At 41.4% G+C, this 59,234-nt stretch overlaps 2 protein-coding genes and 1 non-coding gene across 3 annotated transcripts in view; 2 read left to right on the forward strand and 1 right to left on the reverse strand.

Moving 5' to 3' along the window:
- Positions 1–7,375: 7,375 nt before the first annotated feature.
- Positions 7,376–7,504, forward strand: LOC140736420 (small nucleolar RNA ACA64). Its single transcript, XR_012100954.1, has one exon. It is a non-coding gene; the product is annotated as a small nucleolar RNA ACA64 (small nucleolar RNA).
- A 6,895-nt stretch (positions 7,505–14,399) lies between these two features.
- Positions 14,400–27,670, reverse strand: rnf151 (ring finger protein 151). The gene is made up of 6 exons (XM_073060730.1): positions 27,432–27,670; positions 25,934–26,079; positions 24,795–24,891; positions 21,471–21,861; positions 16,982–17,225; positions 14,400–14,490 (listed from the first exon to the last, which is right to left on the reverse strand). Exons 1-6 carry the CDS (start codon positions 27,462–27,464, stop codon positions 14,457–14,459), a joined length of 945 nt encoding a protein of 314 aa, XP_072916831.1. The 5' UTR covers positions 27,465–27,670; the 3' UTR covers positions 14,400–14,456.
- A 4,114-nt stretch (positions 27,671–31,784) lies between these two features.
- tbl3 (transducin beta like 3) overlaps positions 31,785–59,234 on the forward strand; it is a 76,964-nt gene continuing 49,514 nt past the window's right edge. Inside the window, exons 1-9 of the mRNA XM_073060731.1 lie at positions 31,785–31,922; positions 43,693–43,744; positions 44,662–44,757; positions 47,752–47,799; positions 48,955–49,096; positions 51,749–51,833; positions 52,267–52,437; positions 52,836–52,911; positions 55,063–55,159. Of these exons, the coding sequence (XP_072916832.1) occupies positions 31,891–31,922; positions 43,693–43,744; positions 44,662–44,757; positions 47,752–47,799; positions 48,955–49,096; positions 51,749–51,833; positions 52,267–52,437; positions 52,836–52,911; positions 55,063–55,159 (799 nt within the window). The 5' untranslated portion in view covers positions 31,785–31,890. The remainder of the gene's footprint in view (positions 31,923–43,692; positions 43,745–44,661; positions 44,758–47,751; positions 47,800–48,954; positions 49,097–51,748; positions 51,834–52,266; positions 52,438–52,835; positions 52,912–55,062; positions 55,160–59,234) is intronic.

Here is a 59,234-nt window from a genome sequence, read left to right on the forward strand (position 1 = left end):
AAATAAATTTACAGAATTACATATTTACAATGGTAGCACATCTCAGCTTATCTTCATCTTTGTCTGATTCAAAGATCAGACACCCAAAATACACCCTTTTGTTAGTGTTGCAGGAGGCTCCATGAATATACAACTAGGTTAAGAGTCTTAAAGCCTTTGTGTAGTTTCACATTGATTCTATTATATCTGTTCTACTGTGAATGCCTGAAAGAAAATGAAACTCAAGCTAGTATACAGTAACATATGCATACTTGGATAACAAATTTAACTATTCCTTCGGTAACAAAAAGCTTTAACAATGTGCTAGTAGTGGAAATGTTCATCTTAGCAACACATACATAATGCTGAGGGAACTCAGCAGGCCAGATAGCATCTATGGAAAAGGGGTTTTGGGCTGAGACCCTTCATTACGACTGGAAAAAAAAGATGACAAGTGAGAATAAGGAGAGGGAAGATCAAGTAGTAGGTGGTTGGTGAAACCAGAAGGGGAGGAATGAAGAGCTGGGAAGCCCATGGCTTCCTCTATTGCTATGATGAGGCCTCACTCGGGTTGGAGGAGCAACACATTCCATCTAGGCATGAACATCAATTTCTTAAACTTCTGGTAACTGCACCCCACCCCCCCCAACATTCCCCTCTCTCATCTCATCACCTCCCTCTGGTGCTTCCCCCCCCCCCCCCACTTCCCTTTCTTCCATGGCCTTCTGTTTATCAATGGATTCCCCCTTCTTCAGCCCTTTTATCACCTTCACCAATCAACTTCACTCTTCCCCTTCTCCCAGTTTCACCAATCGCCAACTTGGCTTTTCTATATCTGCAGATTTTCTTCTGATTGGAAACAGTCATCAGTTGTCTTTCCCTATGGGCTTTCAATGGGACAGAGAACATCCCACACCCTATTGATTTCACAAGCTGCAAAGTATCACTTGGAAGTTAAATTGTGTACAAGTCTTATTTCCTAAAGATTGGTTATCATTTTTAATTCATTACTATTTTTTTATTTTAGTGGTAACAGTGCAAAGTAGGCCCTTGGAGCCACATCACCCCAGCAACCCTCAAAAAACCAAAATAACCCTAACCCAATCATGGGACAATTTACTATAAAATGCAACTACATTTGATATTACCTATACACCCATGCCATATAAAAATAACTTGGCAAGTAATTTATAACTTCCCACATAACTTTATTCATAATCTATTTCTCATCATAACAGAACACACTAACACAAGACCATGAGAAAATGATTTTATTTTATTTCATTCTTTTCATGAATGCTTATGTTGCTGGAGCAACAGCAGACTGGGACCTCTGAACAGACACACGGGTGTGAGTTTTGGCCAGGTGATCAGTGAATTCCTAAAAAGGAAAAACATTGACAACCAGCGGAATTTTTTCACTTTTTGACTTTACCTCAGCTGTACTATTAATCACTCCTGCAATGAATATTACTAGAGCCTTTTTGTCTACATAAATCCTGTCATTTGTTCTTCGTTGCGTCTCTCGCATCCCTCTTGCTGCCTGTTCATTGGAAATATTATTCTGTTCTCTTGACATTCTTACAGCTTCTGCATAAGTGATTTTTTTTCACTCTTATTTCTTGAATTTTATTCTCCCATCTCATAACCTCACACCCACTATTTGCTACATTATGCGCTCCTCCACAATTACAGCATTTTGGTTGTACTCCTGTTCCACACTTTCCATACTCATGATCACCCCCACATCTAGCACATCTCCTCCACCTATTACAGTTTTTAGCTATGTGTCCAAACCTTTGACAATGGCACCTTAATGGCTTTGGCAGATACACTCTTACTGGGTAACTCATGAAACCCAGGAACACCTACCCTGGCACTCTTTCTTCTTCAAATTCAATCAATACCGTTTCACTTTCCCTTTTCACTCCCTCCTTTGTTGTTTTCAGTCTTTGAACATTCATTACTTCTCCTCTTTTGATATTCCTCTTTAACTCCTCCATATTTATACTCATGGGTACCCCCATGATCACTCCTTTACATCCACCACCATTTCGTCCTCCCACCCTCCTTGTGTATTCCACCTTACATTTCCCTATCTCTCTTAATTTTTGTGCCTTATCAAGCTGTTCCCCATTCGTACATTTTACGAAGGGGTAACGAAGGGTCTCGGCACGACACACAGTGCTTCCCCCATAGATGCTGCCTGGCCTGCTGCGTTCCACCAGCATTTTGTGTGTGTTGTGCGCACATTTTACCAATAGGTTGCCATCATTAAGGACATTTGCAAATATTATTTCCCCCATCTTATTTGCCAGTGTTGTTGTAGGCACAAACGGGATAATTTTCTTCATGTTACCTTGAGCCTTCTCATTAAACCTTATTCTGGTAACACCTTCCCTCTCTCCACTACCATTTCAAAGCAGATCACTGGCTCGCACATCTATTAAAGCTTCTGCGATCTCGCGAGATTAACCAACCGGGATTACCTGGCCCAGATGGCAGGAGAAGGCCCGGACCGAGCATGGAGTAATTCATTAGCTTTAAACAAGTTCATATTTATGTGTTATTCGGTGTCGGGGCGGGGGAAGAGGAGCGGCGGCTAGGGTATAAACTGGCAGTACTGCGGACTTTGGTGTTGCAGTGTAAGGAAGGTGAGGTGATTATGAATGCCTGATAGATCACTGTATAAAACTGCAAATTGCAGTGGTTATTTAGCAATGCACTTCCTAATCGAAAACGCTTGTTTGCATTATCAGGTGCTGCACATACAAACATATTTAACACGTTAAACTACAAAATAGTATAAAGTGATATTCACCAGCGGTTCAAAATTTGATGGTAGAGAGAATTTTTTTTTACTAAATCGTTCTTTTAAAGTTACAATGTAAGTGTTTGCATCTGTTGAGCTTTAATTAAAAAATCTATTCTGTTTGTTATTTATCACGTACGTCGTGAAAGGTTCATTTTAGGGCCATAGCGCAGTTTAAAGCAGAGATGGCCAACCTATGGCACAGAATTTGGTGTATTGGATGATTAGAAGTGGCACATTGCACCACAGTGATAATAAAAAAAAGTAAACCTACTCATGCAAAAAGTATTCACCAAAAACTGATTTGTAGAAAAAATCTATAACAGGAATTCAAGTAGCTTAGAGCTAGAAATGGGTTGTACTAAGAATAAATCTAAAACTTAGCAATTATTTTTAGCGATTTTATCATTTCATGCACATCTTTTTGACAAATGTTATCATCTTTCACATTAATCTGTTTTCAATTTAAAAAGAATCAAACTAGGAAAGAAGGACTTCTGTTCTGCAGTCATTCCATAACTGTTCAATATACATTTGATACTTGTTTGATCCTGAGGCGCCAGGCGTCTGCACCAGTGGTGCATCACAGGTTTCTGCCAGTCAGTTTACAACTGACAGTCGTATGCTATGGAGTTGTGCTTTGTTCTTCCTTTGTGAAACATTTGCAGTTTTGTACTTTTTTGAAAATTAAGCCGTATTTTTCAATTCAGTTACCCATCACCGTGCAAAAGAAAATGAGCAAAAGAAAAGCAGAAAATGATAATAAGCGTAAATTCAATGAGCAGTGCGAAAATGAGTTTTTATTTATAGCGGGTCCGTCAGGAAAACCGTTGTGCATTGTTTGTGAAAACACTTTCTCACATAATAGAAGACATGATCTTAATAGACACACAATATCAGACTGGAATAGAAGGAAAACTGAAGCTAGTGCTTGGGTCTGAGTTACGGAAAGAATATGTGATTAAGAAAAAGGAAGAAATGAAAAGAAGACAAAATATCTTTGTTAAAAGTCTCATTAAGGTAAGTAATGTTTATCTTGTTTTATATTAAATCAATGTATCATGTAAAAATGCTAAATATGTCTATATTAACATATTTTTACAAGAATTGAATGGAAGTGCAGAGTTCTGTGGCGCATCTGAACTTGTGCGTGAAAAAATTGATGCATGGAATGTAAAAGGTTGGCCACCCCTGGTTTAAAGGTACAGAGTATTGTTATGAACTACAAAGTAAATAGTGCAACACAAAATGAAGCCATGTCCATGAACTGTGGAAATCTGATAGTGCGGGGAAGGGGGGCAGGAAGAGATTGTTTCTAATTGTTGAGTGTGGGCCTCTCCCCAGTGGTAGAGAGAAGAGGGCACATCCCTGATGATGAGGGTCCTTAATGATCCGTACCACCGCCTTGAGCAGCAATCTGTTGGAAGAGTGATAAAGGATCTTGACCTGAAAGGCAATAGACAATAGGTGCAGGAGTAGGCCATTTGGCCCTTCTAGCCAGCACCACCATTCACTGTGATCATGGCTGATCATACACAATCAGTACCCCATTCCTGCCCACTCCCCATATCCCTTGACCCTGCTATCTATAAGAGCTCTATCTAACTCTCTCTTGAATGCATCCAGAGACTTGGCCTCCACTGCCTTCTGGGGCAGAGCATTCCACATATCCACCACTCTCTGGGTGAAAAAGTTTTTCCGCATCTCTGTTCTAAATGGCCTACCCCTTATTCTTAAACTGTGGCCTCTAGTTCTGGACTCACCCATCCACGGGAACATGCTTCCTGCCTCCAGCGTGTCCAGTCCCTTAATAATCTTATATGTTTCAATCAGATCCTCTCTCATCCTTCTAAATTCCAGTGTATACAAGCCCAATCACTCCAATCTTTCAACATATGAAAGTCCCGCCATTCCGGGAATTAACCTTGTGAACCTACGCTGCACTCCCTCAATAGCAAGAATGTCCTTCCTCAAATTTGGAGAACAAAACTGCACACAATACTCCAGGTGGGGTCTCACCAGCTGCAGAAGGACCTCTTTTCTCCTATACTCAATTCCTCTTGTTATAAAGGCCAGCATGCCATTAGCTTTCTTCACTGCCTGCTGTACCTGCATGCTTGCTTTCATTGACTGATGTACAAGAACACCTAGATCTCGTTGTACTTCCCCTTTTCCTAACTTGACTCCATTTAGATAGTAATCTGCCTTCCTGTTCTTGCCACCAAAATGGATAACCTCACATTTATCCACATTAAACTGCATCTGCCATACATTTGCCCACTCACCCAACCTGTCCAAGTAACCCTGCATTCTCATAACATCCTCCTGACATTTCACACTGCCACCCAGCTTTGTGTAATCAGCAAATTTGCTAATGTTACTTTTAATCCCTTCATCTAAATCATTAATGTATATTGTAAACAGCTGCGGTCCCAGCACTGAACCTTGTGGTACCCCACTGGTCACAGCCTGCCATTCCGAAAGGGACCCGTTAATCGCTACTCTTTGTTTCCTGTCAGCCAGCCAATTTTCAATCCATGCCAGTACTCTGCCCCCAATACCATGTGCCCTAATTTTGCCCACTAATCTCCTATGTGGGACTTTATCAAAAGCTTTCTGGAAGTCCAGGTACACTACATCAACTGGCTCTCCCTGGTCCATTTTCATAGTTACATCCTCAAAAAACTCCAGAAGATTAGTCAAGCATGATTTTCCCTTCATAAATCCATGCTGACTCTGACTGATCCTTCTACTGCTATCCAAATGTGTCGTAATTTCCTCTTTTATAATTGACTCCAGCATCTTTCCCACCACTGACGTCAGGCTAACTGGTCTATAATTCCCTGTTTTCTCTCTCCCTCCTTTCCTTTAAAGTGGGACAACATTAGCCACCCTCCAATCAGCAGGAACTGTTCCTGAATCTATTGAACATTGGAAAATGATTACCAATGCGTCCACGATTTCTAGAGCCACCTCTTTAAGTACCCTGGGATGCAGACCATCAGGTCCCGGGGACTTATCAGCCTTCAGACTCAACAGTCTATCCAACACCATTTCTTGCCTAATATAAATTTCCTTCAGTTCATCCTTTACCCTAGTTCCTTTGGCCACTATTACATCTGGGAGATTGTTTGTGTCTTCCCTAGTGAAGACAGATCCAAAGTACCTGTTCAACTTGTCTGCCATTTCCTTGTTCCCCATAATAAATTCACCCGTTTCTGTCTTCAATGGCCCAATTTTGGTCTTAACTATTTTTTTGCTATTCACATACCTAAAGAAGCTTTTACTATCCTCCTTTATATTCTTGGCTAGTTTATCTTCATACCTCATTTTTTCTTGGCGTATTGCCTTTTTTGTTATCTTCTGTTGCTCTTTAAAAGCTTCCCAGTCCTCCAGTTTCCCGCTCATCTTTGCTATGTTATACTTCTCTTTTATTTTCATACTGCCCTTTACTTCCCTCGTCAGCCACGGCCGCCCCTTACTCCCTTTAGGATCTTTCTTCCTCTTTGAAATGAACCGATCCTGCACCTTCTGCATTATTCCCAGAAATAGCTGCCATTGTTGTTCCACTGTCTTCCCTGCTAGGGTATTGTTCCATTGAACTTTGGCCAGCTCCTCCCTCGTAGCTCCATAGTTCCCTTTGTCCAACTGTAATACTGACACATCTGATTTTCCCTTCTCCTTCTCAAATTGTAGGTTAAAACATATCATATTATGGTCACTACCTCCTAATGGTTCCTTTACCTTGAGGTCCCTGATCAAATCCGGTTCATTGCATAACAGTAAATCTAGAATTGCCTTCTCCCTGGTACGCTTCAGTACAAGCTGTTCTAAGAATCCATCTCGGAGGCACTCCACAAACTCCCTTTCTTGGGGTCCAGTACCATTCTGATTCTCCCAGTCTACCTGCATGTTGAAATCCCCCATGACAACTGTATCATTACCTTTGCGACATGCCAATTTTAACTCTTCATTCAACTTACACCCTACATCCAGACTGCTGTTTGGGGGCCTGTAGGTAACTCCCATTAGGGTCTTTCTACCCTTAGAATTTCTCAGTTCTATCCATACTGACTCTACATCCCCTGATTCTATGTCCCCCCCTCGCAAGGGACTGAATATCATTCATCAACAACAGAGCCACCCCACCCCCTCTGCCAGTCAGTCTGTCCTTTCGATAAGATGTATATCCTTGAATATTCATTTCCCAGGCCCTGTCCGCTTGAAGCCATGTCTCTGTTATTCCCACAACATTGTACTTGCCAATTTCCAACTGAGCCTCATGCTCATCTACTTTATTCCTTATACTTCATGTATAAGGAAGGTTGTTGATTCTTTTTTTCTCCCCCAGACATTCTGCATGAACCACTCAGTTCTTCCAGCAATTGTTGCTCCAGGTTTCAGCATTTTGATTTAATATGGAGTTCTATCATCTGGTACCTCCCACCTGGTGTTGATATGTTTTCACAAGCTAGTGGATACTTCAAATTTTGGATTGATATCAGCAGTAACTGAAAGGACAACAAGCAGTGTTTCATGCTGCTGTCATTGTTTATAGTCGGGTGGCTTGCCAGTTTGAGTGTGGCATACTCTGAAAGTTAATAACAGCATTATCTATTGTTGGTAAGACAAGTGTTCCAAAATTAACTAGTATGCTAAGCTTATTGCCCACTGTTCTTATTTGTGGCTGATAAAACCCACATACCAATAAATGGACATCAAGGAACAGGGCAAAAAATGTTAAAACCCAAGTGATGCCTCGATAGGAAAATGGTTTTAATGTATTGGATTGATGACTTCTATCAGAACTGACAAAAAATGTTTTGCATAATTGGCAGCACAGAAGCATCCTTCATTCCATCTGAATTTCTGAACACTGTCCTGGTTGTGGGCCTAATTTTCTCTTGGACATCCAGCCCTGTTCTTGTCCCACAGTACTATTCTTTTGCGTACAGCTGCTTGGTTCCTGGCTTTGACAGCTGACAACTGGCTGTTCAAGGGGTGATTGATAAGTTCATGGCCTAAGGTAGGAGTCAATTTTAGAAAACCAAGCACATTTATTTTTCAACACACTTGGTCCAGTGGTCATGGAGCATATGGATCTTGGACCTCCAGAAAGTGTCCACAGCAGGGGTGATTGATAAGTTCTCGGCCCAAGGTAGAGGGAGATGAGTTATGGAGCTCTTTTTACATGCACATACAGTTCAACTCTTTGAGTGATTATGCAGAAAGTTTGAAGTTGTTAACTCACAGGGGGTGATTGATAAGTTTGTGGCCTATGAAGGAGATGAGTTATTAACTTCAAAATTTCTGCATAATTATGCAAAGAGTTGACCTGCACCTGCATGTAACGAGAGCTGGAAAACTCATCTCCTTTGAACTTAGGCCACAAGCTTACCAATCACCCATCTGTGGACACTTTCTGGAGGTCCAAGATATGTATGCTCCACGACTGCTGGACTGTGTGTAAATGTAGGAGGGGACTATGTTGAAAAATAAATGTGCTAGGTTTTCTAAAATTGACTCATTTTTCCTTAGGCCACAAACTTATCAATCACCCTCGTAAGTCCTACAATTTTAGCGCCACCTTCTGAACTGGAGTGTGGGTCAAGATAGCTAAATCCTATGTTTATTTGAATCAAATTCTATATTTTTAAAAAACATGTATTCTTTTAAAAATGCACTATATATTTAAATCAATAATCCTGAGATCCTTTGTGAAAAGTACTGTTAGTGTTCTATTCCATAACTTTAAAATCAATCATCCTCTTGATTATATTATAAAGATGTCCTCCTGTTCTCTCTTCATTCCTTTGTTTTATCCACACTTTATTTCATTTTTAATGATTTTCAATTCTCCTTTGCTAATTTATCTGCTTGCTTCGTTTTTTCCATGCCCTGTAAGCATGCAAGCTGTGTTCCCTGTACCAGAGGTGTGACTCTTCACTCCACCTGCATTACTGCCAGTAGTGTTGACTTTATTGCACTGTCCCACACCAGGTTAGATTATCTGTTCACCTTTAAAGTGCAATTGTTAATTCCACACTTGAAAAAAAATTCACAATTTTGCAACTTATACTTTGTTCTTGCTGCCCTTATTCATAGCTTCTGTACTTTTTCCAACTGCACCCATTAATTTGACTGGGTGATCTCTTGGAATTTCAAAGACCTGAGCCTTGCACTATTAGAAACAAGTGTCCTTTGTCCTTCCACCCTCTGTAACTTTATTTTCTCTTCCCAGAGTCATGTTACCTTTGTTCTGATTTTCCTTGACCTGTTGAGCACTTCTATTACACTTCTTGTTCAGTAGTTTAAATTGGTTTATTGTCACATTTGCTGTTGGATGCTATCTATACAGGTAAGTCCATGGCATAATTACACTAAATTAGTACAAGGGAAAAGCAATAATGGTGCTGATTAGTGTTGTGATTACAAAGTGCAGTGCAGGTAAATAAGGTGCAAGGTTATAAGGTCATTTGAACTCTGGATTCCATTGTACACAAGGTCTGATTAATTGTTAAATTGTAATTTGAAAAGAAGTACTTACCTTATATTTTTTCATTCATGTTACAGGTCTGAAGTTTAGTGGATTGAAGTGTGCTCATTGTTTTCACAGGAGCATCATCACACTCACAGACCACTTTGTTAGGTACAGTGGCATGCAAAAGTTTGGGCACCCCAAGAGATTTGAGCTTTCAGATAACTTTTACCAAGGTCTCAGACCTTTATTAGCTTGTGAGGGCTATGGCCTGTTCACAGTCATCGTTATGAAAAGCCAGGTGATACAAATTTCAAAGCTTTATAAATACCCTGACTCCTCAAACCTTGTCCCAACAATCAGCAGCCAGGGGCTCCTCTAAGCAGCTGCCTAGCACTCTGAAAATTAAAATAATTGATGCCCACAAAGCAGGAGCAGGCTATAAGAAGATAGCAAAGCGTTTTCAGGTAGCCGTTTCCTCAGTTCGTAATGTAATTAAGAAATGGCAGTTAACAGGAATGGTGGAAGTCAAGTTGAGGTCTGGAAGACCAAGAAAACTTTCCGAGAGAACTATTCGTATAATGGCTAGAAAGGCAACTGAAAACCCCCGTTTGACTGCAAAAGACCTTCAGGAAGATTTAGCGGACTCTGGAGTGGTGGTGCACTGTTCTACTGTGCAGCGACACCTGCACAAATATGCCTCATGGAAGAGTCATCAGAAGAAAACCTTTCCTGCGTCCTCACCACAAAATTCAGCATCAGAAGTTTGCAAAGGAACATCTAAACAAGCCTGATGCATTTTGGAAACCTGTCCTGTGGACTGATGAAGTTAAAGTAGAACTTTTTGGCCACAATGAGCAAAGGTATGTTTGGAGAAAAGAGGGTGCAGAATTTCATGAAAAGAACACTTCTCCAACCATTATGCACGGCGGTGGATTGATCATGCTTTGGGCTTGTGTTGCAGCCAGTGGCACGGGGAGTATTTCACTGGTAGAGGGAAGAATGAATTCAATTAAATAAGCAGCAAATTCTGGAAGCAAACATCTCACTGTCTGTTTTTTTTAAAAAAAGCTGAAAATGAAGAGGATGGCTTCTACAACCGGATAATGATCCTAAACACACCTCAAAATCCACAATGGACTACCTCAAGAGGCATAAGCTGAAGGTTTTGCTATGACCCTCACAGTCCCCTGACCTAAACATCATCGGAAATCTGTGGAGAGACCTTTAAAGAGTAGTGCATGCAAGATGGCCCAAGGATCTCACAGAACTAGAAGCCTTTTACAAGGAAGGATGGGTGAAATCTCCCAAACAAGAATTGAAAAGCTCTTAGCTGGCTACAATAAGTGTTTACAAGCTGTGATACTTGTCAAAGGGGGTGTTACTAAGTACTGATCATGCAAGGTGCCCAAGTTTTTGCTTTGGGCCCTTTTCCTTTTTTGTTATTTTGAAACTGTAAAAGATGGAAATAAAAATGCAATCTTGCTTAAAATATTAAGGAAATGTGTCATCTTTAACTTTATGCCTTTTGGAAATCAGGTCATCTTTTACTTAGCTATTCACAGTAACAGAAATTTTGACTTGGGGTGCCCAAACTTTTGCATGCTGCTGTGCATCTTTTAATGGTCAAGAGGTACAGTTCTGACCAAATGGCAGCATGGAGAAGAAATGTGATTTAGGTGACTTTGAACATGGAATGATTATTGGTGCCAGTCTGAGCATCTCAAAAACTGATCTCCTGGGCTTTTCACACACAACAGTCTCTAGAGTTTATAAAAAATGGTGCGAAAAACAGCAAACATCCTTTGAGCGGCAGTTCTGTGGGTGAAAATGCCTTGTTCATGAGGTCTGGAGATTATCCAGACTAGTTCAAGCAGATGGAAAGGCAACAGTAACTCAAATAGCTGTTCCCACAGTGATGTGCAGAAGGGCATCTCTGAACATGCAACACATTGAATCATGAAGTGGATGGGTTACAGCAGCAGAAGACTACACTGGGTTCCACACCTGAGTGGATATTGAAACAATATATTTACCATTCCCGAATTGTATAATACTCTTAAAACTAAATTAGAGACTTGTACTGAGATTAGATGAAATATGTTAGCTGTTAGAAGTGAAATAAAACAATAGTGGAAATGTTGAATAGCTTGATGTTTTAGCCATTATTCTTTCAATTGAGCTCTATCTTTTGACCACATTGGAAAACAACCTTGAATACTTTCATTGCTGCTGATTTTCTGACTAATGGGGGAAGGAATGATTACACTGTCTTGATGATCCCTTTGTCCCTCTGTTCTGAAAAACTTTTTTTTATATAAAGAACTGTTCATAGTCTGAGGAAATCTGAGGAAAGGTGTTCGTACAGATGTCAGGTGTTTCAGGTCTAAAAATTGAGTGTTGCTTGACCAGTGTTTCTGATAATTTTCTGCTTAATTTCAAATACTGGGCACTTGAAGGTTTTTTTACTTTACACTAATGCAATGGAATGCTTGAAAATCACAATAATTTTTTGCTATAGCTTGGGAATGAAATAAAACTTTGGTTCTTGACAGTTGAAAGCCAGGTGCCTAAATCTATTAGATCATGTAGAGCTGGGGTGATGGAATAAATGGACTTCAACCTCTGAAGTGCCTGCTGGATCCCTTTCCAAGCATTCTAAACTTGCCAAACCACAAATTTTATTGGCAGTTCTTTAAGTATCGACTCTCAAGCAAAAAAGTAGAGATAGATGTTCAGAAGTAGTGCTATAACACTTTAGAACACCAGAGTCTTTTAGAGCTAATCATTATGGTACATGAAACCAGCTTTAAAAATGTAGTTGGCAGCCTCATGCTGTTCAGAAAAAATTCAATCACAATGGACAAGAGAAAATCCTTAGATGCTGAAAATCCAAGCAACACACAAAGCTGGAGGGACTCAGTGGGTCAGGCAGCATCTATGGAAAAGTACTGTTGACATTTTGGTTTGAGGCCCTTGAGTAGGACTGGAGGAGAAAGTTGAGAAACTGTTAAAGGGTGAGAGGGGTTGCAAAGAAAAACAAGATGATAGGTGAAAGCTGAGGGGGGGGGGTGAAGTAAAAAGCTGTGAAGTTGATTGGTGACCATGCCTGCCTGTTTATTGGCAACATGGCTGTTCCACATTGATGACTGCATTGGTGATACTAACAGCATCTATGTGGAACTTGTTGACTTCATCCACTTCGCCTCTAATTTCCACCCTGCCCTCAAATTTACCTAGTCCATTTCTAACAAATCCCTCCCCTTTCTCAATCTTATCTCTAGAGACAGCTCATCTACTGATGTCTATTGTAAACCCATGGAGTCACAGCTACTGGACTATACCTCCTCCCACCCTTTTACTTTTTTTAAAAACACCATCCCCTTCTCTCAATTCCTCCATCCCCACAACTGCTATCAGGAGGAGGCTTTTCATTCCAGAATCAGATGTCCTTCAAAGAAATCATCTTCCCTTCCTCCACTATCAAGCTACCCTCAACCATGTCTCTTCCATTTTGTGCATGTCTGCTCTCTCCCCATCCTCCCACCACCCTACAAGGGGTAGGGTTCCTCTTGTCCTCCCCTACCACCCCACCATCCACCATGTCCAGCACATAATTGTCCACAACTGCCATCTCCAATGGGATTCCAACATCTTTCCCCCTCCCACCCCCACCCCTCCACTTTCTGATTTCCACAACTCGCTGGTCCATTCATCCCTCCACATTGATCTCTGCTCCTGGCAAGAACAAGAGCTACACCACCAAATGCCCCAAATGGGTCCTGGTCAGCTGACCTGTGAGTGTTGGGGTCATGTACTGTCTAGTGCCAGCTGTGTGGCTTGAACATCAGTGAGAGCCAGTATAGATTGAGAGACTGCTTCACTGAGCACCAATGCTCCATCCACCAGAAAAAGTGGGATCTCCAAGTGGTCACCCATTTTACTTTGCTTTCACTTCCCATTTCGATATGTCCATCCATGGCCTCCAACACTGTTGTGATAATAAGGCCACACTCTGGTTGTAGGAACAACACCTTGTATTCTGTCTGGGTTGCTTCCAACTTGATGGCATGAGTATTGATTTCGAGCTTCTGGTAATGCCCCACCCCCCTTACCACTCCCCATCCCCTTTTTCCTTCCTTTATCTCCTTGCCTGCCCAATTGCTTCCCACTGGTGTTCCTATTTTCTTTCTTCCATGGCCTTCTGTCCTATCAGATTTCACCTTCTCCAACCCTGTATCTCTCTCAACAATCAACTTCCCAGCTGGTTACTTCACCACCCCCCCCACCCCCCCAGTTTTGCCTATCACCTTGTTTCTCACCACCTTTTAACTCTACTCATCTTTTTCTACAGTTCAAAAGGGTCTTGGCCTGAAATGCCAACTGCATTCTCTTCCATTAACATTGCCTGGCCTGCTGAGTTACTCCAGCATCTTGTGTGTGTTCCTGTGAAGTAACTCCCTGGTAGCTGAAAAAGTAAATTGACTTGATTATTGAATATTTTAATAGCTAATTCAATTCTCAAAGACCAAAGTACAAATTTTCACCTTATTGCATCCACTCGTGATTAGTGTTTCTTTGGGTTGAAATATGATTGTAAAAATGTTCAATACACTAGTGAAATATTTCATTGCATGATAGAATTATAATTTTAGTATAATAACATGCCTGTACCAACAGTGAAGGCTTCTAATTGAAAAGGAGGGCAGAAGCAGGACGAGATCAGAGCAGCACTAGGACCATGTAGACTGTAGCTAGACTACAAAGGTTACTTTTGTTGAATAATGAAACTAATCAAATTCAAACAAGCAGGGAAAAATTGCCTGGTCACAAGACTAACCTATTTGCTTTACTTTTAGGTTTAGCTTGCTTTAATAAAAATGGATTAGTTTGCAAATTATAGCCAGATTTGGAAAGATTGATCCTGACACAATAAAAATGCATCAGATTAAAGTTTTTCTACACATCCTATGCTGTATCTAATGTGTCATTTAGTCTCTTGGAAAAATTTAAATGCAACCAATTACATTCAAAATAAACTTGGGTAATAGCATATACTGAAAAGTTTCAAATCATGCAGACTGAATAACAGAACTCATAGCAATTAACTCATTGAAGCTGTTTTCAAGTGGTAGTTCTTTTCCTTCTTTCTGATGACCGTTAGCGTAGCTGGTTTTGGTGTTGTCTTCAGAAAATTACAAAGTTTGATTTGCTTCGTCTTCTAAAAAGATAGAGTGGAATTTTAAGCTCTTGCTTCATGACAAAATCTAGGTGGATAGGAAAAACGGGGACGAAAGTGCATTCAATTTGCGAAGCATTTAGGCATTCACTTTGGTACAAACAAAAACTGAGAAAGACAGAAGATTATCTCTAAATATCAGTTGCAAATTTGTTTAATTGGTCCAGTCTATCAAAAATAGATTTGGCTTTTTCTGTCACCAACATTTCAGCATTGTAAAGTCCAGTTTATAATGATAAATAAGATTGAAAGATCTGCTTTCCACAAACTGCAGTATCACCTGCCACTCTACAAGCTTCCCCATCCAGCACTTAATTCTCTAACTTCTGACATCTCCAACAAAATCCCACCATCAAGCACATCTTTCCCCTCCTCCTTCTCCTTACTTTTTGCTTTCCACAGGGATTGTTCCCTACATGACTCCCTTGTCTATTCATCCCTCAGTACTGCTGTCCTTCCTGGGCCTTGTCCTTACAAGTGGAACAAGTGCTAGACCTCCCTTACCACCATTCAGGGCCCCAAACAGTCCTTCCAAGACAGGTAACACTTAACCTGAAGTCTGTTGGGGGTCACCTGTATCAGGTTCTCCTAGTGTGATCTCTATATTGGTGAGACCCAATGTAGATTGGGAGGTCACTTCGCTGACACCACCAGAAAAAGTGAGATCTCCAACATCCACCCATTTTAATTCCATTTCCCATTCCAACATGTTAGTCTATGGCCTCCTCTGCTACAGTGATGAGGCCACACTCGGGTTGGAGGAGCAATACCTTGTATGCTGCCTTGGTAGCCTCCAACCTGATGGCATGAACATTGATTTATCAAACTTCTGGTAATACCTAACCCCGCCCCCCCAACTTTCACCATTACCATTTCACTCTCTCATCTCATCACCTCCCTCGTGACTCCACCCCCTTCTATGACTTTCTGTCCTCTAATCAGATTCTCCCTTCTCCAGCCGTTATGTCATTTTCCAATCAACTTCCCAGCTCCTTTACTTCACCCTTCCTGGTTTTACCTACTACCTTGTGTTTCTTCCTCCCCTCCCCCCCCCCCCCACACCTTCATACTGATTTTTCTTTATTTCTGCAGTCCTGATGAAGGGTCTCGGCCCAAAACGTCGACTGTACTCTTTTCTATGGATGCCTGGCCTGCGAGTTCCTCCAGCATTTTGTGTGTGTTGCTTAGATTTCCAGCATCTGCAGATTTTGTCTTGTTCATTAATGTGTTTGCATTTTAAATGCTGGTCATTATAGATCACAAGTACTGAGATTCTGCTAATAACTATTTCCACAAAATCTTCCGAGGACTGGGATAATGGGCAACTTCCTCACCTAAGACAATATTCCCAGTATTTAACAGTACTGTTCAAAGGTCACAGGCGCTTATGTATAGCTAGGTGGCTAACACTTGCACAGAACAGTATTTGTGAATGTGAAGCAGAGAGCAAGTTTGTAAATCTGGCAGGAGCAAAGGATGTTGGGAATGGTGAGGGTGGAGCACCACGGGAGGGCTGTAGGACAAGTGGCAGAGAAGTGCCAGGGTACAGGGTGGTGTGAGTGCAGACTCAGCAAGGTAATTGGATTTCAAACAATTTGTTTATTGATCATTACAGAATCCCTCTCTGGTGCTTCCCACTCTCCCCCTTTTCCCAACCATGATCCCCCTCTCCTTGCCTCCTTTCCATTCTCAGTAGGAAAAACCCATATCTGAATCAGGTTTATCATCACTCGTATGTCACAAAATGTGTTTTTTATGCAGTAGCAGTACAGTACAACACAAAATTACAGTACTGTGCAAAAGATTTTAGGCACACTAGCCTTGTATGTGCTAAGAATTTTGCACAGTTCTGCAGGTCCCATTTACACTTGCTCAGCTATGATGTCATTGACAAAGCCTGACACCATGCTACTAATTCTAATACCATTCAGAATTCTAGCACAGCAAGAGATTATTGGATGGAGAAATGAAGTGACTCGAAGCTTCCTTTTCCCACCCCGGTAAAAAAAAACTCACTCCCAGCCTGCAAATATTCAAAGTGGGAGCAGTATTCAGTATGATACTGATAACTGTGCACAGAAACCCTGTTTTAAAATTACTTCCCAAATTCACTAGCTCAGCAAGAGTATGAACCTCACACTGATGGTGGCTGATGATACTAGAACTGGACCCCAAATGAGAGCAAAGAGATCATAATGGCCCTTAAAGCAATTTGAATTAACAGTGAACTATAAACATGCCAACAATTCTACTGAAATAAAACCAAAATCAAATTAAGATCATGAAATTATAATTAACAAGAGCAACACACCAGGACTGGCATTATAAAGTTTAACTATAGTTACTTAATGAGCAACATTTGCCAAATCTTTAACTGTAGAATAATCTCTATCACAGGAATTTTAAAGCCAAAGGTTTTGTGAATTGGTCACTTATTTGGAGTCAAATGAACCTATTGCGGGAAAAAAACTACCTCAATGAATGCAATATCCATGGCCTATGCTTCTTCTTGACAGCAGCACTTTGACTAATTGATGTATTGGCAGTCTGCGAAGCAGTGTTCTCATTTACATCATCTGTTTCAAAATACAAATGAGTGTTGTTTCCATATAGACTGGATTCTTGTTCAGTGCTAGAAGTGGAACTGATGGAAATACTGTCCTCATTTGTGTGTTGTGCTTCATCCATCACTCCATCAGTAATACTTTCTGATTCACCTGAAAAATAAACTAAACAGCTTGAAGTTCTTTGCAACATCTTCAGAAAAATTACACATTGAAGCAGCTGCAAATTAATTTTTATATTTTATCTGAATTACAAATGCTTGTTTGCTAGTCAAAATTGTGACAAATAGATTTAAATATGTAAAAGAGTGAAAATTCAAACGCTTGTCTGAACAAATGGAAAGGTACCTAAAGTTAAGTAGTTTGTACTCATGACTAAGCTGTTCTCAAGAAAATTCTAATTCAATTGCAATGTATAAGTAGATTAAAAAAACTGAACAGTTAATACAAAACTCGGGTATATTTCAATTAGATGATGGTTAAAATGGACAACAGATTCCATTAATTCAACCAGCGACGATTACTGCAATCAGCCCAGTTAATATGCCAGTCCTTCCCCAGGTTTTCTTAAGTTATGGATAAGTTAGTTTGATGGACTACTACTCTATAGTACAGAACTACAATAAAGCAAGTTCACTGAAAGAAAGTAATTATTACCTGCACTTGGCAACAGATTTTGTTCTTGGTAAATTGAAAGCTTTAATTTGCATTTAGCAGCTTTCTTAATAGTTTAATTTTAGAATACACCAAATTGTCCTTGGAAGTATTTGACTAATTTATAATTTCTCATTATTGACTTCAATTAACAAAATTTTAATGGATAACTGAATCCTTTAAAATGTATTTAAGTAGTACAATAGTTTATAATTGTAGCTTTGTATTTATTGCTAATTTTTACCTGCTTCCCATATGATCCTTTAATAAAATTCAAAATATATCAAGAACTATCATCCCTTCTTTAAATTGAATTGGGATTCAAAACTGCATCTTGGTCATCAAACTGATAGAAGCAGATGTGAATATTAAACTCATGTTCACATTTGGGACAAAACAGAACACATGGGGTAACTACATATCCAATCAGAAGAATATGCATGTCTTCAAAAGAAAATATCTTTGGCACAATTGTTTTGAAAGTATCATCTGACCCACAATTTACATTTGAATACAGATGTGGTATTATACAATTTAGTAATCGTCTTATCCACTTGAAGGTTCCCTAGTAGATTTTCTGTTGCACAAGAGGAACTTTTAAACGTTAGAACAATCTGAAATCTCAAGGCTGATAGGCCTGCTGATAGAGAAATTCAGTTTCAGACAGAAAAACCTTTACTTCAAGTTCATTAAACCTAAAAAAATTATATTCAAAAGAGGAATGGTGACCTATTACCGGATCCCATTTGTTTTGATTCTGATAATCAATCTGTCCAATCCTTCATATGTATTTAAAAGTAAAAACAATGCTTGAATTGATCTATTTGTAACTAATCTGCTTTTTAAATCTTCACATGTAGTGTTTCTTACTTTATCAAACCCTTTCAACCAGCAGAGCTGCTACTTGTGGCATTCATTCGCTGTCCCGGTCTTCACTCCTTCACAGAACTTTTGTTCTCTCTACCCTTTCCTGATATGAACCGGAAACGTTAGATGTTTTGAAATTGCAGAAGATGAGAAGTTATCAAGCTAAAACTTAGATCATCTTCAGACGATCAGTTGTATTTCCAGATCTGTAGTATTTTGCTCTTGGGTTTTGGCATCAGTTTGAATTGTTGATCCCAGATGATAGCCTGAACTGCCAAACCTTTATATTCAATTAATCAATGAATTCTTCTTCCCAATTCACCGTCATCAACTGGTGGTGTTTTTGCTATTTCCAAAGCTGATACAGAACTCTTGGAATACTGACTTTCATTTTCACAGTATTCCAAAGCATTAAGTATGTTCCTGTTACCTTTTTCTTGGCCTTCTGTGGGGTTGCCTGATATATTTGGAAGAAATTAATCTGGTGAGCTTGTCAGTACTATGAAGTATTCCTATAGTATGTTCCAACATCTGATAGGGATACCTAGAGATCATACTTCTTGTTGTGCATTTAATACTTAAGTAAAATTTGAGTAATTTTGTAAATATATTTGATTAACCATTTTGTTGTCTTGCATAATTCATTACAGGTTACATGTGGAAGTACGTGAATGGCACATGTCATTGCACCTCACTAAAGTAAAAACTAAATGTAGATGAGTTAACCCTAGCTCATGTTTTTCTTACAATTAGTTTTATATTTTGGAGTTACAAAACATAACATACCTGTGCTCAAAGACAGTGCATTCTCTAGAGTGAATAGTAACTTCACTAAAGTTGATCTCTTCTAGTACTTTATTCATGTACAATTTGCATTAAAACAAACTTCAATCACATTACTAATTTTGATCTTTGGTCTGCTTCCATCTCAGTGTTTCAAGGAACATCCTTTTCTGGGATGCTATCTACTATCTAAAAGTGCATGAAAAAGTTAAAGATGGTAGTATTGACAAGGCCAAATTTATTGCACCTTGCTACTTTCCAGGTGGATTACCATATATCTGACTTTACAAAGCCATTTTTGTTAACAGTCAACAAAAATTAATGCAATACATATTCTGAGTCAAGAACTTCTGTCAAAGTGGTACATGCAATTCCCCCCAAAGACAAATCAGTCAAACTTAAGATAAACAAAGCAACAACTTTCATGCTCATTAATCCTGGTCCTAGTCCATAGGCTAGCAGGTGTGCTGTTTGAATTCAGTCAGCAATTTCATAGGATTTGAGAGAGATTTACTGGATTAGTTGCCACTACTAGCGATCCATCTTTAGTTGTGGTGTTTGTGATCACAATGCATTTGAGACATTATAATGCTGTAACAACAGTAGTTTCTGTAATCACTGCCTTCATTAGTTTGTATAGCTTCTTTACTCGGCTATTACCCCCAAACCATTCAGTCATTCTTGGCTTCATGCTGGTGAGGCACCACTGTGAGGATCATGTTTTTTGATTTCTCATATGCCCTCATTGCTAGGGGAGAAGCTCCATTCAATGCAGGTTGGCACTTCCATTGTATCCTGGATAATGGACTATCTGACTGACAGACCACAGGGTGTGCGGCTTCAGAGCTGTGCGTCAGACATGGTTATAAGCAGCACTGGGCCCCATAGGGAACTATATTGGCTCCCTTGCTGTTTACCCTGTAAACATCAGACTTTTAGATACAACACTAAGTCGTGTCATCTGCAGAAATTCTCTGATGACTCAGGAATAGTTGGGTATATAAAGGGAAGACGAGAGGATGTATACAAGGCCCTGGTGGAGGACTCCGACAAATGGTGCAAGCCAAATCATCTGCAGCTCAACATCAGTAAGACAAAGGAGATGGTGATGGACTTTAAGACTAAGCCTGCACTGCTCCCTATTGATGGTGAGGATCTACAAGTACCTGGGGGTGCACCTGAATGATAGACCTGAGTGCAGAGGCTTTTTACAAGGGCCAGAGTCGCCTTCCTGAGGAGACTGAGGTCTTATGGAGTATGCAGGCCTCAACTTCACATGTCCTATCTGTCTGGTGTCACCAGTAAAATCTTCTATGTGGTGGTGTGCTGGGGCAGTGGCATCAATATGGGTAATGCCAACAGGCTCAATAAACAGATTAGAAAGGCTGGCTCTGTTTTCGGAGTCAGACTGGACACACTGGAGGCTGTGGAAGAACAAAAGACTACAGAAAATCCCAGCAATTCTAGACAATGTTTCTCACCCTTTGCATGCCACCTTGGCTGAACAAAAGAGCACATTTAGCAACTCGGACAACTGCGCTGCTCCAAAGAGCACTATATATGAGGTCATTCTTACCCTCGACCATTAGGCTCTATAAAGAGTCAACTTATAGATGGGGAAGTGATGATCCCCTCCTGTTTGAGGTAACTTTTTAAAAATTCTTTCTTGTTTCTTTTCTAATATTTGTATATCTGTGCACTTGTAATGCTACTGTGACACTAATTTCCTTTGGGATCAATAAAGTACCTATCTAATATATTCTTCAGCTGTCATAAAAAAAAGTCTTATGTTACATATTGGGAAAGAACTTGAAAGCAAATGAGATTTAAAAAAAGACCCTTATACATTCCTCTCTCATTAAAAGTTAGGATTTTCAATCTTCCAGTTCAATCAATGCAAATAAATTGCCACAAAATTATGTGAAAAACATTGAGTTTACTGTCTCCCCTGCATGATATGACAGAGAATTTAGCAGTTTCTATGGTTTAAAGTATTAAACAGTACCTTTCACAAAATTTAAACTCAATTCTCTTTGTTCTTTTACAACTATGCTCAGAATCCAATCTATTCAGCAATAATTTGCAATTACTCACCGGCATCTTCACAAACACATGATTCCAACAGCTGTAAGTGATTGTCTGCAGTCAAATTCTGCAGAATTTCTTCTACTAACTTTAGACGATGGTGCATACAACTCAAGCGCCTTTTAAGAACTGTAATCTTTCCCTTGTATTTTCTTTTAGTGTCCCTGTAACAGTTGTGCTCCTCTAGCTGGTTCCGGGTAAGTTGGACTCCACATCCCATCCTGCATGGCTGGTTCCAATGTTCGCAAACTTGTTCGTGAGCAGCAATATTCTTATGAAACATTTCAGTGGCACACCCTTCATACCTGCAGCTCACTATTCTATATTCACAAACAGCTTTGTGCTTTTCATACTGTTCGAGTGGAAAAGTATACCGGCAACCATAGATTTTGTTTTCGCACTATGTGAACATACAAATAACAAAATAGCAGTGAGCAATTTTTGTTAAATTGAGCACCCAGAAACAAAAGCACTGATATCCTTTTATTAGGAGGCCAATGCAGAAAAAAGGAAATTAAAAAATGAGGACAAAGTCTAGAACAGAATTAAGCAAAATTATTTGAATCAATGCTATTTAACATTTTGCAGGAAAATATCCAGCTTCTGAACAATAATACCCAACACAGTACACACATTTTTCATCCTTTAAATATTTGAAAATCAAATTTAAAGTGCCTATTCATTCCTTTTATGCAACACAATACTATCCCAGTCCAAGTCATCAGACTAAATACTAGGCACAAAAATTGATCTAACTGAAATATTGTTAATTTACTTAGTGCTCAGATGTTAACGATAGGATTTTCTGATTTGGTTGGTGGTCAATCTAATATGATGGCAAATGAGACTGTTAAGGGATTGTATTTATCTAATGGGTTTAATGTTCTTTCAGCTTGTTCAGATAAGAACAAGGTCCATAGCGTAGTTGAGCCAACCAACTATAGCACTGCACAATGTGAAATTATTCAAGTGTGGAAGCAAATGGAAAGTGGTAGTCTGGGCCAATAATACAAGAGTGATTGATGCCAGAAGAGAGCAGGAAATTTATTCTGAGGTGGGTCATCACAGAGCGTACGATTAACAAGTAAGAGGTGGACTAAAGAAAATGGAGTGTAGAAACTAAGCCAGGCAATAAGTTTAGAAAAATCTCAAAAGTAAATGTAGTTTCCAGAAAGTGAAAGCAAGACAGAAAAGACTAATGGAAAATAAGGAGATTGGCGGGGAGTGTGTGGGGGGGGGGGGGGGTCAAGTCAGGGAAACTTCAAACTGAGATATACAGGGCAAGTTTTATTTAATTTAATAACACACACAGTGGTGGGTGCCTGGAATTCATGGCTGTGGTGGTAAAGGAAACAAATGTTGAGGCTCTTAGATAGTGAATAGATATGGACTTGGGTAGGCAGAAAGGACTCAGGCCTTTAATTAGTTTGGCACAACATCATGGCTCAAAGAGCTTGTTCCTGACAGTGATGTTCCATGTTCTTCCATTTGGTAAAATGAATTGTGTTGGTTGTCACAGGAACTAAGGCTGTGGCCTCAATTTCTTACAGTTTATATAAAAATGACTTGAAACCACAATTTTTAAATTTGTGAATGACAAACTGCAGATTGGAAAGCAAATTTTGGAAAGGACACAACATTACAGAAAGGAGTATTGACAGTTTAAGTGAATAATGATCTAGCAAATAAAGCAAATACATTTAATGGCCACTTTATTAGGTACACATGCTCATTAATGCAAAAATCTAATCAGCCAAGCATGTGGCTGCAACTGAATGCATAAAAACACACAGACATGGTCAAGCAGTTCGGTTGTTGTTAAACCAAACATCAGAATGGAGAAGAAAGGTGAACTAAGTGACTTTGACAGTGGAATGATCCTTGCTGCCAGGCAGGGTATCTCAGAAACTGAGGTTTTCACACACAATAGTCTCTAGTGTTTACAGAGAATGGTGCGAAAAACAAAACATCCAGTTCTGTGGTTGAAAATGCCTCATTAATGAGAGAGGTCAGAGGAGAATGGCCGGACCGGTTCAATAACAACTCAAATAACCACGTTACAACAGTGGTGTGTAAAAGAGCATCTCTAGGCTACGGCAGAAGATCTCACTAGGTTCCACTCCTATACCTAACAGAGTGGCCACAGAGTGTATTTGGGCAAAAATGTGAAATTGTCCATATTGGCAAATGAAAGCTACATGCAACCTAAATGGCAAAATACTGTAGAACTGTGAGTTGTGAAGAAATCCAGTACAGCATTCACAAGTCTGGAATTCAAGACCATATAGAGGTTATGCTTTAGTTACCTACAGGACATTTGCAAGATTACATCAAGAGAAGAGTATCAGCCTCCTTGAAAAAGGATTTAATCCTTGTAATTAAAGTGTTACAGGAGCGTGGCGGTGGACGAACCCAAGTACAGAACATGAGGGCAGAGACAGAGTTGGGAGACATTATTGACGTAGTGAGCGTGGAATCGGTATCCAGGAGCGATGCTAGACTTAGAACTGGCAGTCCTAAGAACCGTGAAACGAGGTTCCTCACACCAGAGTTGACCAATGAACTGGCAGCTCCTTGTTGTCTTTATCCTGCATTTTCTGATGGAAAGCAGATGTGTGTAGTTAGTGGAACCTGGAAATGATTGGAAACTAAACAAGGGGATTGAGGCCCAATTCCTGAGGTAAATAGCAAGGTGGGGGATTGCCAGAAGGGACCATGACATAAAGATGTTCAGAAGAAATTTAGCAGAATGGGCAGGTCGTCTTAAAATGCAAACTTGAACAAGCTAGGTTTGTATCCACTAGGTTTTCAAAATAGGAGATTTGATTAAAACTAATAATCCCAAGGCATCTTGACAGGATGAGAGATGAAGCTTTCCACGAAGAGAATTTAGAAAATGGCATTACCCATTTAAGATGCAGATGAAACAAAATTATCTCATGTTTAAGTTCTTTTCAAAAGGAGCAGCGGCAGAGTGAATAATTTGTTTATCAAGAAGCAAATGAGTCCTTTGCTTTGGAATATTTAATGATAAGAATTCTTAAAGAGTTCTTACTCTTGGTTTAAAGATTATTCCTAAATCTCTATTGTACATACCAAAATGAAAGAAGAAATCTAGAGGCCTTCTAATTTTTGTTTCCACTCACCCTTCCCACACCCACTTCTAACTTCAGTATCTTTCAAGCTCAACTAGCACACTTCAGGAATAGCCCAAGCAGCACGCTTCAGGAATATACACAGAATCCAATATCTGTTTACTACCCTAGCTTCAGGATGAGGATTTCAACTGATAAGTTTTCAGTTATACCTTAGTCAATTATACCCACAATTTACCTTCATTATTAGTCGTCCAATCATGTTGTGAATCATAGGTATCACAGATCGAGTCACACCTTTCACCTTTTTCCTGCAATATGGACAATCATGCTTCCTAGAAGACAATATTACATTAAGCACAAAGATGTTTGTGATTTATTGCCAAATGTATCGCATTCAGAATGCACAATATGACCCATTCATTAGCTTTTTAAATACAGAGCAGTTGCTTGTACCTTCTACATAATAGCAGTTCTGACTAGAAAAACTGGCTTATATTTATCTAAAAGGGTGGCAATAAGATTGTAGGTCTCACACGAGAGTGGAGATCTCAGGACTCCCACTCAGCCAACTACTGCCATCAGTTTTATCACAGGGATTCCGATGCATCACTGTTGATCTCCTCATGCATGTCCTGCAGAGGATGAAAACATCTGGAGATTGCAAAACTTAAGCTGCCCACAATAGAGAGAGGGAGAGAGAGCAAGAGAGCGAGTAAAAGAAACATGGTTACATGGTTTAACTAGGCTTAGAACTCTTCTGATGGCCCAGAGTAATAATTTTAATACTGAAAAAAGTGACACTAGTTTGAATCAGCTGAGTGCCTGTTTTCAAGTGGGAGATTAAACCAGAGCCTGGTAGGAGCAATTAGCAAGTTTTACAGCAGCAGAGTGAAAATCTTTGGTTTATACATATGGTACTCTTGTAATACAGCTTGTAGGTATAATATTTTTCTGTATTAGAGTTATACAGCATGGAAACAGATCATTCAGCCCAACCAATTAATGCCAACAAGGTATCTTCCTGAGTTAGTCTCACTGCACTGTTTCTAGCTAATATTCTTCTCAAGTTTTCCTAACCATTTAAACATTATAATTGTACCCATCTTTATCACAAATACCATGCAAGAGTTAGAATACATACAGAAACCAAGGAACTAAATACATTCTTATAATATTGGCAGACTCTTTACTGTTAAATATGAAATATGCCACTAAAAAGGGAAAACATTTTCCCAAAAATTGACATACATCCTTTCTTTAAAATAAGTCTTCAAAAAAAGTCTAGACATACCCAGGTTTTGTATTTCCCCATAGGTTTAAAACCATTTATAAATAATTTTCAAGATAATTTTAAAATTATCAAGTAGTTTTTACCTCACAAGCCAGCTTGAAATGCAGCCTTTGCAAAAGACATGTTGGCAGGAGAGCTCTACAGGACCTTTGAGCACGCCGTGGCAGATAGTACAGATGAATTCAGGATCTGGGGCATTTACAAATAGCTCGATATCATATCCAAAATCCTATTTAAAACCAAAATAGAAACGACAGAATTGGAAGTTTGAAACAAACAAAAATATTGTTGAATGTTAACAGGCCAGACAATACAAGAGAAACACTTCAGATTTTCAATCAATGGCTTCTTATTTCAACTAGATGAAAGGTCTGTGCTGCAATGTTAAGTCTGGTTTCTGCTCTACAGATGCTAAACACGTTAGCCTTTCTGCTTCAGGCTTTAAAAAAGAATGGTTACAGAAGAATGAAAAGATAAAAATGCTTACATCAACACTGGGAAACTGAAATACAAAAAATAATCAGATAGAATTGGTCGAAGTATCACAGTCACTGGAGACAAGCTAAATCTACCAAGTAGTGTAACACAGCAATTTTGCGAGTGGATTAGTCACAGAACAAATCTGGTCGTGCAAAATTAAGCATTTGAGGCAAACATCAAAAATATACACAACCAAAGGTCTGTAAAATCACGGCGGTGGGGGGAGGGGGTGATTGCTGGGAGACGCCTATTCCGCGTGGTAACTCAATGAATAAACAAACAGTTCAATACAGTACAGACCCTTCATCCCAAGGTGTTAAACCGAACTTTCACATTACTCCAGGATCAATTTACCCTTCCCTCCCACATAGTGTCCATTTTTCGTTCATCCATTTACCTATTTACAACCTCTTAACTGTCCCTAATGTGTCTCCCTCTACCACCACCCCTGCGCACGTATCCCACGCACATATGTACAAAACTTACCTCTGATACCCCCCCCATACTTTCCTATCACCTTAAAATTATATCACTTACCCCCCCCCCCCCACCCCCATCAGTCATTTTCACCCTGAGAGAAAGTCTCTGGACTTTTGCGAAGCCAACAGACGGAGGGATAAACATGTGAAAGAAGTTAAAGCAATATAGGGTAGAGCAAAAAGTGTGCAAGGACTTGGAGAGAAGGAAGAATGAACTAGATAATAAAGTACTTGACGGACTAACAGCCATCATGTCGGTACATCACAAACTGTTCCTATGAGGGAGGTCCTTGCCTCTGATGATGGAGGACGCCCGATAAAGAGACTAAGGATCATCTCATTTATGTCACGGTCAGTACACTGAAACGCTGAAAAGTAATATTTGAGCACGAAAAAAATCGCATTAAATGGCAATACTGTAGTCATTTAGTAGAGAAACATGCACAGAATGCTGGAGACCATTTAACGAAACACCTTAGACATTTTTAAAAAAAAGTTAACTCAATTCGACAGGTCAATTTACGAGTACATTCTATTGTAAGATGAACTTAGTACCTGTACATAAAACCACATACGCTATAGTACATAATTTCTTTAGTCATAGTACACCACTGCCCCTTACCTGTTCCGACTCCTGTTCCTCAGCCGATTCCATTCCGGTGAAACGTCAATAACTGGATAAAAAGTAAATTCTGTTTTTCCCTGATCAAGTTCTTATGACTCAGCCTCCAATCATATGTGGGGAGTCTTGATTAATCTGTTACAAGGCGCGTTTCTTTAACAAAATCCGGCATAACACGCAGGATACTTCTATCTGTAGGCACTTGAACACAGGTTGCTGAGCTGAGAATGGGGGCTTGTACTGCAAAACAAACCAACAATGTAGAACACCGTGGAGTGCAGAGAAATTGTAACGAGTGAATGGAATTGTAATCGAAAAGAGCTGAATCGCACGGGCTAGTCGTGAACACACTGAACTAGAACCGACTGCGCTGGAAGCTGACTGCAATAAAAGGCAAAGCATATCTATGTTTAGAAAGGTGTTGTGGTTAAATGAGTTTTCGTTCTTTGGTACATAGACTAGATAATACAACTTCAATCGAGCCAGTTCTGATATGAAGTGCATCATAGTCAATCTATAATTTCACGTACCTACATTGTTTTTTTAACTTTTAAGGGTCATGTGTTATAAATATTATTTTATGTTTTGCAATCTTCCATTGCTTTAGGCTGGACAACGTCAATGGGGAGAGGAAGGAGGGAGTTCTACCATAACCTGGACAACTTTTACTCCTTAACCAACACTTAAGATGCAAGATGATTTTGCTACTTATAATGTTGCAATTTGTTTCAGTTTTCTTTAGGGAAAAATGGGAAGTCATATTTTTTAGACTGCAACAGTGACTGCAGCTCAGAAAATGCTGTATTTCACTTATTTGTAAAGCAGTTTATGACAACCTTTTATTCACTTGAATTTTTTTTAAAAATTTCGTATTATTTATATACAGGTCCTCCCTAGATTATGAATGCCTGATTTAAGGACAACCTGTACATATGAACAAGCATTTGAGAATAGGATGGATTTGCCAGTTGCTCCTGGGCCTCAGGCATCATGTGCTGTGTGGGAATTAGGTTAGAGACAACATCACTGCATTTTGCAGAGACATTTGAGTGACCGAGTTAAATGCTCTGGTTGGCCCTTATTTTTGTGCAAGTATATTTTCAGGGAGCTTACAAACTGTTTTGGTTACAGACAGTTTTTGGGAATGGAGCCCTGTTGTAATCCAGGGAGGCCCATAGCAGTTAGTGTGATGCTATTACAGCTCAGCGTAACAGACTTCAATTTCAACATCCTTTGTGAGCAAGTGTGTATGTTCCTTACCATGTATGCGTGGGGTGCTTCAGAGCCCCCCTGTAATCTAAAGACCGTAGGTTATTGTAAATTATTCCATGATTAGGTTAGGGTTACATTAGTGAGTACAGGGCAGAGTGGCACAAAGGGTGGAAGGCTGTATCTCTAAATAAATAATAGTTACTAACTATTGTATGGGCTAGCCGGTGGTGTAGTGACCTCATCACTGGATCGAGCTGGATGGCCCAGAGTTCAAATCCAGCTGTGTCCCAACCTGGGCAGCAACAGTATCTGCACAGAAGAAAGGCTGGCAACCTACCTCTGTATCTTGTCACAAAAAAACTATGGACAAATACACTATCCATAACATCGCCATGAGTCAATGATAACTCGACGGCACTCAACAACAGCAACTATTTTCATCTTAACAAATTGCTTTTTTCAGCAAATTAACATTGTTCCAATATGTTGACAGAATTGGATAGTCTAGAGGTGTAATGCACAGGTCTCAATGACTGTTGTCCAGTTACCGCTTGCATCCACAGTGATGAAATGCTTTGAGAGGTTGGTGATGAAACACATCAACTGCTGCCTGAGAAGTGACTTGGATCCACTCCAATTTGTCTACCAGCACAACAGGTTCACAACAGATGCAATTTTATTGGCTCTTTACTCAACCCTGGAACACCTGGACAGCAAAGATGCATATGTCAGGATGTTCTGTATGGACTACAAATTAAGCATCCAATACTATAATCTCCTCAAAACTAATCAATAAGCTTCATGACTTTGGCCTCAATACCTCCTTGTGCAATTAGATCCTCAGTTTCCTCACTTGCAGATCCTACTGGTTCCGACTGACAACAATATCTCCTCCTCCACAATCTCCATCAGCACAGGAGTGCCACAAGGCTGTGTGCTTAGCCCCCTGCTCTACTTGTATTACCTATAACTGTGAGGCTAAGCAATGCCATATTTAAGTTTGCTCATGACATCAGTTTTATAGGCCAATCTAAAGCTGAATCAGAATATAAGCGCGAGATTGAAAATCTGGCTGAGTGGTGCCACAATAAACAAACTCAATGACAGCAAGACCATGGAGCTGATTATTGACTTCAGGAGTAGGAAACCAGAGGTTCGTAAGCCAGTCCTCATCAAGGGATCAGAGGTGGAGAGGGTCAGTAACGTTTAAATTCCTTGGTGTTATCATTTTAGAAGATCTGTTCTGGGCTCAGTGCATAAGTGCAATTATGAAGAAAGCATGGCAGTGCCTCTACTTCCTTAGATGTTTGTGAAGATTTGGGATGACATCTAAAACTTTTGACAAAGTTCTATAGATGTGTGCAACCTCCCACTTTCCGCAGGGATTGCTTCCGACGCAGCTGCCTTGTCCATTTATCCCTCACCACTGAGCTACCTTCAGCTACTTACCCTTGCAAGCAGAACGAGTGCCATACCAGCCTCTACACCTCCTCCCTCATTGCCATTCAGGGCCCCAAACATTCCCTCCTGGTGAGGCAACACTTGTGAGTCTGTTGGGGTCACCTACTGTATCTGGTGCTCCCAGCGTGGCCTCCTTTATATCAGTGAGACTCAATGTAGATTAGGAGACTGTTTCACCAAGCACCTATACTCCTCCCGCAGAAATAGCAGACCACCCATTTTAATTCCCATTCCCATTCCCATTCTGACATGTCAGTCCATGGCCTCCTCTACTGATGCAATGAGGCCACACTCAGGTTGGAGGAGCAACACCTTAAATTCTGTCTGGGTAGCATCCAACCTGATGGCATAAACATTGATTTCTCGAACTTCTGGTAATTGCCCCCTTCCCCGTTCCCATTCCTGTTTCCCTCTCTCACCTTATCTCCTTACCTGCCCATCACCTCCCTCTGGAGCTCCTCCCCCTTCCCTTTCTTCCATGGTCTCCCACCCTCTACCAGATTCCCCTTCCTCCAGACCTTTATCTCTTTCACCAATCAACTTCTCGGCTCTTTACTTCACCCCTCCCCAATCCTGATGAAGGGTCTCAGCCCGAAACATTGGTTGTTTACTCTTTTCTATAGATGCTGCCTGGCCTGCTGAGTTCTTCCAGCATTCTGTGTATGTTGCTTGCATATGCAGCGTCTGCAGATATTCTTGTCCACGACCCAGTCCAGCATGGGTAAAGCCCTCTCCACCATTGAACACATCTATAGAGTGCTGTCTCAGGAAAGCAGCATCAATCAAGGACCCCCACCACCCTGCCTATGCTCTCTCCCTGCTGCTATTATCAGGAAGGAGGTACAGGAGCCTCAGGACCCACACCTGATAAATCATCAAAAATGAGATGGGAACAAGTGGAGTTGAATGAAGCTATCCCCTCTGGTTCAGGAACAGCTACAGTCTTCAACCACCAGGCTCTTGAACCAGAGGGGATAGCTTCATTCAACTCCACTTGTTCCCATCTCATTTTTGATGATTTATTTATTTATTATGTTTTCCTTTGTATTTGCAGTTTGCTGTCCTTTGCCCATCGGTTGTTTGTCTGTCTTCTTGGTGCAGTTTTTCATTGATTCTATTATGTTTTGTATATGGTGACATGTATGTATGTACTATTATGATAATTTTACTTTGAACTTTGAATAGTGGCGCAGGCTCCAATGAGATAATATTTCCCTTGTTCCTACTTGTGCTGCCATGTTCAGAGGGATGTTCATATGAAGAGTCTAGACACGAAACGTCCACTTGTCTATTTGCCCCCACAAATGCTGAATGACCAGCTTGCTTCATGGGGCTGAGACAATGGCAATGCGGCGATCGAGTGCAATATTACTGGCAAACGTGTTGATACGAGTTTTGGCCCGAAACGTCGACTGTTAACTATTTTCCAAAGAGGCGGCCTGACCTGCTGAGTTCCTCCAGCATTTTGTATGTGTGGCGTGAATTTCCAGCATCTGCAGATTTTCTCGTGTTTGTTAAAACTAAACTCACCTGGCCAAAACAAAACCCCCCCACGGGAACAGTTTGAACCGGAGTTGGACGCTGACAGCGAGCGGACGGATGAACGCTTTACCGCCCTGTTGCTATGGGAACGAGGGACCGAAATAATGTGGACGCTGTTCGTGATGTCATCAGAGCGCACCGGAAGTCCCCGTTTGCTGGAAACGTGCTGCGAGGCAGCAGCCTGGTGGAGATCGCCTTGTTTTTTGCTGATGTGGTGTGAGCGTGAAGTGAAGGGGCCGAAACGATGGCTGCCGGTGGGGTGCAGTTCAAGACAAAGTGAGTGCCGCCAGCAAACCCTCCTCCCGCTTCCCCTGTTAAGAGATGAGTGCCGCTGCATGCTTTAAGTGGGTTTGCCATCAGCTTTTCTTCATCCGGTCATGAACGCTGCTCCCCTGTTACCCTGTTGCTGTAATCTTTCACTTTAAGGTCACTGAATTCAGGATCTCATAAATAAGCACTCATTATATTGGGTATTCATGGTTTCAGATGTCTTTGAAAACGACAAATAGTGCTGGAAGGAGCTCAGCCTGGTCAATCAGCAATTGAGCATCTATGAAGGGATACGTTTCTGGTCCAGGCCCTTCATGTATAACTTCATGTGTTTACATGAAGAGTATTAACGTGAGACGTTGACTATCCATTCCTACAGATGCTCCCTGGCGCGTTGAGATCAGAATCAGGTTTATTATCTGTCAGAAACGAGCCACGCTCCCGAATAATGGCTTCAAGACAAATTCAAGGAAACAAAGTTTATTAACAGGTCTGCAGAGCTGGGTGCCTTCAGAGAAGGGAACCCTGAACCTTACAGGGCAGCAGGTTTTATCCTTCTTCCTTACCACCCTTCCTCCCTGACTCGGGAGGTACACAGTGTTTTCCCATTCCATATTTGGAGTTGTTTTTTTACACATTTCTGTAAAACAATAGTCCATATCTCAGGACTTCAATGATTCCACAAACAGTTAATTTTGTCAAGACTTCTGCATTCATAATTAGATCACACTTGTTTACAGACTTTAACCCAGACATAATTAAATCACATTTGTCCCTAGACATAATTAAATCACATTTGTCCTTTGACTTTAACCCGGACCTGTCAGAAACGCACATCTTAATTTTGAATCTTACAATACCACCCTTTTTCTTTTTAAGATGTGCGTTTCAGCTAGCATTTCTCTCACTCCCAGGGGGCCCACCACCCTTTTTCTTTAATAGCATAAGTTTTAGCTCGTTTGTCCCATGATGGGGTATCGCTACTGCCTGGAGCTGGAATATACTGCGCCTGATCAGTGTTCGTATACAAGGAATCAAACACGGCAAAAGTAAGAGAATCATTAGACCCCCGCCTGCTACTAGGAGAGCGGTGCGCCACCATCTACCTCCCAGTAGCCCGTCTAGCCAACTCATGTTCCCCAGGGCTCTCCAGGTTTGTACTGGCACGTGGGCCAGTTTCCGAATTTTGTCGGATATTTTTAACACGGCCTTTCCACTGTCGTCTATCTTAAGGCAACAGTTTGTAAGATTGAACTTACCACATACCCCGCCTTCAGAGGCCAATAGGTAATCCACAGCCAGCCTGTTCTGGTATATTGCTGTTCACATCTGACTCTGCTGTTTTGCCAACAGCTCCAATGCCAGTGCCGTTTGATTGGTTATCACTTCCACCACCGCCTGCAGTCTAATAATTCGGTTTAACATGTAGACAGGAGTGCGATACCCCCACGACCCATCCTGGGCCCAGGTCGCTGGCCCATAGTATTCAATGATGCGAGCCGGTGGCCACTCATCACCCCACTCGCCCACCTTTATCTCCCGTGTTTCTCTCCTTAATGAATCAAACAGCTTAATTCCCAGCTTCCGGTCACCCTCCTGAGGCAGGAGGAAGAACTCCGGTCTTTCCTGGGACAGCTGAGACTTCTCATGGTCCCCCCCCCTGTCCCATGTATCCTTTATTATAGGCTTGGTAATAAGGTTTACTATTCTCCCAACATGTTTCTCTCTTGCTTAAATCATAGCATTGATCATTCACATGCGAGTGGGACACAAATGATCCTGGGAACACCCTCTGCCCCACTCGTACCACGGTTCTGCACTTGTCACATTTCCCTTCAATTTCCCCGACATATAGAATCAAATATATTACAGTCAATAATGTTACAGTCCACATAGAGTTCATTTTTGCTGCCTTTTTAGCCTCACCACCATCGGTTCTTCATCGGGAACACAGGTCCACTCAGTGCGGCTTTCGGGCTTCACCGGTCCTTTTACCCTGGATGCGTGTGTCCACCCTTTTTCTTTTGTCCGTACAGCCGCCTCTGTTGTTAGCAGGACCTGGAAAGGGCCTTCCCACTGTGGCTGTAACTTCTCCGGCTTCCAGGTCCTTACCAGAACCCAATCTCCAGGCACGATCTGATGTAAAGCAAAATCGAGCAGCGGAGTCTGGGCCAAGAGACCCTTTTTCCGCAGTTCTGCAAAGGAACGGGATAGTGCCAGTAAATAGTCCCTTACAAAGATATCACCTCCTTGTAGCGTGGGGTACCCTTCCACCTTATTCCAATACGGGAGTCCGAACAACATCTCATATGGGGATATTCCTATGTCCTTGCGGGGCGCTGTTCGTATTCTTAAAAGGGCAATAGGGAGACACTTAGTCCATGGTAGTTTGGTTTCTAACATCAACTTGGTCAGTTGTGCCTTTAGGGTGCTGTTCATTCGTTCTACTCTTCCCGCACTCTGGGGATGCCACGGGGTATGGTATTTCCATTGGATACTCAGTGCATCACAAATTAACTGGTGCGTCCTGGAGGCAAAGTGTGTCCCTCTGTCCGAGTCTATGGACCCCATGATCCCATATCTGGGAATTATGTTCTCAAGTAGTATTCGGGCTACCGTAGGCGCATCAGCTTTGGTAGTCGGGTATGCTTCCACCCAGTGGGTAAAGTGATCCACTATTACTAACAGGTACTTCCATCTCTGCACTGGGGGTAGCTCGGTAAAGTCGATTTGGACTCTATGGAACGGTCTCATGGCCAGTGGCTGGCCACCTTTTGGAGTAGATCGCATCACTTTCTTGTTTATCCGCTGGCATGTCGGACATCCAGTTACCTCTTGCTGGGCCAGTGTGTATATTCCTTTGCATACATAGTCCCTCAGAATTGTATCACACATGGCCTGTACTCCCCAGTGGGTTTGATGGTGCAACTGTTGGGAGGATGTTGCGGGTTACTTCCTTATTTAGTACCTGTCTCCCATCAGGGACCGTCCATTTACCATCAGTGTCTTTTCGGGCTCCTAGTTGGTTCATGCTATCAATCTCCATTCGAGTAAACACAGGTTGTTTAGTAAGTCCTTCCCTCACTGGTATCAAGGTCAGGAGCTGTATCGGTTCTTCAATTGCTGCTCGTTTGGCCTCCCCGTCTGCTAGACGGTTCCCCACCGCTTCAGGTGTTGACCCTTTTTGGTGTCCGGGTACATGTACTACTGCAATCTCAGTTGGTAAGGCCAGGGCTTCCAGTGTCATACTTATCATTTGTTCATGTGCCAGTCCCTTTCCCCTGGCCGTTATCAGTCCTCTTTCTTTCCATATCTTCCCAAAGGTATGTACTATCCCATAGGCGTACTTAGAGTCAGTGTATATGGTTCCGATTCTCTTCTCCAATATCCTCAGAGCCCTCTGGAGTGCGTATAGTTCGCACGACTGGGCCGACCAATTTCCCGGTAATCTCCCGGACTCCACTATTCTTTCCGTTTCTCCGTCGATGATGGCATATCCGCTATGCCGTATCCCATCAATACATCAAGACGATCCATCTATATATAGCTCTTGCCCTTCTCCCAGAGGAGCTTCCTGTAAGTCTTCCCGACTTTTCGTTTGCAAGTCCAGAAGTTCAATGCAGTCATGCTCTGACTCCTCTTCCTCCAGTCCTCCATATAGGAACTGGGCTGGGTTGCAACTGGAATCTTTTGCGAAGTTCAGGTCTTCTCCGGTCATCAGGAGAGTCTCGTACTTTAAAATGCGAGAGTCAGTCAGCCACCGGTGTGCCTTCTGGGCCAGTAAGGTGCTGACCGAGTGTGGAGAATGCACTGTGATCTTCCCTCCAAAGGTTAGTTTCCGGGCTTCCTCTACCAATACCGCTGTCGCTGCCACTGCTTGGATACAGGTGGGCCATCCACGCGATACCGGGTCTAACATTTTTGACAGGAAGGCCACGGGTTGCCGCTTTCCTCCTTTTAGTTGGGTGAGTACCCCTTGGGCCATTCCTTTGGCATTGCTGACATACAGTTGGAATGGTTTTTCCAGGGCTGGTAAGGCTAACACCGGAGCACGGATCAATTGCCCCTTAATGTGGTTGAACTTTTGTTCTTCCTCCTTAGTCCATTTTACCGCTTGCTCATCCTGTCCCAGCTTATCGTACAGAAATTTCACCAGGGGAGTATAATTCTCAATCCAGATTCGACAATACCCCACTAACCCCAGGAACTGTCGTATCTCCTTCTTGGTACGTGGTAGTGACATTCCCGTTATTCCAGCTATCCTTTCTGGGGTAATGCATCGCTGTCCTTTACTGACCCAGTGTCCCAGATACCTTACTTCCTTTTCTACAAATTGCAACTTTTTCTTTGAGACCCGCAGCCCCTGCTTCCCCAGGAAGTTCAGTAGTCTGATGGTGTCTTCCTGCACCCCTTCCTGTGTTGGCCCGGATAGTAATAGATCATCCACATACTGTAGCAGTTGGCTCTCTGGAGCACATTGGAATTCCGCTAGTACTTGCTCCAAGACCTGCCCAAGTAGGTTAGGTGATTCGGTGAACCCCTGTGGCAGGACCGTCCACCGGAGTTGTCTTTTCCGCCCCGTCGTAGGATTTTCCCATTCGAACGCAAACATGTCACGACTGCTCTCTTCTAGCGGGCAACTCCAGAAGGCATCTTTTAGATCTATTACACTGAACCATTCATGGTCAGGGGAGATCTTACTCATCAGTGTGTAAGGGTTGGGCACTACCGGGTATCGGGTCTGGACAACTGCATTTAGACCCCGCAGGTCTCGTACCATCCGATAAGTCCCATCTGGCTTGCGCACCGGGAGTATTGGTGTATTATACGGTGACATACATTCCTCCAGTAGTCCGTCAGCGATCAGTCCTTCATCACTGGCTGCAGCCCTTTTCTTCCTTCCATTGAAATAGGGTACTGTTTTCTCTGTACTGGCGAACTGTTAGGTAATAGTGAGATTTGCAAGGGGGGACGTTCAAACACCCCCGGTTCCCTTCCTGGTACCATACCTCCGGGCTTATTTTCCTATCGTCTTCTTCCCTGAGGGCAAACAGCTGTACCATTATCTTCCCGTTCCTGGGCACAGTCCCGATGCCTAGCCTGACTTGCAGATCCCGCCCGAGCAGGTTGAATCTCGCAGAGGGTAACAAAAGTAGGTCCTGTCCCGTTACCCTATCCTCATGTTCAATTTTCACGTTTTCTATAACAGGTACTTGTATTATTTTGCCTCCAATACCGGATACTCCCATTACCTTTGTTCCGGTTCGGGCGCCGGGAGGTATCTGGATTACGCTAGATCTTTCGGCACCCGAATCTACCATAAAGGTTGTATCTGACCCTTGGGGACCTACTTTTAAATTTACCAGGGGTTCCTGCCGATAATTCATCCCCAAGGGGTGGAACCCCCGACCTCCCTAGTCTTCATCTTCCATCATAGCTTACGAGCGCACTTCCCGTCGGTATCTGGGGCACTCGCGCCTGAAGTGTCCTTCTTCGTTGCAGCTTAAAGCCTTCCTTAGCCCTCCTCCTTGCTCCTGGCTACTACCTCGATCCAACCATGGTCCCCGTCTCTCTCTCTACTATCTGCGGTTACTTGTCGCACTGTCTGGACCATTATCCTTGCCGTCTTCTGCTTCTCTTCATCCCTTCTTACAAACACTTTCTGTGCCTCCCTAAGTAGTTCACTTAAGGGTTTAGTATTCCAATCTTCTAGCTTTTCCAGTTTTTTTTTCTGGCCATGCTTTCGATACAAATTCAACACGAATCAGCTGTTGGCCAACCTCCGTCTCAGGGTCTTCGATTTGCGGAGCGGTAGGGGGCACATATGGGGCGGCAGGTGGTCGAGCACCTCCCATGTATTCTTTTTCTGTCCCGCTTCATTTATCGTTTTCAATTTATAACTATTTGTCGTTGGTAACCAGCATAGGGCATAATCACTTTCTTCGGGTTTAACGTTAGGTTTTGAATTCACGTACAGATTAAGGGCTTGTTGTACCCAATCCTCGCTAGACCCGAACTTAGGCCATCACACAGCCGACCCTTGGATCGGCTGGCGGGACCAGAATTCACAGTACTGTATCATTTTTTCTTTGACTTCCCTTTTCGCCTCCCATAATCCCAATTTTCTAACATCCGTCCCAACGGACTATCAGGGGGTACCCCGGGGTATTTTTCATCATTGGCGCCTGGATTTCCTTTACCCTTTTCTCTCTTAGACCCCTTATTCCCCATCTCGAGGACTTGCTCGGTTCCAATCCACCCGCAGGCACCCCGTAATTCCACAATTCTCGTGCACTACGTCTCTGCAGGAATTTAATTTGAATGTGACCCACCTAGCTCGGTCACTCCTGTCCAATTCCGGAACCTGTATTACCGCGATCGCCCAGGAATTCACCTGCAGGCACCCCGCAGTTCCACGATTCTCGTGTACTACGTCTCTACAGGAGAAATCACCTGCAGGAACCCCGCAGTTCCACGATTCTCATGTACTACGTCTCTACAGGAGAAATCACCTGCAGGAACCCCGCAGTTCCACGATTCTCATGTACTACGTCTCTACAGGAGAAATCACCTGCAGGAACCCCGCAGTTCCACAATTCTTGTGTACTACGTCTCTACAGGAATTCAATTTCTTACCTGGGTCCTGTGCACAGAAATTACTCGATCGCTCACTGTCTCAACTGCCTTGACAACCCCTCTTTGTTTCCTTGAGTCCGCCGGATATCACTCGCTCAAGCCGCGCGGGGCGACGAGCAAGGAATCAGGGACTGCCGAACTCAGCAGGGTGCACCTTCTCCGATGTCCTTCCTTGCCCCCCTCACGGCTGGAGTGTGGATCCCGGACGAGCCCCCAAGTTGTCAGAAACGAGCCACGCTCCCGAATAATGGCTTCAAGACAAATTCAAGGAAACAAAGTTTATTAACAGGTCTGCAGAGCTGGGTGCCTTCAGAGAAGGGAACCCTGAACCTTACAGGGCAGCAGGTTTTATCCTTCTTCCTTACCACCCTTCCTCCCTGACTCGGGAGGTACACAGTGTTTTCCCATTCCATATTTGGAGTTGTTTTTTTTACACATTTCTGTAAAACAATAGTCCATATCTCAGGACTTCAATGATTCCACAAACAGTTAATTTTGTCAAGGCTTCTGCATTCATAATTAGATCACACTTGTTTACAGACTTTAACCCAGACATAATTAAATCACATTTGTCCCTAAACATAATTAAATCATATTTGTCCCTAGACATAATTAAATCACATTTGTCCTTTGACTTTAACCCGGACCTGTCAGAAACGCACATCTTAATTTTGAGTCTTACATTATCACCAGCATGTGTCGTGAAAATTGTTAACTTAGCAGCAGCAGTTCAATGCAATACATAATGTAGAAGAAAATAACAAAAGAAAATAATAATAAATAAATCAACTACAGTATACGTATATTGAATAGATTAAAATTGTGCAAAACAAATAATATATATTTAAAAAGTGTTCAAGGGTTCAATGTCCATTTAGGAATCGGATGGCAGAGGGGCTGTTCCTGAATCACTGAGTGTGTGCCTTCATGTTTCTGTACCTCCTACCTGATGGTAACAGTGAGAAATGGGCATGCCCTGGGTGTTTGAGGTCCTTAATAATGGACGCTGCCTTTCTGAGACACCACTCCTTGAAGATGTCCTGGGTGCTTTGTAGGCTAGTACCCAAGGTGGAGCCAACTGAATTTACAACACTCTGCAGTTTCTTTTGGTCCTGTCCAGTAGCACCCCGCCCCCCCCATACCAGACAGTGATGCAGCCTGTCAGAATGCTCTCCACGGTACATCTATAGAAGTTTTTGAGTGTATTTGTTGTCATACCAAATCTCTTCCCACTCCTAATAAGGTATAGCCACTGCCTTGCCTTCTTTGTAACTGCATTGATTATGTTGTGACTAGGTTAGATCCTCAGAGATCTTGACACCTAGGAACTTGAAACTGCTCACTCTCCCCACTTCTGATCACTCTATGAGGATTGGTATGTGTTCCTTTGTCTTACCCTTCCTGAAGCCCACAATCAGCTCTTTCATCTTACTGACGTTGAGTGCCAGGTTGTTGTTGTGACCTCACTCTACTAGTTGGCATATCTCGCTCCTGTACACCCTGTTGTCACCACCTGAGATTCTACCAACAATGGATGTATCATCAGCAAATTTATAGATGGTATTTGAGCTGTGCCTAGTCACACTGCCATGGGTATAGAGAGAGCAGAGCAGTGGGCTAAGCACACACCAGTGAGGTGCGCCAGTGTTAATCGTCAGCGTGGAGGAGATATTATCACTAATCCACACAGATTGTGGTCCTCCTTTTAGGAAGTCGAGGATCCAATTGCAGAGGGAGGTACAGAGGCCCAGGCTCTGCAATTTCTCAGGATTGTGAGGATGATGGTATTTCTTCAGCAGCTCTTTTTTTTTTGCTGTGGAAAAGCATTTTGTCCAGTTCAAGTGACAGAGGCTTAATTTATATAACAACACAAAATACAGAAAAGAATTATGATTGATGACAAGTATGTATTCACCATGTGGCTGGTCAAGGCATTTTGGGTTCCAGCAAAAGTAGAGCTGTGCACATGCTAGTAGCTTTATTCTGCAATTTCTTCACCAGAGTATGGGAGAAGTTACTCTCCTCTCAGTACTTAATTTGAAACTGGATTGGTATAGGTGCAAAAACCAAGTAACCATATAACAATTACAGCATGAAAACAGGCCATCTCGGCCCTTCTAGTCCGTGCCGAACGCTTACTCTCACCTAGTCCCACCGACCTGACTCTCCATTCCTTTCCTGTCCATATACCTATCCAATTTTCTTTTAAATGACAATACCGAACCTGCCTCTACCACTTCTACTGGAAGCTCGTTCCACACAGCTACCACTCTCTGAGTAAAGAAATTCCCCCTCATGTTACCCTTAAACTTTTGCCCCCTAACTCTCAACTCATGTCCTCTTGTTTGAATCTCCCCTACTCTTAATGGAAAAAGCCTATCCATGTCAACTCTATCTATCCCCCTCATAATTTTAAATACCTCTATCAAGTCCCCCCTCAACCTTCTACGCTCCAAAGAATAAAGACCTAACTTGTTCAACCTTTCTCTGTAACTTAGGTGCTGAAACCCAGGTAACATTCTAGTGAATCTCCTCTGTACTCTCTCTATTTTGTTGACATCTTTCCTATAACTCGGTGACCAAAAAACAGGTTGATGTGACACGACTCTACTGAGTCAAACTGGATTTATACTTGTACTATTGTAAATACTGAATTAGTGTTTTTATTCATTTTGGAGATCAATTATTGCTGGCAAGGCCATCCGTAATTGTCTTTGAGGATGGTGGTAAGCTGCTATTTTGAATAGCTGCATTCCTGATTAAGATACTCCCACAGTGTTATTAGTAGGAAGTTCCACCATACAGAAACATGAGACTATAGATGCTGGAATCAAGAGAAATTATACAAATGATAGGAAAAATTAAGCAGGTTGAGCAGCATCCGTAAGGCAAAGGAATTGTCAATGTTTTGCATTAAGACCCAGTATTATAAAGTATTAACAATATACAATGGATTCTGGTTATTTGGCCAATTAAGTAGCTGTTCCAATTAGCCAGAATTTCATGGAAATGGTAAAAAATGTATTAAAAAAAAAGACAACTGAGTAACAAATTATGCATTTAAATGAAATACAGAACAAGTTAGAACACTACCAAAACTACTACAGTACTATAAAACTGTATTAGTTCCAGATAGTTATCAATAGAATTCATCCAGTGTTCACTGCCATGTAAATTAGCAAAATCAGCGCAGACACCTAGTGTAGATAATGGACTGCCGTCATACAATGTTTTTGAATATTGCATCCTCCACATCTTCACTTTCATTGTATTATTCAAGATTGTTGTTGATACCTTCAAATTCTTTGTATTTTCTTACTTAAAGTAGTGAAATACTTTTTTTTACTTCTGTGCATTTCTGGCATCTCCAAGCTTGAATGATTGAAATTGCAGTGAGCAAAATGGTTTTAAATTCTCTCACTGCTAATTTCTTGCCAACTATCAGTATTTAAAGATCCCTGCGACTTTTCAACACACAACACATGCAACTGACGCTACTTAAAAACTTCACTCTAAGCACGGTGCAGTGACTAATGGCCACACAAGTGCACACTAGATGCTAGTTAGAAACTGTGCAGCAATAATCTGTCCCAGTTAAGCAGCATCATGTCCCAAATAAAAGAAGGGAATGTTAGTTTTTGTTCTTTAAGAGTTATCCCAAATAAGCATTTGTTCCAATTAACCAGAATACTCTGTATTTCAAAGTCAATTTTTTAATGGAAAAAATTATTCAAATAACTACAATATATTATGCAATATTTAGACTTCATAAAATACACTACTTCCAGTTTCCAATTAAGTTCAAGCTATCACTATCTACAACACACTTGAGCCCCTGAGGAGCTCATGTCGTGTGTGACTTGGAAGGGAGCCTGCAGGTGGTTCTCCTATACACCTGGTATCCTTATCTTTGGTGGCAAAGGTTGTAGATTTTGGAGGATCTGTTGTGGATAAATGCAATGTATTCTGTAGATGGTACGCATTGCTCTCAATGCTGATGGAGAAAATGAATGTTTATCGGTGCTGATCAACCAGGCTGCTTAGTCCTGCAGGTGTTGAACTTGAGAATTGTCGATGCTGTAGTCATCCAGCCAAATGGAGGGTATTCCATGACATTCCCAACTTGTGCCTTGGGTAGTCTGGAGAACAGTTGCTTGCTACAGGACATCCAGCCTCTCAGCTCTTGTAGCCATTGTATTTATAGGGCTGGTCCAGCTGAGTTTCTGCAAAAAATAATCTTAAATGAGTTATTAAGTGTTATGTGATCTTAGTTGTGACACTATACAAGATTAATTGGATCATGGAGTAGCGAGGAAATCATTAAAACTGGATTGGTTTTATGCATTACTGAGGACTTTGGGTGCCTTACTGCTCGTAAGTGGAATTATATGTTGCTGTGAGTCCATGGCTGGAGGTCTTTGCAGAGAAGTGAGGGATAGGCAGGTAGCAAGCAATGAATTAAACTGAGGGGTGGGTATAGCAGCCAATCATTGCCGACAGAGCGTAGCAGCCTATTCTAACAAACCGCAGCTGGTGACCCCCACGGATTATTATTCCTGTATGATGTGTCCCGCAATTTTCCAGTAATGATGTTCCACAAAGTCGAAGAAACATATTTGATCCTTTATTAGCAACTAGCAAGACATACAATCTTGAAGCCATGCCATTAAGCGGTCAACAAAAGATGTGACATCCATCGGTCTCCAGTTCCAAGCTGCCCAGAACAAAGTACAAATACATAGCTTGTTCCCTATGTATTTACCGTACCCCCACGCACGTGACTAGTTACCATAATACAAATAATAAATGCCGAACAGGGAATACAGTGCAGATAGAGATCTGATGTATGGCTCATATAGTGAGAATGCTGTAATTATATCTTGTGTCCCTCAAAGTTGTGGATCCTCCACTGATAGGTGAAATGGTATTGATCTACTTAATAAATGACAGGTCTGGTCATCAGAAAGCCCATCCAGGACTGTGCATGGGTATTCCTGCTACTTGTTCATCCAGTAATGATGCATTACTGGACGAACAAGTGATAATTGTTTAGTTTATTTCCAGCCCTATTTAGTTTTTTAAAATCGTTTTAAATTCTTTTCTTGATTACTGTGTAATTCAATATTTGCATCTCTTCCAGCTATGCTATTTCCAGCAAAATTGAGCCATTTTACAAAGGAGGAAAAGTACAGGTATTTTTCAGTTTGATGAAATTTTGATTTGTGCTTTAATATTTGTAGTTACCAACTGATTCTCTTTTCTTCGTCTTTTGTCTTTTTCCCCAATGTTTGCTCACTTAACAGAATGGAATTGGAGCATATATTCTGTTTATTTTTGTAATGCAAACAGAACACCTTTCATTAAAAGTGAAATACTACAGATGCTAACTTTCTAAAATTAAAAAAAAATTGCTGTACATAATCAGGCAGCTGCTGTGTGGAGAGAGACAATTCACTTTGTTTCATGTCATTGGTCAGCATTCGAAGTTTGAGTTAAACTGCAGATGCTGGATAACCAAAACAAAACCAGAATTCTGTAAGTGCTCACCATGTCCAGCAGCATTTAGTTGGCATCAAAGGTCAAGAACCAGTTCTATTAAAACATCTTTGGCCCCAAATATTGACCCTGTATCTTTTTTCATTGATATTGCATCATTTGCTGAGTACTTCCAGAATTCTGTTTTTTTTTTCCATATTAGAGCTTCTACAAATGCAAGAAGTTTCATCAAAACAACCATTTTATGGTGAATAAACTCTTCTCGGGCTTCCAGCTGGGTACAAGTATCGATTATAACCGACGTTTCGATGACAAATTTTGCTATCTTCATCCCTGATTATGAAGACAAACTCTGGCATCTTTATCAGGGATGAAGATGGCAGAAAATGTCATTGAAATGTCGGTTATAATTGATGCCTGTACCTAGCTGGAAGCCAGAGAAGAGTTTATTTCTTTCGTACACTGAGAAAGTGCTAGATCTCTTCTCACAAATTTTATGGGTTATTTTGCTATACTTTAATCTCCTGTTCTCCATTGGAAAAAATTTGAAATTTTTTAAAATGAGTTTTGCCATGTTCTTAAAAAAATGCTATTCTTGTCTCTTCCAATATAGATGAATAAACATGGAACATATATGTTCTGCTCATGTGGAACTAAGATCAATATCTTAGACGTTGCAACAGGAAAGATCTCAAAGAGCATTGAACAGGTAGGGAATAACTGACGGGGTGCTGGACTATTCATGTTTTAGTATGAATGCTCATACCCGTTGCTTCTGGGAATCTATTACTGCAAAACAAGACACAGTCTGCATGAGAAACTTTGCCTCCATGTCATCAGAGGACCTAGTATTGTACACTTGTCTCCACCCCTGAACATATGCTTGACCACGAGTGCCCTAAAGACATTGATGTGCCAGCATGTCCTCTGCGCATTTGAGGAAAATAACCAAAATAAATGCTGCTGGCCATTGTTGGTGCAATGTTCCCTCAATCTGCTACTAACAAGCCAATATGTCCAGTAGCAGGCCATGATTCCCAGCATTGAAGTCCAGTGGTTAAACTTTTAACATTTGCCCAATAGAGGCACAAAGGATATTATTCAAAATGCACTCGAAACTTACTTAGGGACAGGGAGTTATAAATCCTCACTGTTACATTCATTTCTTTGGCTCGTGATAACTCAAAAAGTAGAAGTGGAGCATTTGAGATGATGTTGAGAGATTAGAGTCTGTGTGTTAGGACCATGTGGAAGCTCTGCATAAACCATGGAAGGAGCACATCACCTTCTAAACTACCCACCCCAGCACCTCCTGTCCTGTCTGGAGCAGTTTCTAAGTCTCATACTGCATTGAAACACAGATTGAACAGTAAAAGATGCAGATGGTGGAAATCTGAAATGAAAGCAAAGAACACAGGACATACCTAGCAGGCTAAGCAATATATTTGAGGTGAGTTACTATTTCACATTGATGACCCTTCATCAGAACCAGAAGTAGCTCATGTTCTATTTCAAGGTTGTACTCATAGTTCAGTTCACAAAAATTGAACCTGGTGTCCAAGCTCCAGCTTTGAGTGTAAAAGTCAAAGTCTGCTGTTTTTGAGACCTCTCTAAAGTCCTTCAGTCGCTGCTTTAGCCATCATCTGATGTGATTGTCAATTTAAGAGTAGCTGGTAGCCACTGAATGATTTATAACCATCTTGAATCCTTCACTATTTTGTTTTAGAGCCTGTCTTCAATGTGGAAGAGTATTGTTAGTATTTCTGTTACATGTGTTAATTTAACATATTTTGTATTTATTTTGTTAATGAATATTTAAAAAATAGCAATAGGTTGGGCAATGGGTCAGATTGTGTATGATTTGCCCCATTGATTTGGAGGCCTCCACTATCTAGCCTTCTGCAAGACATACTGGCCAGGGTACCGGGAGGTCCCATCTTCAGCATCACACCTTTGTCCTGTAACAACTCTCCAAGGTGTCTGCTTTGCTTTTGTTGATTCAAATTGATGGATATTATGATCTCAAAGTACTTAAGTATAAATTTTCTATTTTAGATACAAATAAATTTAGGCCAAAGCCCTACTGCTCTGCCTCAGATCACTCTGTCGATGACCACTCCGCTATGCAGTGTCACCCTTTTATCCCTGAACCTTCCCTGCTATCTATCTCAGGATTTGTGCTCCGGTTATAGCCGCTGATAGGCCACGTACGATGGACAAACACTCCTGAGGCTCCCTTTTTAAATAACCGCCACCGACCTGCAAGAAATCCCTCTTGGTAAAGCTCTGTTGATGCTGCTGATAGGCCACGTGCAGAATGGGTTAAGAGGAACAATAAATCAGCTATGATGGAATGGTCAAACAGACTCATTGGGCTGAACAGCCTCATTCTGCTCCTGTGTATTATGGTTTTCATGCTGGCTGGTTACAGAACAAGTCAGGCCCCTTGTCTTAGTGTGTTTGGGAACTACTGCTGGACTTCAGATCCTTGCACATTTCAGGCTTCCATGATACAATGTACTGACTCACAAAACCTTAAGGAAATTATGTTAGGACTCTAGTTGAAGAAGGAAATTGGTAAACTTGTAGGTATTTTACTTCTGGAATACTTGGCGTTGTTAATTGGTTTCTATCTAAAATGTTTGAAGAAGATGGCGCCCGAGATCAATGCGACCAAAGGCGACATCCAGCAGACAGTTCACAAAACTATTTTGTTTACTACTACTTTCAGATATGATTCTGCTGCTGTTGGAATCTGGGATTTATGTTTTGATGGTGTGTTTTTGGGCCGATTGAGCAATCTGGGGCTTCGCGCTCTCTGAGGGAATTGGGTGAGGTTTCAAGTAGAGTGAGTGATCTGGAGCCCCAAAAGCCTAGACACTCGATTTCTCCCTGATTAAAGTATCAAGCAATATTCAGATCAATGTGGACAAGAGCAGAAGGCAAACAGATGTTCAGCGCAGTCTGCCTGTATTTGACTGGTCTCTCTCTCTCCCTTCCGTGCACTGCTCCCGAAGGAAGTTGCTTGTGTTTGACCAGTCTCTCTTTCTCCTTCTCGCTCAATGTTGCCGGCGTCTTGGGTCTTGGGCAAGTTTTAATTGACATGGATTGTGAATTGGACTCCATAGTTCATGTTATGTGCTTCTGGCTACTCTCTTTAATTGTTTTGTGCAATTTGATAGGGGCGGACTGGCTGTGCGGTCTGCAGCCAACAAACGACACAGCACTAAATCGAACTGAACTAACTGAACATTCCTAGACTGTTCCAATGACTGTAGGTTGATGTTTTATATTCTGTATTTTTCACTTGCTTTCTGCTGTTTGCACGATTTGTTCTTTGCACGTTGCATGTTAATTTTTTTTTGAGCAGGTTCCATAATGTTTCTTTGTTTTGTGGCTGTCTGTGAGAAGACAAATCTCAGGGTTATATACTGCATACATACTTTTTCGATAAATGCACTTTGAATCTTTGAAAGTACTATTTATTCTGTTAGAGGGTAACAGTTGTGGAGTATTATACAAAGCTGGTCATCACTTTAATCAAAGGGACATAAAGGCTCATAATATACCTCCTTATAAATTGTGTTGGTGGCAAAATAGTTTACAATTACTTTGTAGTATTTTTATGTTGCAGGGTATCTTTAGCTAGTCTCATGAGTGTATATTGCTTTGAATTGTCTCAATATTCTCATTTTCCTTGCAGGAGGATCAGGAAGATATTACCTGCTTCAGCGTAAGCCCTGATGATGAGGTATTTATTGAAACTGAAATGCTTTACACACTTTCAAACTATAATTTAGGAATAAATGTATGATTATGCTAGTTCTGATATTTTGCTGTGCTAGCCTGCATTGGTGTACTGTGGTAACAGCAATTATGGTAATAGACTAAGTTTCCGGAGGTACTGAGAATGAATCTGAGCTTGGGCTTTGGGGTTCTAACATTTAACTGTTGTTCATTCTTTGGGGCACTCCTCTGTTTTCATGGATGGTTGTGAAGAAAAAGCATTTCAGGATGTATATTGTATACATTTCTCTGACATTAAATTGTACCTTTGAAACCTTTGAATCCTACTTGAACTGAAGGATTTGAAATATAAAGCTTCTACATAAAGCTAACTAATTCAAGAAAGTCTATGTGCTTTTCTTAAGTCTGGCCTGTATATCTAACCAGCTCTATGTAACAGTAGATCCATTATATTATCCATATGAGAAGACATTGATCTGTACCTCCCAATTAAGACATTGATCTGTACCTCCCAATTAGAGCACAGTGATTTACCTCACTGTGTTATATGGTGACTGTAGCACTGCCAGTCATAATCAGTTATTCTGTAGAAAACTAGGATGGGTATGTTACCTAGAAATTGTTGGGTGGGGCTTGTTTTCCAGTCACCACTTAGATACCCATTTGTCCTACACTTACAGTATATGATTTGGATCTGTAAGTCTGAAATTGCTGGTTGAGAGCATCATAGATGCAGTTGACAACTGAGCCTTGTGCAATTTAACTAGGTCTTGTTTACAAGAGTGCAAGCGTTGTCTGAATCTGCTGCAAGCTATGGCAAAGCTGTATCCCATCTTTGCTGACTATTGGATTTGATAAGATGTGCAAATTTCAATGAGGGTCTGTAACCTACCTGCTGTATTATCCGTCCTGCTGCATCTAGATGATGCTTAATCCCACTTCACTATTCTTGATATTGATTGCTAATTTTTTTATTATTCCTTCTTCCTTTTTGATTTGTCTTTTGCAGACTGGGTTGTGCGGCCTTTCATTCTTTCTGTTGGATTTATTGAGTATGCCCACAAGAAAGTGAACCTCAGAGTTGTATATGGTGACATATGTATACAAACTTTGATAATAAATTTACTTTGAACTTTGATTCTTACATATTGCTTGACAGATCCTGGTGACTGGCAGTCGTGCCTTACTCTTGAAACAGTGGGACTGGAAAGAGAATGTGTGTATTCGTACATGGAAAGCTATCCACACTAGTCCAGTGGCTAGCATGGCTTTTGACTCTACCTCAACTTTGTTGGCCACAGGTATGACTCCTTACCTGCTTTTATTGCTTTTATCTGCTTTCAGAGTACAGGCTTGCCCAGTCATGATTGTCCACACGAAGGTAATAGTGACTGCCAGATTGAACTGCTGTAGTGCTAGTGCAGTGGGTAGGGAGTTCCAGGACTGAGATCCAGAAGTGATGAATGTCAGGGTAATGGTTCAATTTGGAGAGCAATATACAAGTGAAGTTGTTCTACGTACTGTTGTCCTCCTCTCCACCTTTGTGGGAGAGATGGTATTGTGTTTTTAATATATATTTATTCACTAATTATCATTTTAGGTCATGTGGTCAATTTGTTTGATTTGTACTGTATAGATATGAAACTATTAAGGGCATGTCTTAAGTTGGGTGATTTAAGCCTTTTCTGTTTGGAGTGAAGGAGGATGAGAGGTTACTTGGTAGAAGTGTGCACAATGCTAGGCATAGAGAGGGAGTGCTTAGCAGGTGTAGGCAGGTAGGAGCAAAAGAGATGCTTATTGAGTATAATAAATGCAAGAGAGTGCTTAAAGAAATCAGGAGGGCTAAAAGAAGCCGTGAGATTGCCCTAGCAGACAAGGTGAAGGAGAGTCCCAAGGGATTCTACAGATTTGTCTCTGGCAATCCTTTTGCTCTTAACATAACTGGTCCTTTGGAAGATCAGAATGGTAGTCCATGCACGGAGCCAAAAGAGATGGAGGAAGTCTTAAAACAGATTTTTTTGTGTCTGTATTTACTCAGGAGACGAAAATAGAGTCTGGTGAAGTTCGGCAAAGCAACATCAACTTCATGGGCCCTATGCAGATTATAGAGGAGGAGGTGTTTGCTGTTTTGAGGCAAATTAGGATGGATAAGTCCCTAGGGCCTGACAAGATGTTCCCTCGGTCCCTGTGGATGGCAAGTGCAGAAATTAGGGGGCCCTGGCATAGATATTTGAATCATTTTTGGTGACAGGTGAAGTAGCAGAGAATTTGAGGATAGCCAATGTCGTTCTGCTGTATTAGGAAGGCTCTAAAAATTAACCTGGAAATTGTAGGTTGGAGAGCCTGATATCAGTAGTGGGAAAGTTATTAGCAGGTATTCTAAGGGGCCGGATATATAAATATTTGGATGGACATGGACTGATGAGGGATAATCAGCATGGCTTTGTGTGTGATAAGTCATATCTAACCGATCATAGAGTTACCAGGAAAGTGGATGAAGGCAAGGCAGTGGATGTTGTCTACAGGACTTTAGCAAGGCATTTGACAAGATCCCACATGAGAGGTTGGTCAGGAAGGTTCAGTTGCTTGTCATTCAAGATGAGGTAGTGAATTGGATTAGACATTGGCTTTATGGGAGAAGCCAGAGAGTGGTAGTAGATGGTTGCCTCTCTGACTGGAGGCCTGTAACTAGTGGAGTGCCGCAGGAATCCGTGCTGGGTCTGTTGCTGTTTGTCATCTAATATCAACTGTTTGGGTGATAATGTGGTTAATTGGATCAGCAAATTTGCAGATTAGGGATGTAGTGGACAGTGAGGAAGACTATCGTGGCTTGCAGTGGGGTCAGAACCAGCTGAAAAAATGGCAGATGGAATTTCATGCAGACAGGTGTGAGGTGTTGCACTTAGGTAGAAGTAACCAGGGTAGGTCTTACAGAGTGAACAGTAGCTCTCTGAGGATTGGTGTAGAACAGAGGGTCTGGGAATACAGGTCAATAATTGATAGAATGTGGCATCACAGGTCATAACGAAAGCTTTTGGCAGAATGGCCTTCATAAATCAAAGTACTGAGTACAGGAGTTGAGATGTTATGTTGAAGTTATACAAGATGTTGGTGAAGCCTAATTTGGAGTTTTGTGTGCAGTTTTGGTCCCCTATCTACAGAAAAGATACAAGGTTGAATACTGAGGAAAATTTACCAGGATGTTGCCGGGAGGACCTGATCCTGAGTTATAAGGAAAGGTTGAATAGGTTAGGACTTCCTTCCTTGGATCATAGAAGATTGAGGGGAGACTTGATAGAGGTGCACAAAATTACGAGGGGTATAAATAGGGTAAATGCAAGCAGGCTTTTCCCACCGAGGCCACAACTGGAGGTCATGGATTAAGAGAGAAAGGTGAAAAGTTTAAAGGGAACAAGGGAGACAGTTCTTTATTCAGAGGGTGGTGAGAGTGTGAAACAAACTGCCAGTGCAAGTGAGCTCAGTTTCAGTGTTTGAGAAGTTTGAAAGTGTATATGGATGCTAGGAGTGCGGAGGGGTATGGTCCTGATGCAGGTGTCAGTGGGAGTAGACAGTTTAACTAGATGGGCTGAAGAGCCAGTTTCTGTGCTGTACTTCTCTAGAGAGTGGAGAACTTGACTTTTTCCCAGGATGGAAATGGCTAATACAAGGGGGTGTAATTTTAAGGTGATTGGGGCATGTCAGAGAAGTTTTTTTTACACAGTGGTGGGTGTGTGGAGCTCCCTGCTAGGGGTTGTGGCAGAGGCAGATACATTAGGGGTATTTAAGAAACTCCTAGATAAGCACATGAATGATAGAAAAATGGAGGGTTATGTAAGAGGAGCTTGGAGTAGGTTAAAAGGTCGGTACAACATCGTGAGTGAAAGGACCTGTTCTACGCTGTAAGCTTCTGTGTTCTATGTAAGATACTTATATTTGCTGGTTTTGTTTTTCAGGTGGATGTGATAGCACCATCAAGATCTGGGATGTTATCAAGCAGTATTGTACCCACAATCTGAAGGGCTCTTTTGGAGTTGTCCAGTAAGGAAAATTAACTGACCTAATGTTGAAATTTGTTACACTTGGCTGCAATGATTTAAGAATTTAAAAAACATTGCATTAAAAGTCAAAAAGTCTAGAATATAATTACTCCAAGGTCTGTCTGGTGAGGTGGTTATGTTTTTGCTAAAAGTGAAATAGGATGAAACTGATTACTCCTTGTGTTCTTGATGCTTTCAAGGACTCCTCGTCTCGTGTTCTTAATATTTATTGCTTATTTATTATTATTTTTTCTCTGATGTCTTTTGCACATTTTGTCTGTCCTGCGGGGTGTGGTTCTATTGTTTTTTGGATTTACTGTGCATGCTCACAAGGAAACAAATCTCAGGGTTGTATAAGGCGACAGGATTGTAGTTTGATAAATTTACTTTGAACTTTAAACTTACCTCTTCCCCATGCTACTCTTCACTGGCAGCCTTGTTGAATTTCATCCTGACATATCACGTCTCCAACTTTTCTCCTCTGCGATGGACAATAAAATACGAGTCTGGAATCTGAACACCAGCAAGTGTATGATGATACTGGATGCTCACTACAGTGCTGTGACTTCATTGGCTTTCACTTTGGATGGAAACACGCTTGTCAGGTACTGCCAACATTAGTGATAGCTATGTGATATACAGTGTATCTTGCTGTTCTAGTCCTGCATTTTGAGTTAATCAATAGACTTGTACAGAGTGTTTGCTGGAAAAAATGTTTGTAATTTGTAAGCAATAAACAGAGTTTAGTTTTACAGCTGAACAAATTTGCTCCTTTGTTTTCCTTTACATGTGGCCATTTAAAAAAAAATTGAAATACCATGTTTGTTCTAAACATTTACTCATCGATATTTTGTGCATGCACTACTGCTAGATGACATCTCAGATCTTGATGATGTTAATGCACTGTAGCTAATTTTAAAGATGTAATTTTAAAGATGATATGCAAACTAGAGTGAAGATTTAGTCTAACACTCTAGCTTAATAAAGCTTTCTTTTTCCATAGCTCTGGCCGAGATAAAATATGCACTGTGTGGGACTTGACGACGTACAAATCACAGAGAACAATTCCTGTGTTTGAAGTGAGTTGAACCAAGAATTTCTAACATTAACGTAATTCCTGAAGTGTGAAATTTTTATATAAAATAAATTCCTGCTATTATCCTCACCATGTGACTTTCAGCTAGGTAGATTTTTTTTTCTTTCAGATGTGCACGTGGGTTGTCATTTGTGGTCAAAAGGTGAAAACAGGCATTAGGTATTTAAGTGCTGAGAATAAAATATTCCTATTTGAACACCCAAATTTAATACACTGTTTCGGACCTAATTGTTAATTATCGTAATTCAATCTTGCTTAAGGTTGTCAACTTGTCTCAGGGTAAATTCCCGACAGTAATCTGTCATGTTACCCCAACGCCAGTGAGCACTGATAGACAATTCAGGTGACAGTCAACCCTTGGCAACTTTGTCAAGCTTCTAAGTGTTGGTTCCTTCCATAAGCTTCATATCTTTCCATGTTGTTTTGCATTCAACACATTAATTTCAGTTCAAGATCCATCAGGCAGCCTTTGAGGGTAAAAGGGTAATTTTGAACAGTTCTCCAGTTAACCAAATCAGAGAAGGAGTTAAGCCAGGTTGCAAATGGTGTAATTGATAAACACGAGAGATTCTGCAGATGCTGGGATTTTGAGCAATGCACAAAATGCTGGTGGAGCGCAACAAGTCAGGCGGCATCCGTGAGGAAGGGGAGAATCGGCGGTCGACATTTTGGGCCAAGATCTGATGTGCAGTCCTGATGAAGAGTCGCGGCCTGTAACGTCGACTGTTTGTTACCCTTCATAGATGCTGTCTGACTTCCTAAGTTCCTCCAGCAGGTGGTGCAATTGCTTCTTTTATTCATTAGATGGTCTCCTTGCACAGTTTTGCCTTGACCACCCTTTCAGAGTCATTATTTTATATTTTCTTATTTCCTAGATGTGAAGATCATGCAGCCTACAAGTCTTTGCCAACTCTTGAAACAGATCCACTCTCTCATTTCTTTCCAAGCAACCTGTCTGCTTTTGCTGTCATGCCCATCAACCTCCCATATTTCTTGTGGCTCCCACCTGCAAGTAAAGAAATGAGGACAGATTCAGGGAAATTATCCATTTGGATGCTAGCCAGCAGAAATACACTTCTCAGTATTTTCTCTTTACCATCCCCCCCCCCCCCCCCCATGTCCCAGTTTTATGGAGGTAATTGGGATTGACTTTGTGGACCACGTGCACAATCTGTTAGAGAGTCCTGAAACTGTTTTGTGCAGAAGTAAAGATATTAACTTTTTTTTTAAACTTTCTGGCTCAAGGGATGAAGCAAGATATGATCAGGTTTGATCAATGTTCCAGTGATCACACTGGAGTTCTGCAAGAAGGTGCTAGACTGTTGCTTTGTGTTATATATCATTTTTCAGACGTTTGAAATGCAATTGTTGGCTATCTTGGTTTGACAGTAGAGGAAACTGCTGGGATTGGTCGGGGATGGGAAAATGTTAAATAGAATTATGATCTAGAGAGTGATAATATGATACAATTGGGTGGGAAAACAGGGTAGGTAAGTATTCCCACATACCTAAAGGACCCAAATAAGATGGTTAAAAAGGTTTGCTGGATACTTGTTTTTTTGGTTAAGGTACAGAATAAGAGCAAGATTGAACTGTTATCAAATGGTCAGGTCATTGTGTAGAGCTCTGATCACAACTTTCCAAGAAGCTGTGATACCAGAGAGGTGACTGAGAAGGTGCCTGTCTCTATCCCCAGGCATATAGAACGTGGGGTTCAAGTCGAAGTTGGCTTTGTTGGAGTTGTTTTGCTTGGAGGAGGGGAGGCTGAGGTTCATAATATTTCTAGGCACCCAGTTCGATTGAACTAAGAAAGACACATTTCCCTAGGGGAGTTTTGTAACTAAGGGGCATAGATTCAAGGTAACTACTAGAATAATCAAAGAGGAGTTGAGGAAATTTCCTTTTCGCCCAGTCAGACAGGTGATGGGCTTGGACCACTGAAGGCAGAAACCCTCATCTTATTTAAAAAGTTCCTGGATAAACATTTAAATTTATAGCCTGCTGTTTGTATTGGGAACAGTGATTACTGTGCCTTGATCTGTTGAAAAGTAGCAATTTCTCTCCAAAAGAATGGCTGTCTAATTTCGTTAGTAATATCTTAATTTCTTTGTAAACCTAATTTGATTCTTGATAGGCTGTGGAAGCAGTGATATTATTACCAGAAGATGAGGATTTCACTGCGCTGGGGGTGATGAGCAAAGAACAGCATTTTATCACAGCTGGCAGCAAAGGTAAGCTGCAGGTAGCGTGGACAGCATTGATGGAAAAAATTGCTCTGAACTTTTGAATGGCTTTTTTTGCCAAAAATGCATCTAAAACCAGACAACCAGCGTGCTTATCCTGCTTATTTTAAAAAAAGGTCATAAATGGTTATGGTGAAAGTTCCAGGTTTTATTTTAAGATCTAATTTTATCTGTAGGTTGATTGTAAATGAATATGTTTGTTTTTTTTAAAAAGAACGCGTCTTGTTCGAAAATGGTGTTAATCTGCAGTGGTGCAATATCATACTCATTCCTGGTTCTTGGTAGGAAATTCTACCCATGGTGTTCCTATGGGATTTTTAACACCATTAGAAACATTGTTCCAGTACCAGTCCAAAAAATGTTATCAATAATGCAATAGAAACATAGAAGCATTGAAAACCTACAGCACAATACAGGCCCTTCGGCCCACAAAGTTATGCCGAACATGTCCCTACCTTAGAAATTTCTAGGCTTACCCATAGCCCTCTGTTTTTCTAAGCTCCATGTACCTATCCAAAAGTCTCTTTAAAGACTCTATCGTATCCGCCTCCACCGCCATTGCCGGCAGCCCATTCCACGCACTCACCACTCTGGGTAAAAAAAACTTACCCCTGACAATTCCTCTGTACCTACTCTCCAGCACCTTAAACCTGTGCCTTCTTGTGGCAACCATTTCAGCCCTAGGAAAAAGCCTCTGACTATCCATACGATCAATGCCTCTCATCATCTAATACACCTCTATCAGGTCACCTCTCATCCTCCATTGCTCCAAGGAGAAAAGGCCAAGTTCACTCAACCTATTCTCATAAGGCATGCTCCCCAATTCAGGCAGCATCCTTGTAAATCGCCTCTGCACCCTTTCTATGGCTTCCACATCCTTCCTGTAGTGAGGTGACCAGAACTGAGCACAGTACTCCAAATGGGGTCTGACCAGGGTCCTATATAGCTGCAACATTATCTCTCGGCTCCTAAATTCAATTTCACAATTGATGAAGGCCAATACACCATACACCTTCTTATCCACAGAGTCAACCTGCGCAGCTGCTTTGAGTGTCCTATGGACTCGGACCCCAAGATCCCTCTGATCCTCCACACTGCCAAGAGTCTTATCATTAATACTATATTCTGCCATCATAATTGACCTACCAAAATGAACCACTTCACACTTATCTGGGTTGAACTCCATCTGCCACTTCCCAGCCCAATTTTGCATCCTATCAATGTCCCATTGTAACCTCTGACAGCCTTCCACATTATCCACAACACCTCCAAATTTTGTGTCATCAGCAAACTTACTAACCCATCCCTCCACTTCCTCACCCAGGTCATTTATAAACGAAGAGTAAGGGTCTCAGAACAGATCCCTGGTGACTGACCTCCATGCAGAATATGACCCATCTACAGCCACTCTTTGCCTTCTATGGACAAGCCAATTCTGGATCCACAAAGCAAGGTCCCCTTGGATCCCATGCCTCCTTACTTTCTCAATAAGCCTTGCATGGGGTACCTTATCAAATGCCTTGCTGAAATCCACAATATACACTACATCTACTAGTCTTCCTTCATCAATGTGTTTAGTCACATCCTCAAAAAATTCAATCAGGCTCGTAAGGCACAACCTGCCCTTGACAAAGCCAAGCTGACGATTCCTAATCATATTATACCTCTCCAAATGTTCATAAATCCTGCCTCTCAGGATCTTCTCCATCAACTTACCAACCACTGAGGTAAGACACACTGGTCTATAATTTCCTGGGCTATCTTTACTCCCTTTCTTGAATAAAGGAACAACACTCACAACCCTACAATCTTCTGGAACTTCTCCCATCCCCATTGATGATGCAGAGATCATCGCCAGAGGCTCAGCAATTTCCTCCTTTGCCTCCCACAGTAGCCTGGGGTACATCTCATCCGGTCCTGGTGACTTATCCAACTTGATGCTTAACAAAAGCTCCAGCACATCCTCTTTCTTAATATCTACATGCTCAAGCTTTTTAGTCTGCTGCAAGTCATCACTACTATCGTCAAGATCCTTTTCCTTAGTGAATATTGAAGCAAAGTATTCATTAAGTACCTCTGCTATTTCCTCCGGTTCCATACACACTTTCCCACTGTCACACTTGATAAGTCCTATTCTTTCACGTCTTATCCTCTTGCTCTTTACATACTTGTAGAATGCCTTGGGGTTTTCCTTAATCCTGCCCACCAAGGCCTTCTCATGGCTCCTTCTGGCTCTCCTTATTTCCTTCTTAAGCTCCTTCCTGTTAGCTGTATAATCTTCTAGATCTCTAACATTACCTAGCTCTCAGAAACTTTTGTAAGCTTTTCTTCTTGACTAGACTTATTACAGCCTTTGTACACCACGGTTCCTGTACCCTACCATAACTTCCCTGTCTCATTGGAACGTACCTATGCAGAACTCCAATAAATATCCCCTGAATATTTGGCATATTTCTTCCGTACTTTTCCCTGAGAACATCTGTTTCCAATTTAAGCTTCCAATTTCCTGCCTGACAACCTTAAATATACCCCTTACTCCAATTAAACACTTTTCTAACTTGTCTGTTCCTGTCTCTCTCCAATGCTATTATAAAGGAGATAGAAATATGATCACTATCTCCAAATTGCTCTCCCACTGAGAGATCTGACACCTGACCAGGTTCATTTCCCAATACCAAATCAAGTACAGTCTCTCCTGTTGTAGGCTTATCTACATACTGTGTCAAGAAACCTTCCTGAGCACACCTAACAAACTCATTTACAAGGATGTTGCCTTCTAGGATCTGTTTTGCTATCTGCTCTTTGATATCCCCGTTACTATTTGGCGGCCTATTAAAAAAAACACCCAGTAAAGTTATTGACCCCTTCCTGTTCCTAACCTCCACCCGCAGAGACGCTGTAGACAATCCCTCCATGCTGTCCACCTTTTCTGCAACCGTGACACTATCGCTGATCAACAGTGCCATGCCCCCACCTCTTTTGCCTCCCTCCCTCCCTCCTTTCCGAAACATCTAAAACCCGGTACTTGAAGTAACCATTCCTGTCCCTGAGCCATCCAAGTCTCTGTAATGGCCACCCATCATATCTCCAAGTACTGATCCACACTGTAAGCTCATCCGCTTTGTTCACAACACTCCTTGCGCTAAAATAGACACATCTCAACCTTCGGTCTGAGCGCGTCCCTTCTCTATCACCTGCCTATCCTCCCTCACACGCTGTTTCCTAGCTTTCTCTATTTGTGAGCCAGCCGCCTCTTCCTCAGTCCCACCCCCATGTGTAATCTCTTTCTCTAAAATGATTGTCAACTTCGCTGGTACGTAAAACAATGCTCGTTTATTCATGGAAAAACAAGCTTTTACCAACCCGTTTCTTTTCCCCCTTAAATAATGCTTAAGAACCAACATTCAGCCTTTGCCAGGCTGCTCCACATTATCTCCAGCCACACTTTGCTTACATTTAATGTTGCATCTTAAGTGTATCTACACTTCAAGCTGAATTCCAGTGGGCATTTGTCTATATCCAACACCCTTGCTGGATACTTGAGAGGTAGGTCATAGTGTCTGAGGTTTCATAAGCAGCAATGGGGCACAAGTTGAGAATGAGGCTCGTTGCTCAATATTCTGTCCATCTCGGGTTGACAGAGACCGATGCTTCAAGTTGATTTTTACTGTGATCTGAGGCCCCCCACAGCCATATTGCTGTGCCCGTAGAGGTCGAGGTTAGAGTCACACCTCAGCCTCGGGGTCTCTCTGTGCTGTTATATGCCTCATCTGATTGGTGTAATATGCAGGTCACTTTACCTAAGTTCCATTCTCAAAGAAATCAGTCCCAAGAGCATGTCATGTCCTTTCCAAAGCTAGCAAAAGGTCCCCTGGACTCCTGGATGTTCCTCTGCCTCCCATCAGAGGCACAGTCCAAGGTCTAAAAGTGGAATCAACGTTATGTTCCCTCGCTGGGAAACACTGAGATCAGCTTTAAGGCCAGTCGCATCAGTGAGATCTTGTAATTGGCTAGAACCAGTGCTGTGCATCTTTGGCACTATGGAAATTCAACAAAGCTATTC

Source organism: Hemitrygon akajei, chromosome 11 (genome assembly GCF_048418815.1).
Source record: "Hemitrygon akajei chromosome 11, sHemAka1.3, whole genome shotgun sequence".
Lineage (NCBI taxonomy): Eukaryota > Metazoa > Chordata > Chondrichthyes > Myliobatiformes > Dasyatidae > Hemitrygon > Hemitrygon akajei.

Coding starts and splice junctions, on each gene's coding strand:
- rnf151 (XM_073060730.1), bottom strand. CDS start 27,464: ATGGAATCGGCTGAGGAACAGGAGTCGGAACAG. Junction 26,080..27,431: donor AGGAACAGGAGTCGGAACAG/GTAAGGGGCAGT, acceptor GGTTTTAAATAG/GATTTTGGATATGATATCGA. Junction 24,892..25,933: donor ATTTCAAGCTGGCTTGTGAG/GTAAAAACTACT, acceptor ATTGTCTTCTAG/GAAGCATGATTGTCCATATT.